This window comes from Narcine bancroftii, chromosome 3 (assembly GCF_036971445.1).
Source record: "Narcine bancroftii isolate sNarBan1 chromosome 3, sNarBan1.hap1, whole genome shotgun sequence".
In the NCBI taxonomy this organism is placed as follows: Eukaryota; Metazoa; Chordata; class Chondrichthyes; order Torpediniformes; family Narcinidae; genus Narcine; species Narcine bancroftii.
This window is the reverse complement of record NC_091471.1, coordinates 206,105,241-206,177,329: the sequence shown is the minus strand read 5'-3', so window position 1 is coordinate 206,177,329 and position 72,089 is coordinate 206,105,241.

Here is a 72,089-nt window from a genome sequence, read left to right as displayed (position 1 = left end):
GTGGCTCCTTCTTGACGCGGCTGCCCTGCTGCTGCGACCATAACATACGGAGCTGGTTCGCCTGCTGTCAGTGATGTGCATCGCTAGATACATTCTATTCTTGACTGTGTATCCACATTCTCGTAATTTACTTTCAAAGGACAATTGTGTAAATATGTGAGGGAGAAAAATATTCAGGGCTGCGGACAGTAGACGAGGTATAAGATGTTGGTAAGGTCACATTTGGAATATTGTAGGAGTTCTGATTGCCTTGCTATGGAAAAGATGTTATTAAACAGGAAAGGGTGCAAACAAGATTCACAAGTATATTACCAGGACTGGAGGACTTGAATTATAGTGAGGGACTGGATAGGCTAAGACTTTTATTTTATTTTCCATAAGTGTACCTTATGAAGGTATACAAGGGGGTAGAAAAGTTGAATAGTCACAGTCTTTTCACCAGGGTAGGAGAATCTATTATCAGAAGACATCGGTTTAAGGGAAGGGGGGAAAGATTTAAAATAGACTTGAGGGGCTATTTTCACACACAAAGGTTGGTTTGCTGCCAGTGGAAGTGATAGAGGGGGATAAAATTACAAGGTTTAAAATACATTTCGACTGGTACATGGACAGAAGAGGATGAGATAAACATAGCCCAAGGATAGGCAAATGATGTAAGCTCAGGCAGGCAACATGGAGGACATGTACGCCTCCATAAAGTCAGGAAAATTCCCAATTCCCTGGAAGTGTGAGGTGGGAGCACTAAACACCTGCACCACTGGTGAAAGGAGCAATCGGGTTAATGTTGCGTTAATTCATTTTCTTCAGAACTGGGAACATACAGAAAATAAGCTTTGTCTAAGCATGCAGTGGAATGAGGTGTGGAAGAGACAAATGAAATGTCTGAGAAAATGTGGAGACTGAAAGAAGATATGTTGGCCAAGCAGGTGTTGACAAACAGAGGCTCATGAAGACTGGTTGCCAGCTGGACTGAGTGGAGGAGGTGTGAATAGAGGATCAGCTGAAGAAAGAATAAAAATCAAGGAATACCTATTGGAACTGTGAGATACAGAACGCGGTTGTCACTGGAAATCTGAAGTAAAGGAGAAAGTCCTGCAACTCAGTCAGCATCTGTGGAGTGAATATAACTCGGTTACAGCAGAATCAGCAAGGGAATGAAAATCCAAAAAACTGCAGATGCTGCAAATTTGAAACAAAACCAGAACATTCCGCAAACACTCAGCATCCATGGAGATAAGACCTGAACTAATGGCTCAGTTCAATGATCTCTATCACCCTGCAATGAGGTCACCAGTCCAAAAGGTGAAGCCTGTCTTCTATCCTCACAGACATTGCTCGATTTGCTATTGTTACATCAGATCTGACATAAAATGTAAAGGCTGTAACACGTAATGATTAAATTAATCTTTGACTCCTCAGGGCTGAAGCGTCCCTTAAAGGAAGATGAGACATGATGAGTTTCTTTGAAGAAATCCACAAGTGTCAGAGATGCAAAGGGCTGTGTGGGAGTGGGTTGAAGAATTAAATTAACAGGTGACTGGAAGCCCAGGCTCACCCTTGCAGATTGAACAGAGATGTTCTAAAAAGTAATCATCCAATCTCTGTTTAGTTTCTCCAGTGTAGAACAGACCACACTCTGAACACCACATAGAAATGGAAGAAGTGCAAGAGAATTGCTGTTTTATCAAGTGGGGATGTTTGGGTCCCTGAATGGTTACAAGGGGCAAGGTAAAATGACAAGTGTCATGTACCCTGTAGTGCATAGGAAGTGTATTGGAAGGGTATCCATGTTACTGAAGAAGGAAGAGTGGATCAGGGAGTTACAGAGGCTTTTCAGAAAGCTGTAGAGCAGTGGTCCTCAACCTTTTTCTTTCCACTTAACTATTTTAAATAATGCTTATGCCATCGGTGCTTGTGATTAGTAAGGGATTGCTTAAGGTAGTATGTGGGTGGAAAGAAAAAGCTTGAAAACCACTGTTTTAATTATACCCAATTGACTTGTTACGTGCATGGTTTCATAACTCCAAAGGAAATGGGCCAATGACCATTTTTCTCAAGCAAAATATTTCAGTAACAATTGGGTCTAGAGCAGTGGTTCTTGACCTTCCCTTTCCACCCACATTCCACCTTAAGCAATCCCTTACTAATCACAGAGCACCAATGGCATAGGGATTACTTATAGTGGTGTGTGAGTGGGAAGAGAAAGGTTGAAAATCACTGATGTGAAGCATGAAGGAGGGGACAAAGTATAACATCAGTTGGCCTGCTGTGGGTGGCATTGTCATGAGAACGGAACTGATGAAGTGGTGAAACTTAAAGAAGCGTTTGAGGTCCTTACAAGAAGCTAATGCCGACCATTTTGGGCAAGTCCCATTTGATGCATTTGGTCCCTATCCCTCTAAGCTCCTCCTATCATTAAATCTGTCCAAATTTTTAAAAAATGTTGCTATTGTGCCCAGTTCAGATATGGACCATCCTCTGAGTGTAAAAGTTGATGCTCATGTCCCTCTTAAATCTTTCCTTCTCACTTTAAACCTATGCCCGTGACTGCGTGCAATCACTTTATCAATGTCCTCATGATTTTGTAAACCAATCCCTCAGTCTCATCTGCTCCAGGTAATAACAATTCAACCTGTCCAACCTCTCCCTGCAACTCAACTCCTCCAGTCCCATCAACACCCTTGCACCTTTCCAATTTATTGATGGCCTTCCTATAACTTAAGTGATCAGAACTGCACCTGGTACTCAAGAATGGTCTCACCACTGCCTTGTACAACTGAATCATGTCCAATTTTTATACTGCATGTCCTGCCCAATCAGGCACCTTCTTATAATGTCTTATCCACCTGAGTTGACACATTCAGAGAACAATGCAGCTGAACATCTTGGAATCTCTGATCTGCTACACTATCCAGGGTCCATATAAATCCTGCCTTGTTTTAACTTACCATTTGCCACTGCTAGACCTAGCTACTCAGTTGATCTATATCCTTTTGTTCAGAGAACTGGCATTCAAACTCTGCAAGGTAGTGCTCTGTTCACTAAATAATAGCAGCACTGCTCTTGTCAGCAGGGTTGTGGCATAGATATGATATATTGGATGCATTGTGTAACCTTTGATCCATTAGGTAGGATAAGTAACCATAACCAAATAAATGCAGATTCTAGACTCCTTCTTCTTATCTTGCAATAGATACCTGGGCAACTTTTCTTACCTAACCAAGACTCATTGAGGCTAATTGTAATTCCAGTTACTGGGACCAGCAAACTGAACTTAGGCAGAGTGTGATCCAGGTTACTCCTCATCAGGGAAGCCAGTAAGGTTCTAGGAATATCTTGAGGAACAGGCTGAAAGAAGCAGATGCTTCAGTCTGCAGTTTCACTGTTGTACTAAATCTGAAAATGTTAACAATGGATATCAAATGCTAAGAAAAAAAATCACTCCAACTCTAAGGAGTATTAAACAAACAGAAGGAAACCCCTTCCCAGTGACTCAATAGATAACAAGACTGCACTGGCAATGATGATAAAGAAGTTAGACCTCATTCCGATTTTCATACAGAAAACAGGAGGAATCCTTGGACCTCACATGGCTTGCCACATGAGAAGAAACAGAAGCAGGTAGATCATTGCATGTAGGTGTAAGATACAACTTGGCGAGTCAGCTGATGTGTCGTACTCAACACCATTTGATTACGTTTCTAATTAATGATTATCACACATTTGAAAAATGTGCAAAAGCATACTTCCAGAACTTGCAAACATAACATGTTGAAAAAAAACAAATAATTATTATGCACTGGTGTGGACAAAAAAAATATATAATTTGTGGTTTCTCCAAAGTTGCTAAAATCAGAGAAAAAAATTTTTAAACACATTGCAATCTTTTTCCATGTGGCTTGGAATTACATATCTAACCCTCGACATGGACAAAAACTCAAACTAGAATGTTGAACATCGACACGTGGTATGACTGTTTAATGTCATCTTAATGAATAGCACATTTTACACACTCAGAGCCAGTTGTAAAGGCCTTGCATTTTTAATAGTCATAGAAATTGGGTCAGGATTAAAACCAAAGGCCAGTCTTTTGAGAAACCTGACTGTTTCGGCCGCAGGGAGCATCGGAGACCCCAAGTTCACTGATTGAAGTGTGGCAATAGACCAAGGAAGGAGCCACTCACCATTTTCCTGAGAGGGAAGAAGCAGCGACAGGAGAGGAGAGTGCAGTGAATGTGAATTCTTTAATCCCACTCATTCACTATTCAGTGCCAGATAGTGACTGATCTGTTAGGCAAGAGGAACTAGGCATGAAATTCAAATATGCATTCCAATAAGTAAGCCTCTCTCCACACAATGGCATTCACTATCAGAATTTCTGAGCAGGTGCCTTCCTTTATGTACTTTTGGCCTTTTGCACAAGGGATGTGCATTGTTATAAAATGTTTTTATTCACATAAGTTAAATGAAGACCTTCCATATTGATTTATGTAGTAACTATATAATAGAGAAAGACTTCACAGTTTAATATCCATAAATTAATGAATATAATTTATTTCCCATCACTTAAAACTCCAGAATGTATAGTGTCATTAGTTGCAGAAAAGGCTTTTGATAGAGTGGATTAGAAATATATGTTTGAAGTTTTGAAAAGATTTAATTTCGGACTTCATTTTATCTTTTGGATTCATTTGATTTATCAAGATTTATCCACTGCTGAAATTAAAAATAATCAAAAATCTTCACTTTTTAGGTTATTTTGAGGAATTAGACAGAGTTGTCCTCTTATCCTTTTATTATTTAAATAGCACTTTAGGATTCCAATTGACTTGTTACGTGTATGGTTTCATAACTCCAAAGGAAATGGGCCAATGACCATTTTTCTCAAGCAAAATATTTCAGTAACAATTGGGTCTAGAGCAGTGGTTCTTGACCTTCCCTTTCCACCCACATTCCACCTTAAGCAATCCCTTACTAATCACAGAGCACCAATGGCATAGGGATTACTTATAGTGGTGTGTGAGTGGGAAGAGAAAGGTTGAAAATCACTGATGTGAAGCATGAAGGAGGGGACAACATATAACATCAGTTGGCCTGCTGTGGGTGGCATTGTCATGAGAACGGAACTGATGAAGTGGTGAAACTTAAAGAAGCGTTTGAGGTCCTTACAAGAAGCTAATGCCGACCATTTTGGGCAAGTCCCATTTGATGCATTTGGTCCCTATCCCTCTAAGCTCCTCCTATCATTAAATCTGTCCAAATTTTTTTTAAATGTTGCTATTGTGCCCAGTTCAGATATGGACCATCCTCTGAGTATAAAAGTTGATGCTCATGTCCCTCTTAAATCTTTCCTTCTCACATTTGGGGAATTAATAGAGGAGATGGAATTCAAAAGTATATTCATATGCAGTTGATTTTTCAGTATATATTTCAGATACTGAGACATCTATTCCTCCAATGTTGCTTTCTCAATTTGGTAGTTTCTCTGGATATGAATTGAATTTTTATAAGAGCAAATTATTCCCAATAAACATGCCTGTACCTGTTTATAATCATATACCATTTAGAGAGGTTGAAGTCCATTTTACCTATCTTGGGGTTAATATTACCAAAACATTTAAAGATCTATATAAATTTAACTTTATTCCTTTGATGAATTATGTGAAACAATCTCTTTCTAAATGGTCTCCATTGGTTTTTTCTTTAATAGGTCGTATTAAAATTATAATCTTACCTAACTTTTTGTATTTATTTCAAGCAGTCCCAGTTTTTATTCCAAAATCCTTTCTTGATAAAATTGACTCTAAAATATCTTATATTTGGAATAAAAAGAATACCAGATTGAGTAAATTCCATCTGCAGAAATTAAAGGAAGATGGTGGTATGACTTTACCTAATCTTAGATTCAATTATTGGGCAGTTATCATCCACTATATTATTTTCTGGATGTACTATTCTGATAAATTTGAACACCCTCATTGGGTAGATTTGGAATTGAATTCCATGGAGAGGTATCAGTCGCCTCTTTATTGGGAGCAGCTCTTCCTTTTACACTTTCCAAGATTAGTAGGCGCACCTTCAACCCAATACTTAGACATACATGACAGATTTGGTTTCAATTTTGGAAGTTCTTTGACTTGAACATTTATTTTATCTAGTACCATTTCTCTTAATTTTTTTTCAACTGTCTATAAATGATCATGCTTTATCTTTTTGGAAAATTAAAGGAATTGTTTCTTTTTCTGATTTGTTTATAGATGGTAGTTTAATGACTTTTGAATAATTATCTAATAAATATAATATACCTAAGTCACATTTTTTGATACTTCCAAATTAGAAATTTTCTGAATACTGTACTTCCTAACTTTCCAACATTGTACCAATCAGATTTGACTGATACTTTTTTTTAATTTGAACCCTTCTCATAATGGTTTAATAGGTAACATTAATTAAGATTACAATCAAATTCTAATGACAAAATTAAAAGGGCCTGGGAAGAGGAACTTAAGTTGCATCTTCCAGATGAATCATGGGAGAAGATATTTGGATTGGTTAATACCTCTTCAATATGTGCTTGTCATTCTTTGATTCCGTTGAAAGAGGTACATTGTTTTATATATCGAAAGACAAATGGACCCATATTTTTTCTAATATTAGTCCTTTTTCTGATGGATTTAAATCAGAGAGGCTTCTCTAACTCGTATGTTTGGTCATGCCCTATGTTGGAGAGGTATTGGATAGATATTTTTAAGATTTTGTCAGCTATGCTGGATATCATTGACTGCTCTCTTTGGAATTAATGTTCCAGAAATGGGACAAGTTCCCACTTCCACAATTCGGGTTGTAGCCTTTTCTACATTGTTGGCTAGAAGAACTATCTATTTAAATGGAAAGATTCTAATCCATCTACTTTCACTCAGTGGCTCTCTCAAATTATATCATGTTTAAGTTTAGAGAAAGTTAGGAGTTGTATATTGGATACTTTTGTTAAATTTGAAATTTGGCGACCTTTTATAATTTATTTCCCCTATATTTTCCCTTCCCTTTCCCTTTTTTTTCTCTATGTTGGTGAAGATCAGATAATTTAATTTTGTTAATAAATTCTCAGGATAGGCTTCCCTCTTCTTTTTCTTCTTGTTTTTTAGATTAGGTGGGATTTTATATAATAACATTTTTCTTTTTTTTTTGAAGATTTCTGTTTGAGGGGATGAGAACATATTCGTTAATTGTGGGGTAATGCAATATGTTACATCAGATTATATTTTTCCCTTTTTGATGATGTACTATTCTCCTCATGTATTATTTACCTATAATATGATTCGTAAAAAGATTGAAAAGAAGAGAAACACAAAGATACAGCAAACAATGAGGTGCTGGAGGAACTCAGTGGGTCAGGCAGTGTCTATAAGCAGAAATGGTTAGTCAATATTTTGGGTCATGACCTTCTTTGAGATTAAAGAGAGAAGTATATGAAGGAGAGAAAAGCTAGGAGTGGATCAAGAGGTGATAGGGATTGGACAGAAGATAGGAAACGTAGAGAGGCAGGTAGTGGCCAAGACCACGGTGGGGGTGAGGGGGGGATAGGAGTTGGAGAAAAAATTAAGTGGGAGTAGATAAAGGAGATGGAAAGAGTGGAATTAGATGGAGGTAGGTATTACCTAAACTTAAACAAATGGATCCATACAAAGAATTTCCGAAGGAACCCAGCAGGTCAGGCTGCATCCATGAGTGAAATGGTCAATTAACTTTTCAGATCTGGACCCTTTATCAAGGCATATGATGAAAGGATTCGACCCAAAATGTTGAATGATCATGGATGCAGTCTGACCTGCTGGGTTCCTCTGGCAATTCCTAATCTGCTCATGATTCAAGCATCTTTTATGCTTTTTGTTCTTTGAAAAAGCAATGTTCGTGCCATTGGTTTTAAGGTTGTCCAAGAAGAATATGATGTGTCGTTCTTCAAGTTCATATTTGGTCTCTCCCTGTGGCCAAGAACAGATATGTTGTCATGAGAATGCTGTGTAGAACTGAAATAGTTGTTTACTGGAAGTTTAAGCTTAGACCCACAAATAATGTGTTTGGCAAAGCAGTCACCCAATGGGTATTTGGTCTCCCCAATGGAGAGGAGACCACACCGAGTACATCAATTACTATAGTTTAGCTTGGATGATATGCAAGTAAAACCCTGCCTCTGTTTTATTTTACATGCGTGGCCCTGGATGGGAGAGAAATGTCGGGACACATTTTGCACTTTCTGAGACTAAAGAGGTGGAAAGGTTGGGGAGGCGGGTGGGAGGGGAATAACAGACAGAGGAGTCTCATAGCATGAGGGGTGTGGAGCATAAGATATGGCTGGTAGTGAGATCATGCTGAGGTTGGTGTAAGTGTTGGATGTGGAGGCTGGTGGAGTGGAAGGTGCAGACTGAAGGGATTCTGTCCTTGTTCTGCTTCAGGGCAGGTGGAGTGAGGGTGGAAATAGAAGATATGGGGGAGATGTGAGTACAAGCTTTATCAAGATTATCTACTTTTCTAATCTTAGGTAACCCCAATCTCTATCTGAAACAAAATACAATTTACTAAAGGAAATCAGTGGTCAAGCAATATCAATGGGGGGGAAAATAATGTTTTGGGCCAGAACTCTTCATCAAGACTGAGAGTGCAGAGGGAAGATAGCCAATGTAATGAATCCTGGGTGGGAAGGATTGAACAGAAGCCAGTAGGGGACAGATGACATAGGAAGGGATGAAGGATGATTGACAAAGGCAGTAGATTGGCAGGGTGCCAGACTAAAGGAAGCAAGATAAACCAAAAGAGTTGGGTAAAGCAAATAAGTTGTGCAATTTAGAGAGGTGTGATAGTAAAGAAAAATACTGGAAACTGAAGGAAGAGAAAGTGACAAAAGTGGCATAGAGAGAGAGCAGAAGGAGCTGACAGGAGGGTGAGGGGTAAGAGAAGGCTACCTGTCTTGTTCCATTGCTTCCTACTGCCATACATTTTCACTCAACAACCCCCTCTACCTGTCCCTCTATCTTTCTCTCCACCTACCTTCTATCTAATCACTTCAGCCCCTGCCCAGTTTCTCTTGCCCTCCACCCATTCCCCCCACCTTCTCCTACTTGATGTACTTAATAACACTCGTGTTACTTTGATCTTGATAAAGGGCCCTGATCTGAAATGTTGACTGGTTATTTCTGCCCATGGGTTCTGCCTGGTTTGCTGAGTTCTCCAGATTCTCAGTGAGCATGTTATCTAACGCTCATTAGCAGAACATAACAGTTGCAGTAAACAAGGATTAGGATGATTTGGCCAGGACATTCTTTGCGCTGAACTAGTTGCTGGGTAATGATGTTCCAGACAAAATATATCTACGACAGAACGGATGTAAAGCAGATACAAAGATGGTAGATATGACACAGACAGATGGAGGGTGGGGTTGAAGCCATTGATGATTAGGACCTCTGGGAGCTGTTCAGGAAGGCCAGAATATGTTGCATTTCTCAGCCAACTGCTTCACCTGCCACTGTGCTAGGATGGGACTCCTGAGCCACAGCAGATGATCCTCGGCACGAGTCACCCAGCATGGCTTAAGTCATCAGGATGGGCTTCCATCTGATGGGAGTTAGGACCTACCTAGGATTCATGAACTTTATAACTTTATTATGGGTGAAGGAGTTGTGGCAATCATTTTAATTTCATTATTTATTGCAAATATCAGGATATCTTCAGCTGAGCTTCTTTAACTCAGAACCTGACTCATATAACCTGCTGTAGAGATCCAAAGTTAATTATGCCAAGTCTTACCTGGAGTTATAAATGTGGTGTGTGGAATTTATCCACCTCAAATTCATCTTTAATAAATGAGGGAACTCCTTTGGTAATTAATAGTTGTCCTTCGGGTGCAACAGTTGCCTCAAACTTGTGCCCCATCCATTTCAATGGTGTCTAGGTGTTTCTCATATTCATACATGTTTTAGTCCTCAGGGACATCAAGTGAATATTGCCAATTCATCCCAATCCTTGTCATTCTTTTAAAATAGTTTCAATTTTTTTTTTCTTAATCCTTTGATTACATTGGAGCACTTAGAGAATGGAACTCCAATATTTGTGATAATTGGAGATATTCCACAAGCATCTGTCTACTGCCAGTTTTGATGGATGGTTGGCCTGTGGGTGTGGTTAAATCAGCTTTCAGACCATTTCTGCAGGCAGAGATCATATTTTCTGAGAAACACATTATGTTCTTTAATCCCTGTGGCATTTAATTAAGTAACAAGATTTATTTTTGCTGAGATAAACACTTTCCCCCTGATTGGAGTCAATCCCATGCTTTCCGTATTGAGAGTCACTGTTATTCAAGTCAGTCTCAAGCTGTTCATGGCTTTTACTTGTGAGAGAAGGAAAAATAAATTAAATTGTTTTTTTTAAAGTACATCTACTGAATGTAACTGTGAAGTAGATGTGTTTGGGGAAACAGAGAAAGAAGCCAAAGAAATTCTCACCCCGTAGAGGATCCAGAAATGAATTGAAGCAGGGATAGATCTACACATGGACATGCAGCACCCTGCCAGACTCTGAAGGAGCCATAGATCAGATGTGCTTGTTGAGCACTAGGTTGTGCATCATCAGTTAACTCAACACGTCAGAGATGAATTTCTAGCCAGCTATTCTTCCTCATATATCATTGCTCTTTTTTTATTCTTCTGATATTGGTGGATGCATTGAGAAATTGGCAAATATGTCAGCTTCAGTGGAAACTGAGCAATTGCCTAGAAATAATAGGATCACTGTTAGAAAGAACTAAATATTTCCTGGGTCTAACTAATGGAGGTTTTAATTTCCAAAAATGTTTTAATGAAAATGATTGAGTTTATTGTCATATACATGAGTATAATGTGAATATGCACCAAAATTTCTGACTTACAGCAGCCAAGATGATACATAAAATATGCCAACAACAATAGAATACATTAAATTACCACAATAGAAAAAGATAATAAACATAAAGGATAGATAGATAAATAAAGATGAAACTAGGATAGAAAAAATTGTAGTTTCAATACCACAGACACATGTTTTGTTTGTCTCAGAGTAGTTCATGGTTAGGGGAACAAAGGAAGTATCATGTCAGTAACATTTTTAATATCACCTGAGGAATGATGACTAAGTCATTGGAATCACAGTTGCACCTGAAGGACAACTATTAATAACCAAAGGAGTTCCCTCATTTATAAAAGATGAATTTGAGGGGATAAATTCCACACACCACCTTTCTAACTCCAGTAAGACTTGGCATAATTAACTTTGGATCTCTACAGCAGGTTACATAATGTCTTTAATGTGGTCTCCAACTAGAAACACTGTTCTGAGTGTAGTCATCCAGACCTCTTGTCAGAGATTGCTAATGGTAAAAGTAATAACGAAACATGCATAGTTTGGTTGATACCTTTGATAGAATCTCCAGCAAGACCAGTTCAGGCGAAAGAAAGGTCCTTGACTTTCTTAACGTGCATTACAAAATCACAACTTCATGGAAGTAGATTAAGTCTTTACCACCCTTCTTACATCCGTTGCCAGTTATTAACAATCAATCTTTTAAAAAATTCATTGACTTTCTGTCATGATTTAGGAAGGCAACACTGCTATTGTTTTTTCTCTGTCATTTTTAAGACAGTAATCCCAGATTATAATTATTACAATATATGCACCTTCTTTCTTTGGCTTGGCTTCGCGGACGAAGATTTATGGAGGGGGTAAAAAGTCCACGTCAGCTGCAGGCTCGTTTGTGGCTGACAAGTCCGATGCGGGACAGGCAGACACGATTACAGCGGTTGCAAGGGAAAATTGGTTGGTTGGGGTTGGGTGTTGGGTTTTTCCTCCTTTGCCTTTTGTCAGTGAGGTGGGCTCTGCGGTCTTCTTCAAAGGAGGTTGCTGCCCGCCAAACTGTGAGGCGCCAAGATGCACGGTTTGAGGCGTTATCAGCCCACTGGCGGTGGTCAATGTGGCAGGCACCAAGAGATTTCTTTAGGCAATCCTTGTACCTTTTCTTTGGTGCACCTCTGTCACGGTGGCCAGTGGAGAGCTCGCCATATAACACGATCTTGGGAAGGCGATGGTCTTCCATTCTGGAGACGTGACCCATCCAGCGCAGCTGGATCTTCAGCAGCGTGGACTCGATGCTGTCGACCTCTGCCATCTCGAGTACTTCGACGTTAGGGATGTAAGCGCTCCAATGGATGTTGAGGATGGAGCGGAGACAACGCTGGTGGAAGCGTTCTAGGAGCCGTAGGTGGTGCCGGTAGAGGACCCATGATTCGGAGCCGAACAGGAGTGTGGGTATGACAACGGCTCTGTATACGCTTATCTTTGTGAGGTTTTTCAGTTGGTTGTTTTTCCAGACTCTTTTGTGTAGTCTTCCAAAGGCGCTATTTGCCTTGGCGAGTCTGTTGTCTATCTCGTTGTCGATCCTTGCATCTGATGAAATGGTGCAGCCGAGATAGGTAAACTGGTTGACCGTTTTGAGTTTTGTGTGCCCGATGGAGATGTGGGGGGGCTGGTAGTCATGGTGGGGAGCTGGCTGATGGAGGACCTCAGTTTTCTTCAGGCTGACTTCCAGGCCAAACATTTTGGCAGTTTCCGCAAAGCAGGACGTCAAGCGCTGAAGAGCTGGCTCTGAATGGGCAACTAAAGCGGCATCATCTGCAAAGAGTAGTTCACGGACAAGTTTCTCTTGTGTCTTGGTGTGAGCTTGCAGGCGCCTCAGATTGAAGAGACTGCCATCCGTGCGGTACCGGATGTAAACAGCGTCTTCATTGTTGGGGTCTTTCATGGCTTGGTTCAGCATCATGCTGAAGAAGATTGAAAAGAGGGTTGGTGCGAGAACACAGCCTTGCTTCACGCCCTTGTTAATGGAGAAGGGTTCAGAGAGCTCATTGCTGTATCTGACCCGACCTTGTTGGTTTTCGTGCAGTTGGATAATCATGTTGAGGAACTTTGGGGGACATCCGATGCGCTCTAGTATTTGCCAAAGCCCTTTCCTGCTCATGGTGTCGAAGGCTTTGGTGAGGTCAACAAAGGTGATGTAGAGTCCTTTGTTTTGTTCTCTGCACTTTTCTTGGAGCTGTCTGAGGGCAAAGACCATGTCAGTAGTTCCTCTGTTTGCGCGAAAGCCGCACTGTGATTCTGGGAGAATATTCTCGGCGACACTAGGTATTATTCTATTTAGTAGAATCCTAGCGAAGATTTTGCCTGCAATGGAGAGCAACGTGATTCCCCTGTAGTTTGAGCAGTCTGATTTCTCGCCTTTGTTTTTGTACAGGGTGATGATGGTGGCATCACGAAGATCCTGAGGCAGTTTACCTTGGTCCCAACAAAGCTTGAAAAACTCATGCAGTTTGGCATGCAGAGTTTTGCCGCCAGCCTTCCAGACTTCTGGGGGGATTCCATCCATACCTGCTGCTTTGCCACTTTTCAGTTGTTCGATTGCCTTATATGTCTCATCCAGGGTGGGAACCTCATCCAGCTCTAGCCTTAGGGGCTGTTGAGGGAGCTGGAGCAGGGCGGAATCTTGGACTGAGCGGTTGGCACTGAAAAGAGATTGGAAGTGTTCTGACCATCGGTTGAGGATGGAGATCTTGTCGCTGAGGAGGACTTTGCCGTCTGAGCTGCGCAGCGGGCTTTGGACTTGGGGTGAGGGGCCGTACACAGCCTTTAGAGCCTCGTAGAAACCCCTGAAGTCGCCAATGTCCGCGCTGAGCTGGGTTCGTTTGGCGAGGCTAGTCCACCACTCATTTTGGATCTCCCGGAGTTTGCGCTGAAGATGGCTGCATGCGCGACGGAAGGCTTGTTTCTTCTCTGGACAGGACGGCTTTGTAAGGTGAGCCTGGTGGGCAGCTCGCTTCTTTGCCAGCAGCTCGTGGATTTCCTGGCTGTTTTCGTCAAACCAGTCCTTGTTTTTCCTGGAGGAGAAGCCCAGTACCTCTTCAGTGGATTGCAGTATGGTAGTCTTCAACTGATCCCAGAGGGTTTCAGGGGTCGGGTCCGTGAGGCGGGTTGCATCGTCGAGCTTTGCTTTGAGGTTTGCCTGGAAGTTTCCTCTCGCTTCGTCTGACTGCAGCTTTCCAACATTGAACCTCTTTCTGGGGGCTTTATTGTTCCTGGACTTTGGCTTGAAGTGAAGGTTGAGCTTGCAGCGAACCAGCCGGTGGTCAGTGTGGCATTCCGCGCTAGGCATGACCCTGGTGTGGAGCACATCTCGTTTGTCACTTTCTCGCACCAGGATGTAGTCCAGGAGGTGCCACTGTTTGGATCGGGGATGCATCCAGGTGGTCTTAAGGCTGTCCCTCTGCTGAAAAAGGGTGTTTGTAATGACAAGCCGCTGTTCTGCGCAGAGCTCCAACAGGAGGCGCCCATTGTCGTTGTACTTGCCGACGCCATGCTTGCCCAGGATTCCTGGCCAGGTTTCTGAGTCTTTGCCGACACGAGCGTTGAAGTCGCCCAGGATGACAACCTTGTCGGCTGTAGGGGTGCGTTGGATGAGGTTGCGCAGGTCGGTGTAGAACTTGTCCTTTTCTGCTGGTTCCGCCTGGAGGGTTGGAGCATAGACACTGATGAGGGTGATGTGACGCTTGTTTTGAAGGGGGAGTCGCATGGACATGATTCGGTCCGAGAGGCCTGTCGGAAGGTTTTCGAGTTTGGAGGCAATGAAGCTCTTGACCATGAAGCCTACACCAGATAGGCGTCGTTCATCCGAAGGCTTGCCAGACCAGTAGAGTGTGTAGCCCGCGCCGCGTTCTTGGAGGCTGCCTACATCTGCCAGGCGGACTTCACTGAGAGCGGCTATGTCGATGTCAAGTCTGAGGAGTTCATGTGCAATGAGGGCAGACCGACGTTCAGGTCGGTGGCTGTCAGCCTTGTCTAGCATGGTTCTGATGTTCCAGCATGCTAGCTTGAGTTTGTGAGCATCTTTTGAGGGGGAGGACGTGGAGGGGGAGGACGTGGAGAGGGAGGACGTGGAGGGGGAGGACGTGGAGGGGGAGGACGTGGAGGGGGAGGACGTGGAGGGGGAGGACGTGGAGGGGGAGGACGTGGACCTGTCCTCGGGCCTGCGCGAAGGAGCTTTTAGGTGGAGTGCAGTGCGCGCAGTACTGGCCCCACCCTTTACACCCGTGGTTCGTGTGCCGTGGCCAAGCAAGCTGGGACGTGGCAGCGAGGTCCTTGGGTCGTAGGTTTTATATCGGAGTGGCCTTCTCCTATGCAGGTTTCTTACCCGGGCTGGAGGGGCCTGCCTCCCCTCCTAGGTCGGTCCATACTGCCCGGAACAGGGCCGAGGCCGCCGCAGCTCACCCTGTGCCTGGACTGGGGCCGCCGCCTCCCACTCTCTGCCCGGATCGGGTCCTCCGCCTGCCCCACTCGACCGAGGCCGGGGCCGCCGTCTCCCCCTTGCTCCTGCCCGGATCGAGGCCGCCGCCGTCTACCCTTCGCCCGGACTGGGGCCGGGGCCGCTGCTGCTCTCCCTGTGCCTGGACTGGGGCCGCCGCCTCCCACTCCCTGTCCGGACCGGGGCCTCCGCCTGCCTCTCTCGACCGAGGCCGGGGCCGCTGTCTCCCCCTTGCTCCTGCCCCAATATATGCACCTATAAATAGCACATCTACCATGAGAGACAGAATTTTGTGAAGATTTCTCTATCTTGCAAGAATCTGGGTATAAGCTGAATCTGAGTTCTTATTGTAACAAATCAAGGTCTATTCCCACCCATCATCATGTAGCACTGCCAATGCTTTCTGCTGCCTCCACTTTGAAACAGAAAGGTCTACAGGTCCATGTAGCAATGACTAGATCTTGTGAAGGACATGTAAGTCCATGGGCCTTGTTCCTGATTGGGAGTCAATGTCAAGAGGAGGCTCCTTCCTCTGTGTGAAAATGATGGACATCATTGCTACTAAGAGCATACAGTGTGCATTCGCCCAACAGGGAGTGCGAGAGGAATGAAATCAAGAGAGAAGCTAACACATGATAAATTCTTACCTGTTCCTTATTATATCCAATTAACCCTTTTGTGGGTTTGGATTCAATTCCGGAAAACAGAACTGACATGCTCAACAAAGTGATCTCCCAGTCTGTGTTCAGTCGATATTAAAGCCATCCATTTGGAGGGGGCCCAGTCGGAAGGTGAGGTGTTGTTCCTTCAATTTATGGGTGGTCTCTGTCTGGCAGTGCACGAGACTATGGACAGATATATCGACAAGGGAATGGGACAGGGAATTGAAATGGGTGGTCACTGGGAGATCTACACTGAGTCTGTCACAATTATTTACTACATCCAATGTTCCTGATGCACCCTCCTCCACCTCTGATGAAGCAGAGGCCTGATTGAGAGCACCAAATGAAGTAAATGAGGATACATGCAAATCTCAGCCTCATCTGGAATGGCTATTCAGGTCCCTGGATGGAGGGGAGGGAGAAGATGCAAGGACAAGGGATGCACTTCCAATGGTTGCAGAGCAAAGTGACAGGGAGAGAAATGGGTGAGTAGGGAGAGATTAGCGGATAACAGAGTTACATCGCAGCTGGTCCCTACAGAAAGCCGGAATGGGAGGATGAAGAGTAAGTTAGGTGTGGTGGTATGGTGGTGGGACCCTGGTGCAGTAGGTAGGTGGCAAAACATGATAAAGGACAGGACCAAAAGAACAGAATAGCAACCTCACCCTGATCAAGGTCCTTTTCTCTTGTCAGTACTGAAGCAAAGTATTTATGTAGGATCTCCTCTGCTTTCAGGCACATGTTGTCTCCTTTATCCTTTTGCAACCCCACCTTCATTCTCATCATCCTGTTCTTCACATGCACATAGAACGCATTGGGGAGATGTTGAGTGTCCATGATGGGTCAGTAGTTTAGTGAACTCCAAGGAACTTGGTGCTCTCCACTCTCTTTACTACAGAATTGTTGATGTATAGAGGAGGGTGGCCATTCCTGGTCCTCCTAAACTTCCACTACCTCTTGCAAACAGTGAGACTCAGATTGCTATTCTCGCATCTTTTCATGAGATCTGCAAACTTGATGACATTGTTGGAGCTTGATCTCGCAACACCATCGTAGGTCAGTAGCGTGAACAGGAGTGGGCTGAGCACACAGCTCTGAGATGCGGCAGTGCTCAACATGATGATGCTGGATGTTCTGCTACTGGCCTAGACAGACTGTGGTCTTTCCGTTCGGAAGTCCGGGGTCCAGTTACAGAGAGGGGTGTTGAGTCCCAGAGAGGACAGCTTCTCCACCAGGCTCTGGGGAATTGTCATATTAAATGCCGGGTTGAAGTCAAGGAACAGCAGCCTGGCATATGAGGCATTGTTTTCCAGGTGAGTCAGGGCGGAGTGAAGTGATAAGGTTGTAGTGTCATCTCTGGAACATTTTCACCTTTCCCTGTAACTTCCAGCAATATCCAAATAAATTGTTTTGTACTCTTTCAATCTAAATTCAACCTGTAGATAGGTGACCAAAAGTGTACAACTCTAATTTGGTCTCAGACCTTTCCCAATCCTGTGTGAGCTTTCACTATAGAGGGGAAAGTGAATATGTGAAGGGTGAGAGGAGGACATTTGACAGGAGAAAGGGAGTACTGGGAGTCCATAAAGTCTGTTGGGGAATTGATGAGGATGGGGAGATGATGGAGAGAGCTGGAGATCAGTCAGCCAGATGATACTATATTTGGATGTTTAGAAATTTGGGGGAGATGTGTCTAAACATTTGTAAAGAGGGCAGGATGGAGCACCGATAATAAACACTTTGAAAAGAATCTAAAAGAAGAGTTCCAACCAGATGTTCACATAAGGTGAGCCCATCATTAAAGTTTCCTGCAGAGCCTAAGGTTCTCAAAATTTTAAGATCTGCTCAGCAGAATTTTGCATATGATGTTGAAAGTAAAATATTTTCTGTGTGATGTCATCATTCATGCCAGTGACCCTCACATAAATATGTCACAACCATGGGCCACGTCACAGTGACCACTAAATAAAGACAGCTGAGATTTAATAATAATCTATTGCATTGGACATAAAATGAAGCACATTTTTCAGGCTCCACGGCATTACCTGAAGAAAAACTGAACTGACCTGACAAGATTTAATTTCTGAATTAGCGCTCCACAATCAGATTTTTTTTTTATACAGTTAAATTACCTTGGGTAACAGACGTAAAATAAAGTCAGGGAGTGCTGAAACATTCAGTAGGTCAGATTGCACCTCAGGAAAGAGAAACTAAATTAATGTTTCAAATCTTTTGGGAGAACAGGAAAAATTTAGAAATGTAATAGAATGTAATGGAGGAAATAAAAACAGAATAAAAGAGGTTGCACAGTTAGTGTAGCAGTTAGCCCAACACTATTACAGGGCTAGTGAAATGGTGTCGAATCCGGCAATGTCTGTAAGGAGTTTGTACGTTCTTCCTGTGTCTGCATGGATTTCCTCCAGGTGCTCCAGTTTCCTCCCACCCTTCAAAATGTACAAATGCTGTAGATTAATCAGAGTATTTGGGTGGCATGGGATTGTGGGTCAGTTGGATCTGTTACCATGCTGTGTGCATAAAATAATTGATTGAGAAAAAGGAGGCCTGAAATGACAAGAGAGGTGGTAGTGCAATGGCAAAGTGGCTGATGACAAGCAAGGAAATGAGAGAGAGAGTCAAGGAGAGGTGTAAATGGAAATATCAGATTCAATAGGTCAGTCTATTGACCAAGCAGGCAGGATAATGGTGATGAATGTTCAGCTTTGTGTGTTTTAAAAGTTGAAAAGCAACTAATCAAATGATGAGAACCTGGTGTTAAAGCTTCTGTTGAGTTTACTGGAAGAGGGAATGAGGTCCCTGTCAGAGAGGTGTGCTGATAGCTCACGAGCATGTTTTAGCTGGAACAAAGTTATGAAGTCCAGCTGTCAACTGCATTTAACTGTCCCAGAAAGAAGGTGTCTGCATTGTAAGCTCCAAGAGATAGCTGATCAAATTGAAAGAAGTACTTGCAAGTCACTGGTTTGTTTGGATGTGTTCTCCAGAGTACAGTGTGATGGGATGGGTGGGGGTAAAGGGCATGTGCTGCATCTCTAGCACACACTTAACAGGAAGGGGAAATAGTGGCAGGGTGTTGAAAGTCCTGAAAGTGTGATCCGAGGTGTTGTCGTGGGAACAGGGCTTGCAAAATGCTGAAAGAGACATGGAAGGAAAACAAAATGCTTTTGCTGAAGAATGAGAAATAGCAGAATTTGGCCAGTTGAATGCTGAGATTGATGGGATAGGAAGAAAAGACAAGAGGACCATTCTCGTGCATCTGGGAAGGAAGGGGTGGGCTGCAGATGATAATGCATGAAATGGGATTGGTTCAGCCAATAACTTGATGGGGGGAGGGGGAACCTTGATCAAAGAGAAATGAAAACATTGAAAGCAGTTGTGAGGAAGGAAAAAGCAAAGGAGGCAGAGTAATCCGAAGAAATCAGTGGACTCCTCACAGAAATCCAAGGAAGAAAGATCATTAAGGTAGCTATGGAAGAGAATGGGCTTATCATTCACACTGATGAGCTCCTTTATTAAGCTGCAGGAAAGGTGAGGGAGGGGGACATGTCAGTGACCTGAGGGATAAGCTGCCGACAAGGTTATTTGGTCACCAAGCGGATGGGGGCATCTACAGGGTGAGAACATAGGAAGAAGAACCAACACAAAAGTATATGGAAATTGTGAAATGCAGAGCAGGAGGACATACTTCTTTGGGCATCCTCCTCACTCCAAGAGAGAAAAGAAGAAAAACGGGAAGAGAAAGAAACAAACTGGCTCAGCTGATACTATAGATGGATGACTGATACAGACCAAGTTCCCTGAAGTTGTAGAATTCAATATTGATCCCAGAAGGCTGATGCCTGACAGAAGATGAGACATCAATCTTAATGATACCTTGATGAGGGGCTGAGCCCCAAAACATTGGTTATATATCTTTGCCTTCTAACAATGCTATGGGACCTGCTGAGTTTCTCCAGGACTTTTGTGTATTCAGGATGATCTTTAAGCTTGTTTTAGGCCTCACAGTAACAGTTCAGGGAGCCACAGGTCAATGAGTCAGAATGAGAGTGGGATGGCATCAAAGGAGAAGCTGTCTATTGCCGAGAACAAGTTCCGCCAGTTGGAGAAAGATGGAGGTAGTTGGCGACTCGTTTAAGTTCCATTCAGGACAGACCTGGATCCTTGATGGTAAATAAAGATGAAATGGAAGTAAAAGCTTATTGTGAAAGGGTGACAATCAGGGCCAGAACACTATGAAACTACCTGAGGGCCAGGGAGAATTCACAAATTACCATTACCTTTCACTAATCTCAGAGCTTCCAATTTGTTTTTTTTTATCCTTCCATTCACCACCTTCCATTCATCCTCTCTAGCTCCTTTCTCCCTTCCCCCACCACCCCCCCCCCCCCCAACCTCCGCCACCTTGAACATCGGCCTGGAGTGCTGGTAGAAACATAGACCTGATGGGAGACTCCCTAGGATCAGGGAGTCCAGGCAGAATGGAAAGTTGGGCTAAGTAGGGGGAGTAGAGAAAGTCTGATCAGTACTTCTGAAACACATTGCTTGAGATACTTGTGAGCAGTAGAGACTGGCAGTTTTGTCGCAATGAAATGCTAAAAGGAACCTCTGGTGATTTGTATTGCATCAGTAGATGATTTGAAGGCCAGTCTGAATATTGCATTTTGCATGGTTTTCACATCCTAATTGAGATAATTCTCTCTATAATGGCACTAAACATTCACTCTTTGATTCCTCGCTTTATAACAGTGGGCTCAAACAAGTGGCATTTCATTGGAAATTAACCAAGAACCAATCTCCGAAAGATATCTTACATGTGAGATCTTCAGATATGGCCCATATGGTTTTGCAAGTAATTGCAAGCTTGTTTTGATGGATAGATGCTGACAGATTTACTAACAGAGTTATGTGGCAGTCATTGCTATTTGATTGTCATACCTTATGGGATCAAATCCAGAGATAATGGAGAAAAAAAAATCTGAAAGACAGGCCAGCTAAACTGGATGCTAGCTGTGGAATGGCATTTTGTGTAAGCTTAGTTGGTTTTCCAGTCTGGTCTAGGAACTACCATGGTATTACATATCAGCAAACAAACACCTGTGACAATGAGTAGTAAATGCAATATTGGAAGCAATTCAAGTAATTGGGAGTAAAGAAAACAAAGGAATTTCTTTCATAACATTGTTTGAAAGAAAGATAGCCCATTACATTAAATCAAATATCTGCCTTAAAAAGAAATGTATGAATTCAAACAGCTTCTGCTTAAAAAACAATCCTTCAACTTTGAGATCTAGCACTAATTAACTTCTATCACTTCACCTACCCAGCAAAAAACAAGTTTCAAAGTGAATGTTTTGCAGTTGCAGTGAGCGACCATTTCCTTCCTTGAAGAGATTAACAGCTTCATGTCACTGGGCTATGATGTTACATCTCACTCCAGTTTGAATTATACAAGTCCCCCAAAAATGTCAACACTCTAATTAGGAGATTTCATTGAAGTTAGGTTTCCCTGGTGATTGAACATAAAACAATTTTTGTACATTTGACACAGGCGACAATATTTAAGGAAACTGTGATCTGGTAGGAATAGAACACAGATTTTTCAAAAAATAAAAATGAATTAATATATGTCTTTCCCAATATTTCCCACATGTTATGGACCAAAGACTGATCTTTTGGACTTGGACTGTTATCATAAAGGATGGAATTCTGCTGGGAACTCTGCGTGACTTGTGATGCAGCTGGGTCGAGCTGTGCAGACAGAGAGAGAATGGGATGTTCAGAACGGCAGTTGGAACGGCAGTTGTAGCATCGGAGACCAACTGGAGAACTGTGTGAAAGGCGTTTGCCTCATATTAATGAAGGATTGAAAACCACAATTTGGGAACTGAGGGAAGTCATCTAAGGAAGCCTTGAAAAAGTATTCATAAGCTTATGGCAACGCAACATCAGTCAATGTTCAAGACAATGTTCAAGACAATGTCATTTTGTTATTTGGTTAAAGAACTGAATTTGGACATTGAGCTTTGAGATTGAACTATGTGGACTGTGTGTTTGGATTGACTGACGTGACTGACTGACCTGAGGTTTTTTGGGGAGTTTTCTCCTAAAATATTTGACATAGACTGTAATGGTCTGGGGTTTTTTTACATACACAATGTTTATAAAGATATCTTTATATTTGTTATAGATACTTATAGTGGAGTTAATTGGGTTAAGACATGATATTGTTAATAGTCATTAATCAATTTAGAGTTAAAATGTAACTCTTTTGAATTGCGTCTTCTGTTGTTGTTAGTTTGAGGTATAACAAAGTGGAGGACTCATCTGGGATCCAACAGATTGAGATGTAACAAAGGGTGGGGGGGGGGGTGTTTGTCTAAGGGATCCAAACAAATTTGTGAATTTAGAAGTCAATTGATTAGTGACCATCTGAATCAAGCAGGAGCTTGGTGATTGAGGAAATTCCAGTCTGGTCTAGGAAATTCCATTGGTAAAGAACTTTAAAAATGAGTGAGTGTGCGTGAAATCAACAGAAACCAACTAGCAGCCATGGATATGGAAGGATTTTTGGCATTACCCTTCCTTGAGAATTTGAAAAAGACTAACAAGCACAAGTTGGTGACTACTGCCAACAAGTTGGCAACTGCTTCAGTAGAATCACAAATGAAAAAAGGAGGGAGAGAGAAGGTAATTAAAAGGAAAGATCCACAAGCTTGTTGAACCCCCTCGTGATCAAAGGGGACTTGTTGAATCGTATTGTGGCTAAAAGGAGAGGACTGTGTTAGCCCATTGCTCAGAATCAAACCTGGGAATCGGTATTTGTTGACAATTATGTGTATGGGGGGTGTGGTGTGATGGTGTAGGTGGGAGATGTGAGAAGACACCCCTCCCGACAGAACTACTTATAACCTGATTTTGTTTTTAAATTTGTAAAACAACAACATTAAAATCCTTTTAAATCAGTAATAAGGGGTTGAAGAAAAACTATGTACAGACAGTGAAAAAAATGGCTTTGAAGCAAGCAGCAAGTACAGAAGAACTAGGGCCTACCTTGAAAATGGATCCTGGAAAGTCAATTCCTCTTCCTCCGAGATCGTCGCAGCAAGTTCCGATGAAAATCCAGGTAACACCAGTGCCACCTCCCAGGGGAACCAAGGAAAATGGTGAAGGAGCCCATGACACAGGCTGTAACTCTGCCTGCAGGAGGACCCGAACCCTCACAGCCCAGCAGTGCTGGATTGCCGAGGGAGAGGCCTAGCCCCTGCAGACGGGTCGAGCAAGTGTTCACATCGATGGAGGAGGAAGAAGAAGAAATTGTCAGGACTGAAGAAGAAGATACCTTACCAGTAACAGAGGAGGTGGAAACAGTCTTGTACCAGGGTAGGCCCTCATCTCAATATGCTGAAAGTAAAGCTGGACCTGCAACCCCTTATTATGTGGATCCATCTACCCAATTAGATACATTATCTAAACAAATTCAGACATTATCAACTCAAATGGGCCAGGGTTTTATGTCTATGAAAGATCAGTTTGAAACAAGATTTAGTAGCATGAAAGAAGAAATGTTAACCATTGACCGATGTTTCAAAATGAACGAAGATGGTGGAAAAATGCAATAAAATTTCAGAAAATTGAAGATGTTCAGGATTGATGTGATAATGTGGATCAATGTAAAGATACGGTTATTAAACTTGAGGATTCTTCTACTGCTTGGGAAATTAAGGGAAATGACTTGTTAAAAAAATGTTTCAGGAACTCAAAGCCGCAGAAATAATATGAAGATTGTGAGCTTGCCTGAAGATTTTGAAGGCTCAGATCTGGTTCAGTTCTTTTCAGAAATGGATTCCTGATATTTTGGGAAAGGAATATTTTCTGAATGGTTTGGAGTTGGATACAGCTATTAGGAAGAAACCTTTACCTGGTCAACCACCATGCTCTATTTTAATTAGGTGCTTATACTATCAAGGTAAAGAAATGATTTTGAGAGTTGTAGTACAAAATGAGAGAAAACATCAGACCCCTTTGTTGGTCGGGAATAATAGAGTATTTTTTAATGCATTTCTGAGTCAAACTATTTTTAAACGTCACAAGGAATTTAATCCTGCCAAGGCTGTGTTATGGATAAAGGGATATAAATGAGCTTTTAGATATCCTGCTACACTCAATGCTTTTTTATGGAGAATTTCAATCGCAATTCTTTGCTGATGAAGATGATGCTTTTCTATTTGCTAATTCGTTGCCTGATAATAAACAGAAGGGGAATTGAGATCAGTTTTTTCAACATCTGAAGCTGGCTCAAGAAAAGAGGAAGAACGGTTCACAGAAGGTGGAATGTCACAAGGTAACTGAAATTGGCATTGATGACGATCAAGTTAATAGAGACTTGGAGGCAACTTATCAAACTTGAAATATTCTTGATTATTGTTCTTTTTTCTGTTGTTTGGCTCAGGGGAAATGGGTTTGTTTATCTCTCCTTCTGAAGTCATTGGCCACTTAGTGGTATTGGTCGCTTCCCATAAAAGAGAGGGGGGGTAATATTGCTTTTAGCGGTGTTTTTTCTTTGGGGATTTTCTTTTACTTTTTAGGGGTTTCTTTCTTTTCTATGAAAGAAATGTATCTTACTATGCAGAATAGCCATGGATCAGAGTCCCATATTGTGGGTGATGGGAGTTTGGCATTTACAGTATTAAATATGTCAATGACTAATTTGAATTTTGCAACATTTAATGTTAAAGGGCTCAATAATCCAATCAAGAGAAAGAGGGTTTTGGCCTATATAAAGAAAATGAAAGTAGATAATTGCTTTTTTATAAGAGACTCATTTGACTGAGAAGGAACATCAAAAATTAAAAAGAGATTGGGTTGGTCAAGTTATAGCTTCTTCTTTTAATTTGAAAGTAAGAGTTGTTGCTATTTTGGTTAATAAAAAGTTGCCTTTAAAATTAGAATCAGTTATTAGTGACTCAGTTGATAGACTTCTTGTTGTAAATTGCCAAATCTATTTGGAGTTTTGGGCACATGAATATTTATACTCCAAATGTAGATGATGAGAAATTTATCCAAGATTCTTTCTTTAATTTGGTGCAAGAATATGAAAATGTAATGATTGGTGAAGATTTTAATTGTTGTTTAGATCCATTATTAGATAAATCTCCAAAAATAATGATCAAAACTAAAATTTTATCATTGATGCAAGAAATGAATTTAGTTAATACTTCTCTTTGACCAGGCCGAGTTTTTCCGGGGATAGTCTTCTAGCCCTTGCGTGTAGGGGTGGCCCTTGGGTGATGATGTGGTGCCGTACTCCATGATTCGGCATGGTCAAGGTGAACTGCAGTTTGAGTACTGATGGAAATTTGGTAAGGAGCCTGCTGTACTTGTCATTGGACAATGCGACCAAGTCCAAGTGTGGTATATATAGTCTGGCTTTCCCGAGAGGAAACGTTAGAAAGGTTTTGGTGTGGACCAGCCTCTGACCCTTCAGGTCAACCAGCAAACCATGGGCCCTAAGGAAATCTCTCCCCAGGAGTGGTTTGTCCACCATGGCCAATATGAAGTCCCATTTAAATGTGTTGGCATCGAGTTGTTGTTGGATCTTGCATTTGTCATAGATCCATATGGAACTGTAGTTTGTGGCTGTTAAGGTGGGTCCAAGCTGTCTAGTCCTTGTCTCTAGTGTGGTGAGTGGGATGACACTGATTTCTTTCCCCATCTCCACAAGGAATCAGCACCCAGACCTTCTTGTCCTACACATGCAGCAGGTTGTCTGGGTGGCTAGCCACTGAAGTCATCAGCGGCAGCTGGCCCTGGCATTTTCCTGAATCGTGCAGGGTGGTGGGCAGTAGCAGGCTTCTGTACCCCATCTCTGATGGTAAAAGCACCATGGGTCCTCTGTGTTCTCTGTCTTCCATTGGGGTTGCTGGCATTCCTGTGTCCCACTGGGCTTGGCTGGCTGCTTGTTCTGGACAGCTGGATGACAGAAGCTTCATTTTCTCTCCTGGTTTTCCAGAGGATGTCTGCTCTGGCTGCTACCTTCTGGGGGTTACTGAAGTCTGCATCTGCCAGCATCAGCTGCTTGTCATCGGACAGTTACTCGAGGACTGCTTGTTCGAACATGAGACAGGGCTTGTGTCCTTCTGCCAGTGCTAGCGTTTTATCCTTTAAAGCTGATAGGTCCTGTTGCGTGGCTGCTCTTTCGCATCTGGAGAGTCCAAAGTTGCTGAGAGACAGCGCTTTCAGTACTTCATATTTGCCTTCCTCTGATGGGGCATCGATGAAGTCATCTACCCAGGCAGTGGTTTCTTGGCCAAGGAGCTCACCACATGGAAGTACTTTGTGGAGTCCGATATTATTTGTCTGATCTGGAACTATGCCTCCGCTTGACTGAACCAAGTGCAGGGTTGCAGCGTCCAGAAGGTAGAAAGTTTTAACGCAATGGTATTCACTGCTGCTGTATCCATCATGTTGGGTTACCAATGTAGTGTTGGCGCTCAGGAGTGATTAACAAGACCCACAGTCAACAGGTTCGTTTCAAAACTCGCTGCTTTATTGTTTGCACACTGAATGTTTTAAAGGATCTCCCTTTTTCCGCTGCTAGGGACTGGAAGTTGCATTACTGACTGGCAACTTTTCATATTTTATGCATGCAGGCCCTTTTATTGAGAGGAAGTGGAAGATGCCCAGCGCCATCCAACAAACTAAATTTGTTGGATATGTCTTTAATTTTAAGGATCAGCTACATAAAACTTGTGAAATGGCCAAGGAGAATTTAAAGGCCACTCAACAGAAGATGAAGGTTTGGTATGATCGCAAGGCAAAGATGAGTAATTTTAAACCTGGTGATAAAGTGTTGGCTCTGCTTTCTACACATTCAAATCCTCTTAGGGTTAGGTTTTCAGGACACTATGAAGTTAAGTTTAAAATTAATTACGTTGCTTATGTTATTGAAACAGCGAATTGCAGGCGAGAAACTCAGGTCTGTCATGTAAATATGATTAAGCCATATTTTGATCAGGTGCCTCATAATGAGACTAAACTTTTGTCAGAGGTGATGGTTATTGACCAGGGTAACAAGGAGACAAGTAAAACACATTTCAGAGAAGGTCATGGGACACAAAAATTGATAAGCCCATGGTTGGAAAATTCTATAGTTATGCAGGGCCTGAAAACAAAGTTAGCTCATCTCCAAACTTCAGAAAGGAAAGAAATGAGACAATTACTTTTAAAATTTGAGAACTTATTTCCAGATGTACTTCAGAAAATTTCCCGAACTTACCATGAAGTTGATGTATGATGCTAGACCGATTAAACAATATCCCTGTTGGATGAATATGGAAAAGTGCAGACAAGTAGATCAGGAAATTGACTACATGTTCATCAGAAAATCTACTTCAAACTGGAGTTCACCTTGTGTTTTGGTGCCTAAGCCAGGTGGAACTGTTTAGTTTTGCACTGACTATTGGAAGGTAAATGCTGTGACAAAGACAGATGCTTATCCTATTCCAAGAGTGGATGACTGTATAGACGAGGTCAGGAAGGCAAAAATTCTTGCTAAATTGACTTCTGAAAAGTTACTGGTGTGTTCTGTTTACAGATGGGGGTAAAGAAATTTCTGCATTTTAACACCGTCTGGGCTGTATGAGTACAACGTCATGCCCTTTGGAATGAAGAATGCTCTGGGACATTTCAAAGAATGAATAATTCTGTAATTCAGGGGTTGAAGCACAAAGGTGCTTATATTGATGATTTAGCTATAAGTAGTGACAAGTGGCAAGAGCATGTCATTGAGTTAGAATAATTGTTTAATCGACTTTCAAAAGCAAATCTCACAGTTAATTTAAGTAAAAGTGAGTTTGATCACGTGACTTTTACTTAACTGGGTTATGTCATAGGACAAGGGGCAGTTGGTGCCAGTTGAGGCAAAGGTTTTTGCTGTCTCTGAGCTCCCCATTCCAATTAGTAAGAAAATTCTTTGAAGGTTCCTGGGAATGATTAGCTACTATCACAAGTTGTGTAAAAACTTTGCAGATATCACACTCCCTCTAACAAAATTGGTTTAAGAAGGGAAAAAAATGTGTCTGGATGAAATGTTGCCAAGAAGCATTTGTAAAATTGAGGGCCATTTTATGCCACCAACCTGTGCTTTAATCACCTGACTTAGAGAAGCCATTTTCTTTAGCCATGGATGCCAGTGATAAAGCTGTCGGTGCGGTGCTGTAACAGAAGAAGAATGATGATGATATTGACCATCCTATATCCTACTTCTCGAAGAAGATTAATGAATATCAGAAGAATTATTCCACCATTGAGAAAGAGTTGTTTGCTTTTGTGTTACCTCTACAACATTTTGATGTTTACATTTGTACAGCTCAAAAACAGCTTATGGTGTATATTGATCAGAATCCATTGTTTTTTTGTTTAAATTGAATAAATCTTATGGGATCGTCACCTTCTTCATCTTTTCAAGACCAGCATTTTTAATATTATTTCTTCTTCTATAGTTTTCTAGTAAATCAATTTTTCCCTAAAGTTTCTTTGTTTCAATGGCCCATGCATCAGTCTCATTTTCACCATTCTCTCATGTACCTCCTCCATACCAGCCTCTACAGTCTTAACTCTTTCATCCACATTGCCCAATTTATTTTATAATTGATGTGCAATCTTCTTCCTGCAGCATTTTAAGTTTCCTACCTTTATCTTTGGAAACTTTTATGTGCTCTATTACTTCCTCTTCTTGATCTTCCTCTTCATCGCTGGCCCTATGGCTCAGATAAAGAAATTTCTTCTTGTTCTTGTAGTAACAGCTGGTATTTATTGGAGACAGCAACTCTTCTGGTCTGCACATGCATGTTTTCCCAAGCGTGTACAGATCAGTGTCTTCTTTGATGCCATTAGCCTGAAGAAGCGGCTATAATGGTGCTGTGCAGCCGATTCATCCGGGGATGAACTCTCACCTCACCTCCTGATCCACTGAGTCAGTAGGCCTTATTTCTTTGTCTTGTTGATGTTCTGTCTGTGTTCCCAACGGGCCACCAACGGTCTTCCCTCTTTTTGCGACATTGTTAGATCATTGTAAAGTTGTGCTTAAACAGTTTTTAACAGGTTTGGTTAAATGCGCTTTGCTTATTTAGCATTTTTTAAAATTAATTCCCAGGGAGTCAGATTTCCATTTCCTGACTCTACTGCATCATGTGACGTCCCCTCAACTATCCTTCCCTGAGCAATGCTTCAGAGAGCAGGCAATTCTCTCCCTCTTAGCATCAAGAATTGCCTGCTTATGCATATATTTAAAAAAATTAGCAGCCTGTGAACCAGTTGCACTCAACTGATCCCCCTTATCCAACCTTCTGTTACATCCAAATGGAATTAAGAATCATCTGGCCTGCAGGTATTTTGTTTGCTGTGTTGAACAGAGCTGGCCCATAATATGTTTCCTATTAGAGAGAGCAGCTTAATGAGCTGTTATTGACAAGGGTTTCAACTTGCTCCTTCCTGGCAGAGAATATTTCCAAACATGTGAATGCACAAGTTGACTGTTAACATTATTTTGCTTATTAACTGATTGTTGAACATCAATAGACATGTGTGCAAATTCACTTTTGATTTATGTCAGTCTTACATGGTGCAAGTTAATATAAAAGCACCAATGGTAATTGGCCCTGTTCCACCACTAAACAAAGCAGCAGTTCTCTATCACAGCATTGGGTCTGGACTAGCCATTCTCAACCAGGACTGTACAACCCCCCCACCCTCCCCCCCCCCCCCACCCCAGGGACCACAGCACATTTAAGGTGAGGGCACCGTCTGAAGTTTTTTTTAAATGTTTCAATCCAATTGGTAGTGGAGAAGTATAGAAGAAACCAATTATATGTGGATGCTTCATGGGATAGTGGGCCCCTGAACTTTCAGTAGACACCTAAGGGAGCCATAGCCAAAATAAAGGTGGAGAAGGCTACTCTAGAGTGCTGACTCAATCATTCCGAGAGATCCTTGTGAAGATGGTGTGTTGATGGATAAGGTATCAATGGGGATGTCTACGAGCTGCCCCTACAATCAAATTTCAGATATTCATGTTCAAATTCAAGATTATTAACATCTGTCTGAATATATACAACCAGACAAAACAGTGTTTCTCTGAACCATAGTGCCTACACATACACACAAATTACTTTCTCACACAGCCCATAATAATCACATGCATCCATAAATTTATAATATAAAATAGTGAAGTATGAATATTCAGGAATTCAATCTCTCGTTGCTGCAGTCGAAGGTTTCCAAGTGGTTGAAATGGGCATCATATTGAGCTGAAGTAGCCCTCACGTCCTACTGTGATGAAATGCCTTGAGAGGTTGGTCATGGCCAGAATTAATACGTACCTAAGTAGAGACCTTGACCCAAAATAATTCTCCCATCATCACAATCGCTCCACACCAGATGCAATCTCACTGGCTCCTCACTCCGCTCTGAATCACCTGGACAACAGCAACACGCACATCAGGCATCACCTGGACAACAGCAACACGCACATCAGGCATCACCTGGACAACAGCAACACGCACATCAGGCTACTCTTCGTCGACTACAGCTCAGCTTTCAGCACCATATCATGCTGTCAGTTCTGGTCAACATGCTCCAAACCCTAGGCCTCCACACCTCCCTCTGTCACTGGATCCTTGACTTCCTCATCAGAAGACCACAGTCAGTATGAATTGGAAACAGGATCTTCTCACTGACAATTAACACAGGCATGCTCTACACTCTCTACACTCTCTACACCCATGACTGTGCGGCAAGGCACATTTCAAATGTCATTGACAAATTTACAGATGACACCATGGTCGTCAACAGAATCACAGGCAGCAATGAAGAAGTATAAAGTAGTGAAATAGATCAGTTAGTTGAGTGGTGCCACAACAACAACTTTGCCCTCAACATTAAGGAACTGATTGTGGACTTCAGGAAGGGAAATCAGGAGCACATGGAGGGGTCAGCAGTGGAAAGGGTTAAGATCTTGAAATTCCTGGGTGTCAACATCTCGGAGGATCTGAACTGGGGCCTCTACGTCAATGCAACCGCAAAGAAGGCTCACCTTCGTGAGAAGTTTGAGGAGGTTGGTATGTCATCACTTCTACAAGTGTTCCACAGAGTCCATTCTGACTGGTTGCATCACTGTCTGGTATGGAGGTGCCAATGCACAGGACTACAGAGAGCTATGAACATGGCCAGCGCCATAATGGGCATCAGTCTTGTCTCCATTGAGGACGGCTACAAGAGATGGTTTATTGAGAAAGCAACCTCTATCCTCAAGGACAATCAACATCCAGGCCATGCCCTCTTCACACTGCTACCCTCAGAAAGGAGATGCAGGAACCTGAAGATAAACACGCAAAGGTTAAAAAAAAAACAGCTTCTTCTCCTTTGGCATTGCATTTCTGAAAGGATAAAGAACCACAGACATGACCTCACTTACACTTCTTTTGCACTAGTTTATCTTTTTAAATATAATTTATTGCAATATTTGCACCTGCAATGCTGCCACAAAACAACACATTTTGCGACATGTTCTTGACAATAAATTCTGATTCACTCATATTCATTTATAAGAGACCCAAGGTTCAAAATTCCCTTTCATCAACCTCACAGCCTGGGAGAAGAAGCTATTTCCCACCCTGATTTTGATGCTCCTGTATCTCCAACCTGATAGTAACAGGTCAAAGATACTGTGAAGGGTGACAAGGATCCTCAATAATCCTCAGTGCTCTTGGTGAACATTGTCAATAGAGGAAAGAGAGACCCCAGTGATCCTCTTGGCTATTTTAATGATGCTCTTCATTGACTTCCTGTCCTATGCTTGGCGGCTATCATATCACTCAATGTGTTGCTGAGTTTGCTGAGGTACAAGTTCCTTTAATCAGAACATGATCCAGAGCTCTCAAAAGTGGTACAGTGCAGCCCCCTCTTTTCAGCAGTCCGGGAAACCCAAACTCAACCATTTCTCGCCTTCTTTTTCCAACATCTGTGCTATGCCTTACTCTGTTAATGTTGAACACAAATATTAAAACCTTATGAAAATGTGGCCACATGTCTGTATGCAAATCGGGAATGTTCCTGCCTCTGCAAATGTCAGTTGCCCCCAGGATATGAAGCACATCTGCACAGTGATGAGTTGGTTGGTGACTTTCACCAAAAACTGAGCTATATTTTGTGAGAAAAACATAAGAATGCGGAGGAATGCTGCATCCATAGGAGATAAAGGCATATAATCAAATTTTCAGGCCGGAGCCCTTCCTCAAGATATTTGGGATAGGCGTCAACAGACATGTGTAGACTTTATTATTTCACTGTATTTTGTGAGATGTGAGTTTGCTGTCTGAAGTAAAATGGAGGCATAAAACTACATTTATTGCTGAATGCAATGAAATTAAATGAAAACTACCTCTTTGGCTGAAAATGGAAAACCTGAATGAATATTTTCAATGAATGTTTTTCAAACCCAAAGTTGCAATTCCCTGATGTTTTCAGTGACAATAAAAATGAAACAAGCTGGAAATATTTGTTAACTACCGCAGCAGTTAAAGCTATAAATTTGGAAAACCAGAGGTGTATGATCCAGTGATCATTAGGAGATCAGAGATGGAGAGCGTGAGCAAATTTAAATTCCCAGGCATTATTATATCAAAGAACCTTTCCTTGACCCAACAGACTAATGTCATTGTGAAGAATCCACATCAGCATCTTTACTTCCTAAGGAGGTTATGGTTTGTGGAGATTTGGGGTATGAGATCGGAAACCTTGGCAAATTTCTACAGATGTGTGGTGAAAAGTGTGCTGATCGGTTGCATCATGGCCTGGTATGGGGGCACCAATACCCTTGAATGAAAAGTCCTGCAGAAGCCCAGTACATCATAGGCAAAACTCTCCCCACCATCAAGAAAATATGCATGAAACGCTACCATCAAAGAGTAGCAGCAATCATCAAGGAATCACACCACCTAGCATATGTTGTGTTTTCGCTGCTGCCATCAGGAAGAAGGTACAGGTGCCACAAGATTCGAATCAACAGGTTCAGGAACACTTGCTACCCCTGAACCATCAAATTCATTTAAGAAATTTTACTTTGCACATTACTTATTACTGAATATTTTTATCTTCTGCATTGCAGTTTGTTTTTCATTTCTTTGTTTATATTTCTCTCTTTTGTATATTTATCTTATTAAGGAGAATGATGAAGTGATAGATTGGAGCCACAGGGATTATGTAGAGAACACATCTGTGGCCATGCCCTTCAGCAAACGGTTTATCATTCTGAGAGTATTGGCGAGGATGGCCTGAAAAGGACGACCATAGTGACCAGGTCTCTAGCACTGAGCATGACTCTGTAGTGAGATCAGGCGTGGCTGAGAAATTGGTGCAGGGGGCAGGATCATTGAGATTCTTGGATCATTGAGATCTCTTTTGGGGAAGGTACGACCATAGCAAAAGGATGGGTTACACCTGAAGCAAAAGGGGACCAATATCCTTGTTGATAGATTTAATATAGTTGTTAGAGGTTTAAACAAACTTGGCATGGGGTTGAAAAAGGGGGAAACAGCAGTAAAGATAATTTTCAGCAAAGATAAGAGACAGGCAACAAGACAAAATAATAGCTAGAGGGATGACAGTGATGTGAGTTCACTTTGGAATTGAAAAGGAGAGGCTCGAGTCTGATGTGTCGGTATATCCATGGAGTTAAGGAAATTACAATTGCCTGAGGGAAGAACTCCCCACAGTCGATTGGAAAAACATATAGTGGGAAAGGCAGCAGATCAGCAATGGCTGGAGTCTATGGGAGAAATAAGAAAAGTGCAGAACAGGCACAAACCAAAAAGAATAAGAATTGTGAATGAAAAAAAATGAGACAATTGTGGCTGATGAAGAAAATTAAAGCCAAAGTAAATGCAAAAGAGCATACAAGGAAGCAGAAATAACAGAGAAAAATCTAAGAAGGTAATTAGGAAGGAAAAGGTTAATTATGAAAGGAGGTTAGCAAGTAAGCTTTTTTAAATATATAAAAGGCCAAAAGAGTGACCAAAGTAGACGTAGGACCGAAAGAAAACAATGCTGGAGAAATAGTAATGGGAGTCAAGGAGATGGCAGAGGAACTGAATGAATATTTTGGATCAGTCTTCACTGTGGAAGACATTAGTAGCATACTGGACTCTTGGAAGAGACGTGAGTGCAGCCAGGATCACAAGAGAGAAGGTACTTGGGAATCTAAATGGTCTAAGGGTAGATAAGTCTCCCAGACCAGATGGAATGCACCCTTGGGTTTTGAAGGAGATAGCTGTAGAGTTTGTGGAGACATTGGTAATGATCTTCCAAGAATCAATTGAGTCTGGCATGGTTCCAGTAGACTGGAGGATCACGAATGTCACGCCACTGTTTGAGAAGGGAGCAAGGTGACAGAAACGTAATTGTAGACATATTAGTTCGATGGAATTGATTGTCAAAGATGAGATTATGGAAAGTCTAGAGGTGCATGAAAAGTTAGGTCCAAGTGAGCATGGTTTCCTTAAAGAAAAATTAAGCCTGACAAACTGCAGTGGATGTTGTAAATTTGAACTTTCAAAAGGCCTTCAACATGATGGCACACATAAGGCTGCTAAACAAGATGAGAGTCCATGGAATTACACTAGCATAAATAGACCATTGGCTGATTGGCAGGAAACAAAGAGTAGGAGTACCAATGATGTTCCACTGGGGTCAGTACTGAGGGTGCTTCATTTACGCTGTGTATAAATAATTTGGATTATGGAATAGATGGCTTTGTGGCTAAATTTTCAGATGCTACCAAAAATGTGATAAGGGAAGTGGTGTTGAGGATACTAAAAGGCTGCAGAGAGTCTTGGATAGATTAGGAGAATGGGCATAAAGGTGGCAGATGAAATACAATGTTGGGAAGTATATGGTCATGCAGTTTAGTAGAAGAAATAGATGTGCAGACTATTATTTAGATGGGGAAAAAGTTCAAAATTCTGAGGTGTAAAGGTACTTGTGAGTTCTCATGCAGGGTACTGTGACAGATTATTTGTGACAGATTATGTTATATTTTATATTGTATATAGATCTGTTTTATAGGAGATTAATTGTGGCAGGTTTTTTAGTGTAGGTCATATACAAACACTTCAAAACAGATCTCATTTAAAATGCCATAAACTAGACAGTTCAGGCTCCAGAAGTCTTTGCAAAAACTTGAAGAATGCCTATAAGAACTTCACAAGTAGGTGTCAATTGGACATGCTGTGCAGTAATGGATTAGTGTTTTGGAAAGCATCAGATGAACAAACTTAGAAGATTAGGTCCAGAGCCGCAGTCTGTCTGAGTGCAGTTGGCTTTTCTCGATTCTGAAACTTGGTTCCCATGAACCAGTCTCAAGCAGCCCACATCTTGTGTAGGTCCTTGAACCACTGAGCCCATCGCTGGTCCTCTGCCATGGTCACCTTCCCTGCAGGGTCATCTCCTATACTTCTCCTGCCCAATGGGGTGTGTTCTCCCCATTTCTGGTACCCTGGACTGTTTGTTGCTTCCCTGGAGTTTGTAACCCCTGGTGGTACGCTGCCCAGCACACACTCTGCATCTTGGGCACAGACCTCGAGGTGTCAGTTTCTCTAATAGGCTGTTTAAAACTGCATCAGGACCAGGCAGTAGGACACTGCGAGCAGTGGTCACTCCCCATTCTCCTGGGCCCACACCAGCAATAACACTGCCATTACAGCTGCTCCAGCAGTGCCGCCATTTGTTTCTATCATATATGTACTCAACAATAATTTTTAAATTTTTTAAAAATTAAGACAATCAACACAGTAACAGCCCCTTCTGGCCCTCGAGCCCATGCCACCCAATTACCCTACAAAACCAGTACGTTTGAAGGGTGGGAGGAAACAGGAGCACCCAGAGGACCCATGCAGACATAGGGAGAACATACAAACTCTTCACAGTGCCGGATTCGCACCAGGGTCGCTGCTGTGATAGCATTGTGATGACCGCTATGCTAACCGCTACACTTTGAACGTTGTATCTGCTATATTCATGTTAATTTTACTTCCTATCTTTGTGTCTCTGCACTCAATTCCTCTCACACTTTGACTTACACTTCAGCTTCCCATGAAGACAAGACCTTTTGTTCTTTAGATTATACATTTTCTGGCAACTGCCAGCGCGATTTTTAAAAATTCCTTTTGAAACCAATTCAATTTTAATCTGGATTAATCTGAGATATATCCCCCAAAAGAAACAACATGGGATTTCTCGGGAGTTTAACACCTACTACCTGTTGAAGAAAATTTATTAAATTGGTCCAAAAAGAATTAAATTTGGGATAAGTCAGTGTAGAGTGATAAAAAGTACCTATATCCTGTTTACATCGAAAACACATCCAAAATACCTAACTTCAGTCTATTAAGCTTTTGTGGTGTAATGTATAACTGATGTATAAAATTATACTGTACCATTCTATATCTAACATTTGGTATATTTTTCATACTCTCATAACATATATGTCTAATTTCCATCAGTTATATCAATACCCAAATCCTTTTCCCACCTTTGTTTCAATTTATACAAATCTTTCTTCTTTACTCCCCTCAAAAGTAATAAATGCATAGCACATATAAACTACCTTATATTTGGATTTGATATTATTGTTTCTATTTCATCATCTTCTAACAGTAAATAAGATGCAGTTAATCCTTCTCTAAATAAGCCTTTAAATGATAATATCCAAATATTGTATTGTTTTGTATTCCATATTTCATTTTCATTTGGTTAAATGTCATTAAATATCTACCTTGATAACAGTCTTTAATATACTTTATTCCTTTTTATGACCAGTTAATAACATTTATATTATTCAATGTAAATGGGATCAATTTATTTTGCACCAGTGGCATCCTCCACAATCCTTACCCCTTTAATCCTATCAACATCTATACCTGATGCCATATTCTAACCAAATGTCTTAATATTGATGTATCTATTTCTCCAGTTAATAATGCATCATTCCATTTATACAAATATTCCTCAGATTTTTTTCACCTATCTTATTCATTTGAGAATTTGGTTTCCATATATGCAAAAGATTGGCGTTATAACTTTATAAGTAATTACATTATGTTAATTGGCAGAATATGGTGTGAATTTTGTCACTCCCTAGCCTTACCTTAATGTTTCATTTTATTATTTCTGCTAGATGTTATATGTGTGTTTTTCTAAGATAAATTAGATTTTGACCAAGTGTTGTATGTCACACAGCAGTGTTTATATTTAATAGATATATCATATAACCATATAACCACTTACAGCACAGAACAGGCCAGTTCGGCCATCAATAGTTGTAAATGTTAAAATAATTAGGTCATAATTTAGTTATAAGGTAATATTCCCAAGATCGTGTTCTATGGCGAGCTCTCCACTGTCTACCGAGACAGAGGTGCACCAAAGAAGAGGTACAAGGAGTGCTTAAAGAAATCTCTTGGTGCCTGCCACATTGACCCCCGCCAATGGGCTGATATCGCCTCCAACCGTGCATCTTGGAGCCTCACAGTTCGGTGGGCAGCAACCTCCTTTGAAGAAGACCGCAGAGCCCACTTCACTGACAAAAGACAAAGGAGGAAAAACCCAACCCCCAACCACAACCCACCAATTTTCCCTTGCAACCACTGCAACCGTGCCTGCCTGTCCCGCATCGGACTTGTCAGTCACCAACGAGCCTACAGCAGACGTGGACATACCCCTCCATAAATCTTCATCCGCGAAGCCAAGACAAAGAAGAAAAGAAAGAAAGAATATCCAATATTGTTTTAACACTAGTTTCTTTCTTTCTTTCTTTCTTTCTTTCTTTCTTTCTTTCTTTCTTTCTTTCTTTCTTTCTTTCTTGTCCTATCATCTTTTCCTTTTCTTATTTCTTTCATTGGGGGTTTTTCTGTATGTGAGGGAGTGGGTGGGGGGGGGAAAGAAAAAAATGATAAAATAGCATGTATTGATTTTGATTATATACCAATTTTGGCTATAAATTTAATTTTTGCATGTGCCAATAAAATAAAATTTGAAAATAAAAAAGACAGGACCTTTTGTCTTATTCGCTATCTCCTTCAAGTTTAAAGAAAAGTTATTACTTTTCCATCTCTGGACCAATTTGATCTGTGAACTTTACCCAAAGCTATTTATGGTCTCTTTTTTGAACAAAGTGGCAATAGCAACAGTTTTAAAAAGCTTCCCACTTGCTAATGTCCCTTTTCTTGCAAATAATCTCACCCAATCAATATTTGCAAGTTCCTGTCCAATGCCATTAACATTAACTTTGCCCCAATTTATGAATTTAACTTGTGGATCAACCCTATCTTTCTATTATCTTAACTATTTTGAAGCTAATAGAATTATGCTCACTGGTGCCAAAGTGTTCCCCACTGGCATTTCAGTTATTTGCTTTGTCTTATTTCTCAATGGGAGGTCCACTGTTGCACCCTCTCTAGTATGGTGAATTACACATTGCTTGAAAAAACTTTCCTGAACACACTTAACAGATTTCACTCTATTCAAGCCTTGGCACTATGCAGTCCCAGACAAAATTAAAGAAGTTAAAATCATCGACTATTTTTAAACCTATTGTTCTATAGTTACAACTCTGATTATCTGAAATCCTATTTATCCAAAATTTTTTCAGAGCCGAACTGACCGGGGGCATCGAGCTCCGGGTGGCGGCAGTAGTAGACCTCAGCCTCCCGGCACTGGCAGTAGCGCAGCGGACCTTGGGCTCCTGGGGGTGGCAGCAGTGGACTTCAAGCTCCCAGCCAAGAGCAGGACTCTCGGGCTCCTGGCACGAGGGGGGCCTTGGTGGGGAAGTGTCAATGATCAGCGGTGGTCAGCTTTTTCTTTGGTGAAAATTAAACATTATTGTAATGCTTTAAAAGCCTTACCTTGTTGTTTGTTGTTATATAAACACTGTTACAAGTGATTTGGTGTTGCAACTGGGCTGGTTTAAAAAAATGAAGAGTTCTCTGAAAAAAAACGGTTATCCGAAATGGGTCCGGTCCTGGCCATTTTGGATAATCGGAGTTGTACTGTATTTATAATCACTCTCCATAGTTCCTGCTGACTATTGGGGTGTCTCGAACACATCAAAATGATCACCCATTTCTTATCTCTAAGTTCCACCCATGTGGTCTCACTAGAAAGGTCCCAGGACTACTAGTGTTGTGATGTTCTTCCCGATCAAAAACACAATTCCCCTCTATTTCCTCCATTTCCACCATATCTGTAGCATTTGTATGTTGAGTTCCCATTCCTACCCAACCCCAAACCTTCTGTAATAGCTATGATATCCCATTCCCATGTATCTATCCATGCTTTGAGTTCACCTGCCTTTCCTGTCATTTCTTAAATTAAAATGTGTTCTTTAGTCTATCAGACCTTCTTTGTTCTCAGTTCTGCTCTTGACTGTCCTGTCCACTGAACTTTCTCACTTTAACTTAGACATAGAGACAGATCGAATGGAAACAGGCCCTTCAGCCCAACTTGCCGATGGCGACTAAAATGTCCCAATCACACTAGTCCCATCTATACCTCTGAACTTGCTTCTATTTTCTGATCTTTTACGTGATGGTTTTGCATCCCACCCTCCTGCCAGTTTACACCCTTCTGTGTAGTACAGTACTAACAAATTTCTCCATCAGGGTATTGGTCGCCTGCAACTTCTTCGCAGAATGTCCTCAGATTCTCTTGATTGGTCCAAGAGGATTTATCAACCTTATTTTAAGACGGCGAGCACCTCCTCTTATATAATGTGGATTGTATAAGGTGCGACCTGTCCTTCGTACAAGCTACCTCTGCCTGATTTTCTTCTTCTTGCATCATCTCCTTGGCCACACATTCAGCTGCCTAGCCTCTTGTTGTTACCCTCTCCACCACATGGCCCCCGGGCTAATCTTGGAGATCCTGCTTTTTAATCTTCTGCCTCATTCACTATATTCACTCTCAACTTTTTTTCTATGTATGTTATTGGTATCAATGTGTACAATGATATCTGGTTTTTGAATCAGGCATTTGATTCATTGATGCAAGAATGAAAATCACAAAATATAAATGACAACATTCAAAAGACATTTGTATGGATATATGGATGTGAAGGGGTTAGAAGAAAATAAACCAAACACAGGCAAATGAGACTGGCTTTGAATATTTATTTGGTCGACATGGATAGCAAACTGTGAAATTCCAGGTGAACTTAAAAGTCTCAATGCTAATGCATTTATTTTTAATACCTCATTAATGCTCGTGGTACATCTGCAACAGGCTGGAACTTTGTAAACGTCCCTTTCTACAATAAAAAATATATTATTGTGTGTTTTTGTTCAATTTCTCACCCTGCACTGCTATTTTAGTTTCAGGCAATTCAGCAGACACCAGCTGTTCAGCTGCTCCAGTTGCAACATGTGGAACTCTCTTCCAACATAGACTCATGGTATTGATCACAAAATCACAAAAAAATGACTACATGGAAGAAGGCCATTTGGCCCATTGAGTTCATGCATTCTAAGCAAGAAGAGTTCAGCTATTCCCACTCCCCCATGCTCTTCACCTTGTAAATCTTTAGTTTCTGATATTTACCAAACCTCTTTTGAAAGCTACTGAAGAATCAATGCACCTTAGGCATTGCACACTAGACCCTAAGCATTCACTCTGGGATATAAATCCTCCCGTTTTGTTTATTTTGCCAGTCACTATCTGTCCACCGGAGGTTCTTGATCCAACTGTTAATGAGAACAATTTCTTTCTTACATTCTCTATAAATCAGTGATTTTAACAAAAAATATCACAACTCTATTCCGCAAAGAACAATCCCAGTTTCTCCAGTCTATTGACATAAGTAACGACCTTCACTCATTTGTGATAAAGATACAAATGTGAAATTATTGATAATGAAAAGAGTGGCTTTATTGGCAAATCTGAAGGACAAAAATCATACAGTTGCCACTGTGCAGCTGATAAACATTGCATCAATTTTCCTTAGCATTACGTTATCCTCAATTGATTTTACCTAGAGTTAATCACAAATGGCCATTTCTACGTAAACTTGCTCCAATCATAAAAATGGACGATGCCAATTTAGTAGGTATGATCTTTTCCCAAATATCTGGCCATGATGTCAATTGTTATGAAGTAGGAGCCGGGTTAGGCCATTTGGCCCCTCAGGCTAACTCTACCATTAAATAAAATTGTCTGACTGTAACCTCAACTTCACTTTCATGGTACCCAAAATACTCTTCTCATTCCTTGCTTATCAAATGTCTATTTACAACAGCATTGATTTATCAACCTACACTATCAATGGGTGACACTGTTGGCAGAAATCCATGACTGGAGGCTGCAGGAAACGTGTGCTGCATTGAGGATTGGGAATCAAAAGGTGAGAGGCACAGACTTATCTTCCTGTGAAGATCATATTCCCAGCAAGTCCTCAGACACCACATTCTGTCTGATAAGAAATTTCTTTGCATGTTTGAGATTTTAAAAGTCTGCCATCATAGAGATTTATGGAATTTTGTAGATGCTCATTATCTTTTACTCATGGCTGATTTACTCTCTTTATGGAACTCAAGGTGATGCTGAAAATCCTCGTCTGCTGCTTTTCAAATGGCTGCAGCATATCTTGGCTTTATTTCTCAATGCACTACTCTCCACAGCACCACTCACTCACGGGGGTTCTTTACTCATGAAGGAAACATTTCACCATTTTAATTTCAGTGAGGAGGAAGTAGCATTTCGGCCGCTGGGATCTGTGGCCATTGCCGGTTTCACAGGAGAGCAGGAAGTCATTGACCGCATCCATGTGCCCACTGCCGGCCTATTGAATGGTCAGGTCCTTTATCGGAAAGAAAGGAGTGGTTCGGCTGGTTGTGAATAGAGGGAAGAACTACTTGACACTGCCGAGCAGAGGCCTAGAAGTGTGCTGCATGCAGAATAACCTGGCAAATAGCAGATCAACCACCAAACATGGTGTGTGAAGTGGACACAGATAGCAAGCATGTACAAGGAGGAGAAAGAAGGCTCTGAGGGATATGTGTCTGCCTAAAATCAGCCGATTAATCCTCCATCTTAGTGTACAAGGGAAGCATTGCATGGACAGGCAGTTACAGAGTGACCCTTCTCATTGCCATAGTTCCCAAACTAAAAAGTTACCTCCTCCATAATCCCAGTCTTACCACATTATAGCAACAAGGAGCTGAGAGGGCCTGAATTATGCATCATGCATTTTCACATGTTGCTTTGCAGATGCAACTGTACTGCTTGTAGCACATCATGAATTAATTCCCTCTCCAATTACTTAAATCATTTGTTGCAACATCTCTCTTTCCTAGTTAATGCCACCTCACTTGAAGCACTCTGACCTCTGCCCAAAATATGGCTTCCTTGGAGGAGTTCAGTCTGCAGCTGTTGGCAGCAGTCACAAGCTTTATGATCTTTGGCCTGAGGTTCAACATTGTAGCCAATTCAATTGAGGGTAATGCATACCACAATAAATCAATCAAATTATGAAATAGATAGGGAGGTGCATTGAAGAGCCAATATTACATTCTTATGAAATCCACATAAGATACAAACACACTATCAGCCGACTTGTAATTTCCTTCCCTCCCCAGAACTATGAAAATTAAGTAATAATTAAAGTCTTTCTAATCTACTTCCACTCTTTAAGAAAAATTGTCATTGGGCCCATTTCCACTGCTGTTTTCTTCATGTATTTGGTTAGCTTTATAGAACTGTGGGCTGTTGTTATAGGTGTGCACCAAAGTGCTCTAGATAAGGTTGCCATATTTTGGCAAAAGTATTGTATTTATTTGTTAAATTATATGTTATTTTCTCCATGGGCATCTCCATGGTCCAACGAGTGATGAGCAGTGGGGGGGGGGTCAGTCTTCCAGGTGATCGCAATGCATTTTTTTGCTACTGACAGGTCACTATCTACCAATTTAATTAGGAATTTAGTTAATGTTCTGCCCACAGGCTTCCCAAAAAATACACCTCCAGTTCCAGCGGGAAGTCTGTCCTATAATCCTAGTTAGTAAACTAGATAATTCCAACCAAAAGGGTCTCACCTTCACACAGGAGTGTATAAAGGTACCAATTTCTAACCCACACCTAAAGCACATCTCCAATATCTCTGATTTTCCTTTATGTAATTTTTGTGGTGTGAGATATAATTGGTGTAAGATTGTATCAATCTGCATTGAACACCGATGTGACACTTTCCCGACATAAATCTGATCACACAGTCTCTTTCAGCTGCTCCCATTGGGAAAGAGATACAGGAGCATCAGAGCCAGCAGTGAGAAGGCTGAATGACCAAAGGAACTGCTCACATTAATCGTCTGAGACTTTCATATTCACAAAGCAATATTTATTCATCGATATCTATATGAAAACTTGTCCTGCATATGTATTGTTTGTCTGTACATGTGTGTGATGTCTGGTTGTGCATTTGAGTAGTTTCCACCGAGGACTGGAGAAAGCTGTGTCGTCGGGGTATACTTGTGCAATCAGATGACAAAAAACTTGACCTGACGTCAAGCATTGGAAGAGGACATCATGCAAAAGGGAAAAATCCTGAGACAGGACTTATCTTCGCATTGGAAGTCATACTCATTCTTTGCCAGAATAATAAGCAATTATGCAAAGCAACATTGCTTCAAAATTATTTGCTTTTCCCCACTGAAGCAGGTAATTACATCTTGGAAGTGTCACTCTCTGACTAGCAGCAAGTGCAAGATTTTCTTCAAGCATGCTGACATGAAATCCACAAGTAGACCAAAAACCATGTTAATGGAACCAATGGCAGTAGCTGGTATAACAATATAACTCCTTTCCATGTACTGGAGGATTTTATGTCCTAAATGAGAATGCATTTGAATATTGTGGTGCCTTGATAATTATAATAACAAAGGGCATCATGGTTAGTGTAGCCGTTGGCCCAAATCTATTACAACACCTGCATGGTTTGTAGAGGAGTTTATACATTCTCCCTGTGTCTGCATGTGTTTTTTCCAGGTGCTCTAGTTTCCTCCCACATTCCAAAAATGTATGGGATTAGTAGGTTGATCACATGGATGTATTTGGGTGGCATGGGCTTGTAGGTTGGAAGGGTCTGTGACCATATGTTATCACTAAACTAAAAGAATGAAATCAAATAATACAGTGGTTCTCCACCTTTTTATTTCCACTCACATCCCACTTTAAGTATTTTCCATGCCATAGGTGGTCTGTGATTAGCAAGGGATTGCTTAAGGTGGGATGTGAGTGAAAAGAAAAAGGTGGAGTACCACTGAAATAATGCATCAACATAAATATCATAAGATTCATCTGTTTGATTGTGTTTCCTTTTCACTCCATTGCAGGCAGGTTTTAATGGGCTAGCACGAATTAAATGTCCCCAGTTTTGGCTGCAGGGAGTGTGTGAATATCATTGATGACCTGTGAGAAATTCTGATCTGTTCACAATGGAGAGCTGTATGAGTAGAGGCTGCATATCTCTTCTCCTGTACAAGGGAGATAAGTTTATTTCTAAGCACTCTGATAGGGCCTGACATCTTTCCATGCAATCAGCACACATGCAAGACCGTATCTCTCCGTTTGCGGAAAGCAATCTGCTGGTCACGTGCAACATCCTTGTACCCTTAGAGAGCCACATGCAGCTCATGGGTAACAAATAGGCGTGCATTGCAAATGGCTTTCTATTACGAATGGCATCTTGTTGCTCAATGAAGACTGAAATCTGCTCACAAGTGGCATCTCTGTTCAATGAGGACATGCTTCCCAAGAAGCAGCTCGCATGCCAGCCCTTAGATAAGTCCGTGCACTGCATGACAGTGGCAGTTCGCATTATCACGCTGAGCGTCCGCTTGGCTCACTACACAGTCGCCTTTCATTTTCACACACCTTAGAAATATTTATATCTTAATTCACTAAGAACTAAAAATAAAGTCAACTTTTAAATGGTACCCTAGGGTTGCAAGCCCATAAAATTTTCACAAATCAGTTTAAACCAAAAATATGTCGGGAATGGAATGGTCTTTATTTTCACAAGACTACTGCAGGGGTCTCTCCTGTTTAACTACTCAAAACAGTCATTCCCTCCACTGGACTAACCTCGGTACCTGCAGGAAAGTACTGCCGGCCTACTGCAGGGGGTAACCTCAGTTCCTGCAGGAGAGTACCGCCGGCCTACTGCAGCGGGCAACCTCGCTACCTGCAGGAGTGTACAGCCGGCCTACTGCAGGGACTAACCTCGGTACCTGCAGGAAAGTACTGCCGGCCTACTGCAGGGGGTAACCTCAGTTCCTGCAGGAGAGTACCGCCGGCCTACTGCAGGGGGCAACCTCGGTACCTGCAGGAGTGTATGGAGGACAGGACAACATCTGGCCGGTTGTCAATCAGCTGTCCTGAATGGACCAAGCCCCGCCCGGTCGGGTGTCAATCACCCTCCGGGATTTAAGCCTGAGCTGGCCCTCTGAAGACTCCCTCAGAGTTTACAGCAGTACAGCCAGGCCTGCTCTGTGGATGTGTCTTTGTTGATTAAAGCCTGTTGTACAGTCTCTTCGGTTTTGTGTGTTTGCTTCTGTCTAACAGCGCACCACATTAGTACTGACCCATAACATGCAGAATATGTTAGTAAAATTGTGCGCTCATCCTAATAAGAAGGTAGGAGAAGAAGAGGGAAGGGGAGGAGCACAGGCAAGCAGATGATATGTGGGAGGTTGGAAGAAGGGAGAGGGGAAGAAGCGAGAGGTAAGGAGGGGAGGTGAGAAGTGATGCCGAGAGAAGGCAGAGAAAGATGCTCTCAGGAGAAAAGAAGGGAGGCAGGTGGGGAGCTCGAGGAAGGAAGGTGTGTGTGATAGGCTGAGGAAAGAGAAGGAAAGGAAAGGAATCAGAGTGGTACGTAAAAATGTGAGGGGGAGGAAGAAACAAGGGGGAATGGGGAAGGGGTTGCTGAAAATTGGAGAAGTTGATATTGATGCGATCTGGTTGAAGATTGCAGAGATGGAAAATAAATTTACATGCAGCCTCAACCTGGCAGTACGAGGCCATGGACAGATATGCCAGTATGACAAAGGGTCTTGATTTGAAGTGGCTGGCTACTGTAACTTCCTTGTTATTGCAGCACTTTTTACTTTCTCCTCCCCTCCTAACCAAACCATTGAACCATTTTCATTTCAAGCATGCTCACAGAAGATCCTTCCAAGTCGGCAGAGGAGTCAGATATGGTTTTTAGACTGCAATGTCAGGAAAATTGCAGAAAAAATAAACATAATTCCTGCCCATGTGGTCATTCACACTGGGCACCTTTTTAGACTGCAAGTACCTAAGTGCAGCAATCCCGATGGTTGGACATGCAGTAGAGTGGATGACTGTCATCAAATTTTTCCAGTACATTTTACACTGCAGGTTTCCTCCAAAAAGTTGTAGAGGACCTGCAGGGTAAATCACGGTGCAGGGATTGACTCAAAATTCCTCCACATTCCTTTCTAGACTGTCCATGTAGCGGCAAAATTCCTTAATTGTGCTGTTACATGCCTGCAGTCTCAAAAGCACAATTGAAGAAGAGTGAAGACACTCACTCAGTTTTATATTCACACACAACTTCCTTATTATTCTAGTGTTCATCCTTCCCACCATCCTTTGAGATTTCAGGTTTATTGTCAGATTACATAAGTGACATTACATACAACCCTAAGATCCTTTTTCCTGCGAGCACAGCAGAATGACCACTTATTGGTAATGCAAAAATACTGTACATAAAGTACATATGTAAACAAATAAAGAAATGTAAACAATTGACTGTTCAATAGAGAGTAAAAAAAACAGAATAAAGAAATGTAAAAAAAAACACAATAAAGAAATGTAAACAATTGACTGTGCAATAGAGAGTAAAAAAAACAATAAAGAAATGTAAAAAATAAAAAAAATAATAAAAATAAAAATAAAAAAACACAATAAAAAATGTAAACAATTGACTGTGCAATAGAGAGTAAAAATACACAATAAAGAAATGTACAAAATTTAAAAAAAATAATAATAAAAAATAAAAATAAAAAATAAAAAACACAATAAAGAAATTTAAGCAATTGACTGCAATAGAGAGTAAAAAAACACAATAAAGAAATGTAAAAAATAAAAAAAATAATAAAAAATAAAAATAAAAAATAAAAAAATACAATAAAGAAATGTAAACAATTGACTGTGCAATAGAGAGTAAAAAAACACAATAAAGAAATGTAAACAATTGACTGTGCAATAGAGAGTAAAAAAACACAATAAAGAAATGTAAACAATTGACTGTGCAATAGAGAGTAAAAAAAACACAATAAAGAAATGTAAAAAATAAAAAAAATAATAAAATTAAAAATAAAAAAACACAATAAAGAAATGTAAACAATTGACTGTGCAATAGAGAGTAAAAAAAAACACAATAAAGAAATGTACAAAATAAAAAAAAATAATAAAAAATAAAAAATAAAAAAAACACAATAAAGAAATGTAAACAATTGACTGTGCAATAGAGAGTAAAAAAAACACAATAAAGTGCAGAAATAGTAGTCCTTAAATGAGTTCCTAATTGAGTTTGTTGTTGAATCTGATGGTGGAGGGTAGCACCTGCTCTTGAACCTGGTGGTGTGAGTCTTGTGGCACCTGCACCTCTTTCCTAATGGCAGCAGTGAGAACAGAGCATGTCCTGAGCAGTGTGGATCCTTGATGATTGCTGCTGCCCTCTGACAGCAGCATACCATATAGATATTCTCGATGGTGGGAAATGTTTTGCCTATGATGTTCTAGGCTCTGTCCACTATTTTTTGGAGGGCTTTATGCTCAGGAGTTTTGGTGTTTCCATACCAGACCGTGATGCAGCTGATCAGTACACTTTCCACCACACATCTATAAAAAATTTCCAGGATTTCTGGTGTCATATCAAACCTCCGCCATCTCCTGAGGAAATAGAGGTGTTGATGTGCTTTCTTCACAATGCTATTAGTGTGTTGAGTCCAGGAAACATCCTCTGAGATAATGACTCCCAACAACCTAAATTTTCTTACCCTCTCCACCTCTGTTTCCCCAATGTTCACTGGATTGTATACCTCTGGTTTTCTGTTCCTGAAATCAATAATCAGCTTTTTGGTTTAGGTGATGTTGAGTGTGAGGTTGTTGTTGGTGCCCCATTCAGCCAAGTTTCCAATTTCCCTCCTGTATCCTGATTCATCGCCCTTTTATATACAACCCACTACTGTGGTCTTGTTAGCAAATTTGTACATGGTGTTGTTGCCGTACCGAGACACACAATCATAGGTGCAAAGTGAGTAGATCAGGGGACTTTGTGGGATGGATCTCAAGAATAAGGGAAGCATCTCCTTGAATGAAGATCATGAATGTGTTCCAGCTTTTCCTTTTGAATGTTGTCACCATTAGATTCCTAATACTATGGAGCCCACTCAAAATATCTGCACTGCTCTGAGGTGCTAATGCCATACACATATAAAAGGCTTTCATCTGCTGCATTCTGCATTATGTACCTGCCACAGAGATCTTAACCCTTGGTTGAGGGACTAGGCCAAGAAGACAAGCATTTCTGGGCTTTAACAGAGGGATTACTTAGTTGCACTGTAATTCTCCCACGTATTTCCAACGCAAGCCATGGCTTATAAATAATGTGGCGCTACTTCCAGTTATTCTCCTTTAACAATTAAGAACTATTGTAAGGGGACAAGTGTACTGGCATATCACATAACACAACATATGACTTTTGGGGCATTTGCATAGTTCACATGGAATTATGACCCCCTGATCTCCATGAAAACTAACTGGGTAAAAGTGTTGAACTCCTCAAATGCCTCACTTGTTACGATTCATTTGAAAGAATCACCACAAGTGATCACATCATTCAGTCATTGGATCTTTTGCTGTGGACACCACTGAACATTGCATTGTGGAATTAAGTTCTGTCCATTCAGGATTATTTAGCATTGCAATCAATTGCATGAAATAAGGAATTGATGTAACTATAGTGAGAACAATTGAACAGGACATTTTCAATGGTCAGTATATTCATTTCATTTTCTAATCAACTTGAATTTCAGACTAATCAATAGCTAAATGAAAATGAACAAGAGATTATTTTCAAAATGAAATGTAGTATATTGATGGAAGCTTTAATTCGTCTCATGCATCTCATGTGCAAATGCATTCCAGGTCAGAGTTGTGTGTGTGTGTGTGTGTGTGTGTGTGTGTGTGTGTGTGTGTGTGTGTGCGCGCGCGCCCGCATGCTCGTGTTCTGAGCATGAGGGTCTCTGTGGGTTTGCAGGGATTGTGTGTGGGGATGTAGTTGTTGATATGGGGGGGCAGGGCTTGGGGGCTTTACCTTCCTGTTTTTGAGTATTGCTTCTGAAGGTAGGATGCCTGAGGAGCAATTTAAAGTTGTCCCTTGACATTAGGTCATTATACATTTGCCAGCATTCTCCAAATTTCACCAGGTGATACTTATTTGCCTCTCCTGGCTATGGTCCTCTGAGCTTACTGGAATTTGGTGCAAAGCAGGTCCCTCCTGAAAATTATCCTGAAGCAATCAATGCTTCAGAAAATTCACTCCACCATCTCTTTTGCCCATTCCAAACATCAAATGACAACAAGCCAATATAGACTAGCATCTCCTTAAGGGCTGCCACCTTGATGTGCACACTGCATAGCTAAATGCCAATAACTGTGCTAAATTCAAGCAAGGAATATCAGGATCCATATTGCTAAGGCAGAATATTACACTGGAATCGATCCCTAAAACCATGATGCTGGAGACAAAGTTGAATTGGCACAACAAATGTATTACTCCAAAATTAAGGAAGTTCTTCAATCAACCATCTGTTAAATACCCTGTTAATTTCTGTTAATCCTCAACTCTGTCCTGTCATTTTGTGGGTCTAAACCACGTTCCACTTTTTTTTAACTGATCTGTCTCAAAAGAACAACCACTCATTTATGAATGTTGTTTGCTTCATCTCATCATCTTTTTCACCTTTTCTTAACCAGTCATATTTAATCATTTTTTTCACACCACAAATTTAATTTACCCTCTCTTTTCTTGAATTATAGTTTAATTCCAGCCCTTTATTTATTTACAGCATTCTGCAACTTGAAGTTGTTTCCTTTTTTAAAGGTTTCTATTTACTCTGTAAGTTTGCTGTTTCCTTTTTGAAACACCCCCGTGTTGACCTGCTGGACTGGATGCCAATTTTCCTTTCCACCTCAATGCAGCCAGATCAACCATCCCATTGGAAAAATCTGTTCTACTCCGGTCCAAAGCCTAATTTTTACATTTTAAAAAATGGTGGCGCTGCCGAAGCTGCTGTAACAGCTGGTGCAGACCTTGCGAGAGTAGGAAATGGAGACACAGTGCTCCCCCGAAGGATCCTACTGCCCAGCTTGCCTGCCAACAACCCTGTCCAGGCTTTAAACAGCCAGTTAAAGGAACCAACTGAGTTTTATTTAAAATCCTGTGACCGCGTTTTCTGGCTCCTAGATGGTGATAACTGTGTCCGGCAGCGGCCTCGAGGGGTTGCAGACTGCAGAGGAGCAGTGGACTGGCGCAGGGGACTTTCCCCCATTCAGAAGCAGAAGCAGAAGCAGAAGAGACGACCCTAAGGACGGTGATCACGGTGGCGGACCAGCGAGGGGCTCTACAGGTGAATGACACACACAGGCGGCAAGCTGTTGGCAAATTGAGGTCATCAGACTCTCATTAGACTGCAGGCTGCTGGAGACTGACTCATGGGAACCAGGTATCGGAACCAAGATTCAACAGGGTGCTGAGGGTAATAAGGGCTCCCAAAGGGCCCTGGGTGCTGAAGGCTTCCTCATCCTGTCAGAGGCTTGGATTTGGGCTCTGGGCGCTGATGGTCTGAACTGAACTGGAGTCTTGTACGGCTGCAGAGACTTCGGGCGCACAGGAGGCGAATCCACAGACACTCGACTCTAAGGGGACTCTCTTTTCTTTCTCTTTCTCTAACTGCAAAGGGCAACAGGCAATACTGAAAGGCAACTTCATCTTCTATGGCATTTCTGTTTTATTACATGACAATAAATTATATCTGCCCTGATCTTTATCTATTTGAATGTAAACAATATCTTCTGATTGGCATCACTCCCTTGTTTGATTCATATTCAGATCGACATTGCTATTCTTTTGGCAAACAATGCTTTCTTTCATGTTGGCAGTGGGATATGTTGCCGATGAAAGGAGTCCCAAAGAAAACTGAGCAGTTCTGTCTTCTTCCACTGAAATTCCACCTCCAGAACTGCTTGAAAATTGGGTTTGAATGTTTATCTCTGCCTTCCCTTCCCTTGAATTCACTGATACTCTTTGGAAGCAGGGTCTAGTTTAACCATTTTCTCAATCCCTTCTAATTGGGGGGGGGCATTGGGGTAACTGTGGTGGTGGTGGGGGGGGGGCACAAACTGTCGTTCGAGAATTCAATCTATGATGTAAATGCTTGATAATGTTTGCCATCAACAACCAACACACCAATCCATTTCCAATTTAAAAATGTGCTGCAAAGTCTCTCTTTTACACACACTGCATTAAATATAGCCTAAATGCAAACCACGTCTCTCTCTCTCTCTCTCTCTCTCTCTCTCACACACACACACACACACATACTGTGGTCAACCACTGTTATGCTATGATTGGCTGCTGCCAGCTGGACACACCTCCCTATAGCCCTTTGCATGCTCCCCATTCCATTCTGCCTTGATCAGACAATGAGGTTGACAGCTGTTCCAGTCTATAGTTAATAAAAGCCTATCAGTTTCACATCTTCAGTCTTTTGTGATAATTGATGGTGCATCACACACACTGCACAGTGAACATTATTGGAACATCATTTGAAATAGAATAGATACTCCTCTCTTACTGATTAAATTCAGACACACCCAAAAATCATTCAAAATTTTGCGTAAGCCAAGGGAGACATAATAAAATGAATTAAACACATAGCTTAGCTTTAGAAGAGTTGCAGGCAGTGAGTGTTGGTCCTAAGAATGGTGTCCTTCCACTCAGTTGTGCATTTTCAGGTCAAACGCAAGCTGAACCAACTAGGCCTTTCTTTTGTTGAGCATTGTGTGTCTGTGGTCTGAAAATACATTTCCCAGAGTGGAGAATGAATTCTCACACATTGCTGTGGATGAGCCAAATGTTAAGGTATATTTGAAAGCAGGCAGGACTCTGGGCATTCCGATCATTGTGGTACTTTGAGAGGATGTGCTGTCTCATCCAATCCCCCTTAGTTGGTTGTGATTGTCTTTGTCTGAATTCAAAGGTATTATTTTCTGAATTCAGTGCAACAAGTGCACTAGCCAACTGTGAACTGGGCTGGTCAATCCCGAGGTCATCTATGACTATGGGTTGTCTTCCACATCTTGCGCTTATGCTAGCAGGTGCATCATGGCGGCTCGCACAAGGAGGCTCTTGCTCTTCAGAGATGGCTGTGCGGGATGCATCTGCTCCCTCTTCTGTTGATGGAGCTGGACGAGGCTTTGAAGAAGCAGATAAGCGTAGCAATTTCTGTTCAAAGTGCAGTCTGATAGTTGCTTGCTCTCACTGAAGCAAGCACCAGACCAATGAACGTACTTCTTCCCCAAATGTGACCTTATGCAAGTATGACTAACAGGGTGTTATTTCATTTCAATTAGTGAAAAGGTTTCCACTTTTAATGTGATAAATATAAATTAATTAATAAAACACAAAGTTTGGCGCCAAAGGCTTAACCTTTGAGGGGGGTGAGGGGGACGCAATAACTCATTTGGGGGTGGCAAGGCCCACGAATGCTCTCCGTGACGCCGACCCTGATCCCTTCTGTTAATCCTCGTGCCTTCTTCCCTCATTCAATTACACCTTGATATTTTGCAAGACTTTCATCTGTGCTGGTGATGCCTCCCTCCTTGATGCACTTGATGCACCATGGACTGTTACTGTATATGTCTTAATATTTTAACTTCTAGTTATGTAAATCTGCTCTGTGGTCCTGGAGCATACAACAGTTAAATTGAAGAACAAACTGCTGTTAGGCTCTTTACACTGAATCACAGCTGGAGACCTACTCATCCAGCAATGTCGACATCTTCTGATTCAAAGGCAGGTTCACCAACATTTTAGCTCATCCATTAATTTTTCTGGCTTCCACCAATTTTTTTTCTACACTTGTGGTTTCAGATTAGTCACCCATTTGCTTCCTGTTTATCCATGAATCTGAGCTTTGTGGTGGCTCCTTGCCTTTCCTCTGAATCCAGAATGAACAGATTTTTCCTGAAATCGGTAGCATGATTCAAGAAGATAAGTTATGATCCCTCTTTACACAATTACAACCCAAACAGTAAACTCATTGACAGAGTAAACAAAGCAATATCCATGTCCCCACCCCCCACCCCTGACCATCAGAGCATTGATCGTGCAAGTACAGTTCTTGTAAGTGGGCCATGTCCTCAAATGGACATTCCATTTTAGTTCCATCACAGAAACAGTTTTCCAGGAGGACCAAAAAAAGAGCCTCAAAGGTCTTCTTTAAATTGGATTCTTTGCCATAACCAATCAAAATGCAGAAAGAGCATCCAGAAAACCTCATGACTCATTGAAGGGAACGTGCAGAGGCCATTCACAGGACTCAAAAGCAATGTTCTAAACAACCCACTCTACTGCACTTTGTGCACTACCTGCCCCATTGGTGGTCGACCCTTCAGATCCCACCAAAGCCTCTCTCAGCTAACTCAGAACCCATAAATCAGGAATGGAAACGTATCATCATTTGAGCACAGAAGTGTAAGAGGAAGGACATATCTGCGGCTCAGTGCAGCGAAGACAAACCGCAAACAAGAAAAACAGAGACCTCTTTGAGTCTGAGTGAAAATTCTAAGAAGTAATCTGGTTCTTAAAGTGCTGAAGGTGTTAGGTTAACAGAGATTTTACATCATATCATATCAAGGTGTATTACCTTTGCAATAAAATACTCTTGAGAATCATTCATTGCCGAAATAAAATTCAAATAAATTCCCTATTTTATTGGGTGCATTCACACATTCCCAGCTCATCATTTGAGCCTCGTTCTAGAACGGCCACCGTACACTTTGACATGTATCTGAGATAGAGAATTAATAATGCAGCAGAATATAGCTTTGAAAACTTTGTCCCCAGTCTTTTAGCATATAATTTCATTGATGGCTTGGCTCTAAGTATTCTGTTTTATGCTCTGCCCTTTCATCACAATGTTCTAGTATAGTGATTTCTTTTTGAATAACTCTTCTGTGAATTCTCAGGCATCACCACAGCTGTTTGTGGACATGGCCCACTTTATTGGATTATCTTGAAGGAGACAAGTTAGAATTGTTCAGGAGGAGATGTAATGTCTGGATAAATTAGATTCACCTGCTGTACTCATATAGTCTGGTATATCTGGCAGATTGGCTAAGAGTGTACTGAAAAGGATGCAAGGGTTCTTGCCATGGTTCATGGTGACAGAGAACTCTCTGCTTTACGGCTGCTCCCGGGGATGCAGACAGAGACAGATATTCAGAACTTCTGGAAGATCATCATCTTGGTGAAAGACCCCCCTTTGGTCTGCCCAAAAGCTGTTGGTCTTTCAGCACATGAAGATGTTAGTGAGGGAGTACTGTTGACCAGCACATTCCAGACTGCAGGAGTATGTGCTGAGGAATGCGCTGAAGCTTGGTACAGCCAACGTGAGGGCGCTTTGAGGAAGGGCCACAGTTTAGAGTCCTTCTGCTGTACTGCACCATGTTCAACCCTGGTAGTCTCTGCAGTGGGAACTTAGATTGGTTAATGCTATCTGACATTAGTGGGTACCAGGGTGCATGATCACCTTGCAGGACAACATTCAATGTTACATTTTCCCGCTTCTTTCTTTTGCAATCTGTTTATTGGTTAACATATCCAAAATACATAAGTGCATATGATAATAATGACAAAGTAAATATATATTGAGTTACAGGTATCAACTGACAATGAACAAGATACATATGAACTCATGTTATTAATTAGAAAAAATAAAAAGAGAAAAAATCATATTTCTCAACTAAGAATCAAACCCCACCCTATGAGGGCTGCAGGCCAGGTTAAGGAGTCCACTACTACTAATAATAACAGTGGGGTAAAAATTATCAATAATCTACAAGTTTTGATGGTAATTGAGAAAAGGACCCCAAAGAGAAAGAAAGTTAAAATCCATGCAGCAGAAATATACCTATTTTTTTTCTAGAGACAGATATGCCTTCACATCCAACAACCATTGGATATGAGTGGGAGGGACAGCATCTCTCCATCCCAGCAAAATGGCCCTTCCAACAATGAGGAAAGCAAAAGCTACGACGTGGGATTGTGAGGAGGTTAATGTTAAATCCATTGGTCCACTCACTCCAAAGATAGCTAAAAAACAGCTAGGAATCTAGTTAATATTAAGAACTATTGATCTATTAAGTACAAAATGCCCCTTGCCAAAAATTAAAGGGAGAAAGACATAACCAAAGCATATGATACAAAATACTTTCCTTAGTTGTGCAATTATCACATTTAGAACAGATGTTAGGATAAAATTTAGTTAACTGTACCTTGGAAAAGTGGCCCCAATGGACTACTTTAAATGGTATTAATGAATGCCTAGCACAAAGAGAAGATGAGTTAACATGTTTCAGAATAGAATCCCATGTAGTTTCAGCAAATAGTTGTTGAAAGTCTTGCTCCCATATTTTCTTAACACGTCCCAGAGAACTATCCCTAGATCTTAAAAGTGATTCATAAAGGGCTGAAAGCAATCCTTTATGATTAGGTTTAAAATGATCTACTTCCCAAATAAGATTAAGATCTAAGTCCTGGGGAAGCTTCAAAGTTAAAGAATTTAAGCAGCTCCTAATCTGTAAATAATGAAAAAAAAGTGATGTTTAGATATTTTAAATTTAATAGATGATTTTTCAAAAGAATTAAGATTTTGGTCAAAATATAGATTTAAAAAAAGAATGGATACCCAAGTTTAACCATTGAATATAACTAATATCTTGGACTGAAGCAAAAAAAAAACAAAGAGTTGCATAGAATAGGGCAAATCAATAAAAACCTATGGTAACCAAAATATTTTCTAAATTGAAACCAAGTTCTGAAAATCTCTCTGATGACCAAATTATCAATTAACTTGGAAGTGAAAAAAGGCAAGGGTACTCCAAGTATGGAAAGGAGAGAATACCTTTTAGTAGATGTAATCTCTAGGACAATCCATCTTGAACCACCTTAGATTTCAAATTATAATATTTCTAATATTCGCTACCTAGTAGTAAAATCTAAAATTAGATAATGCCAAATCCCCAGTTTTAAAAATATTTTGAAGGGTTTTTTTTTAGATGGGGCACTTATGTTTTCCAAATAAAGGAACAAATTAGAGAATCTAATTAATCAAAAAAGGATTTAGGAAGAAAAACAGGTACAGCTTGGAAAATATATTAGAACTTAGGCAAATTATTCATTTTGATAATCTTAACACATCAAATTAAAGTCATCATAAGTGGAGACTGTTGAGATAGGGACTCCTTCAACAAATTATTAAACTTTTTAGTAATAGTAATGCCGAGATAGATATATTTGTTTTTAACAATTTTAAAAGGGACAGATGAATCTAAGGAGCAGGAAGAATTCAAAACGAACATTTCACTCTTCTGCAGGTTTAATTTATAGCCTGAAAATTGACCAAATTGATTGAGAAATAGCAAAGTATGTGGAACCGAATGGTCAGGATTGGATACATAGAGCAGAAGATCATCAGCATAGAGAAACAACTTATGCGTATTTCCATCTCTAGAGATTCCAACAATCTCTCCTGATGACTGAAAAGCAACTGCTAATGGTTCCAATGCCAAATTAAATAAGAGAGTACTTAAGGGACAACCCTGTCTCATTCCACGATGCAGTTTAAAAGGTTTAGATGTAATTGAATTAGAAAAAAATTGAAGCTGCTGGGGTTAGATATATCAGTTTAATCCAATTGATGTATCGAGAACCTAAATTAAATTTCTTCAGTACACAAAATAAATATTCCCATTCCACTCTATTGAATGCTTTTTCAGCATCTAAAGAGATAATGCATTCAGAGAACAAAACTGCAGGGGATTAAAGGATACTGAATCCTTTAATAAATCCTCAGAAATAATGAGGCATAACATTCTCTAACCAAAAGGCTAGAACTTTAGACAGAATCTTGGCATCAAAATTTAAAAGGGAAATTGGTCTGTAAAAGGAACAGTCTAAGGCACACAGGTCAAACTCTGGCCCGCAGGCCAAATTTGGCCCGCGATATAATTATATTTGGCCCGCAAGATCATTTCAAAAATGTATTCGAGGTGGCCCGCCCTGCAGCGAGAGCCAATGCTGTTTTTTGGTAATGTCACCCCCACCATCCTCCCCCTTCATTGCACATCCTTCCCCATTGTAACACGAGAAATTGTAACGAGAAGTCTGTCGATGTCATCAGCCGGCAAGCCAGTTGGAAGGCTCCCCGCACAACCAGTCACTTCTCCCACCTGTCGAGCGGTGCGGCGGATTGGCGAGCGCCTGTGATTTCCTGTCAGCGCGATGGGCATGGCAGGCTGCGCACGGCCCCTGGGCTGCGCGAGCCCCGCGCGACTGGCACCGGACAGCCCTTCCACAGCGCGAGCGCACTTCTCTCGGTCGCCACGGCCTTCAGTGCTTGCATCCACGCGGACCCCATGGACGGCTGGTTCGGCCCTGCACGTGAAGAGAAAGATGGTGGCTGTCCGCAAAGGCTGATCGGCAGCGTGCTGGGCCTGAGTGGGTGGGTAAGCAGGGGTGGGCAGAGGGTGTAGGTGAGGAGTAATGGGCAGGGGAAGTTATGGTGGTGCGAGGGGCAGTTAGAAGGAGGGATGAGTAGAAGGAGGGGTGGATAGGGAAGAGGTAAAATGGGATGGGCAGGGCGAGTATGGGACGGGTGATTAGAGGGTGAGAGACGGGTAGAGGGAGGACAGGTTGAGGGGAGAGGCAGTAGAGGGGCGTGTATAAGATGGGGTGGGTAGAGGCAGAGCGAGTGGAGTGAGGGGTGAGTAGAGGTTGGGTAAAGGACTGGTCAGGTAGAGGGATGGTGGGTCGAGGGTGAATAGAGGCCTAGAGCCTGAGGAGTGAGCAGGAAATGCTGAGTCCTGATGCAGGCCAAAATGGACACAGCCTGTGAATGCTGACTACATCTCCACAGGGACCAAATAGGTTTCCCTCAGGTCAAGCAAAGGGTGAACTTGAGCTACCTACTCCTGACCTGTAACATTATCCTCCCAAAGTTGTATCCTAAAGTTTAACATTACATATGTTGAAAGAAGAGAAAACATGCAGATGTTGTTGAAAATTTTCAATAAATATTTAGTTCGGCCCTCGACTTAGTCCAAGTTTTTAATTTTGGCCCTCTGTGAATTTGAGTTTGACACCCCTGGTCTAAGGGATCCTTATTCGTTTTAATAATAAGGGAGATGGAAGCATCATAAAAAAATTGCAGCAACTTTCCATTAGTTGAAAATTGAGTAAAAATCGAGTCCAAATAAAGTATCAGTAAGTGAGAAAAAGATTTATAAAACTCTGTTGGGAATCCATCTGGACCAAGATTTTTACTGGATTGCAAAGAGTTAATAGCTACCGTTATCTCCTGCTGAGAGATAGGCTGTTCTAATTTAAATCTGTTCGCTGAATGAACTGAAGGGATCGTCAGTTTATCTAAAAAGTTCCATATTGAAGTTTGACCTTGAGTAAAATCAGAACTATATAGTTTAAAATAAATTGAAAAAAAAAATTATTTTAACATGAATGCTAGTGGTCTGACTGTCAGCTTTACGAATCTCGACGATCTCTTCACTAGGGTATTTTCTATATACAGTGAGATATTTTCACTTTACACTGGGACATTTTCTCTCCATGCTGGGATATTTTTTTTCTCCACTTTGGGATATTTTCTCTCTACACTAGAATATTATCACTCCATTATGGGATGATTTCTCTTCACACTGGGTTATTTTCTCTCTGCACTGGGACATTTTGCAGTCACATTGGGATAATTTTCTCACGCTACTGGGATAGTTTCTCTCTGCACTGAAATATTTTCTTTTTACTCTTGGTTACTTATTTCCACTTTGGGACATCCCAACTTTCATTGGAAATACCAAGGGTGGTACTTTTACTTCCAGAGCTTTCTGACCACTGAGAAAGAGGCAGCAATCTCCTGTTTGTAAGGCCCATTGGAAATGAAGTATTCTCTGTCTTCCTTACAGCAGACAAAGTTAAAGAATTTCATGCATGTTATATTGTAAATGTGTCAATAATGTAACCTTTACTTTTATCTTTCATGAGCTTCCCTGTTCAATTCTTTCTTTTCTTTGGCTTGGCTTCGCGGACGAAGATTTATGGAGGGGGTAAAAAAGTTCAATTAACAGACCAAATAAGGACCTGGGCTGATCATTCATTGTGCATTTGTATTCTCTGGTGGGGCACAACATTTTCCATAGGGTTTGGAGACTGTTAATGAGGACTTTTTATTTCCAATTCCATTTGCCTGCACATTTGTTATGCCCGCCACAGAGCCACTGGATTTTCTTGCACAGTTCAATCTATTATTTGAATAGACAATGTGGGCATTGAACACAGTGTGGTTGGGCCAAATCTCCTCATTGAAATATAGACACTATTAACACATGAAAAGGAAAAAAATTGCAGATACAGGACTTCTAAATTAAACATGTTTAATTTCTAACGTTTTCTCATTCTAATGAAAATTCATGCATCTGAAGCATGAGTCATGGGTCACTCCACAGATACTGCTTGACCTGCTGAATATCTCTAGCATTCTGTTTATAGTAGGCATTGTTAGTGTAATGAACTGTTCCAATACTCACTGAATTTCAGAAGGTTAATAGAGGATTGGTTGAATAATAAAAGACTGGAGAGAGTGGATGTGGAGAGGATATTTCCTCTGGTTGGTGAGTCTGGGAGCAGAGGGCATAGTTTCAGAATACACTAATGTCCATCAGAACATGCATGAGGATAAATTTATTTCCCCATATGGGAAATGAATATATGGAATTCATTGTTACGGATCTCTGTGGAGGCCAAGTCATTGGGTATATTTAAAATAGAGGTGGATAAATTCTTTTATTTTTAAATATTTTAAGTTTCCAACCATGGAGTTATACAATTAATACAAGCAGTGCTTAAGTAAACAGAATAATTACATGGAAATTATAACCTCCCCTCCTCCAATCCCTCTCCCACCCCACCTCGACCCTCCCCTCCACTAAAATACTAAATATAATATGATTAATTAGGAAAAAAATATAAAATGAAAGAAAACCTAAGATATAAAGAATTGGATCAGTCTGGATTTCACAAAGGATTGGCTCGCGCACTGGAATTACACAGTATTGCTATAAATACATGGCTTCAGGGAAGAAGATCAACACAGGACTAAAGAGGCTGGAAGCACACATATATTTATCCCTAACTCTTGCATATACAGGCTCCAAATCTGTCCAAAAAAATATTTATTTTTCAAGATATAGGTAACTTTCTCCAAGGGGATACAGCTTTGTATCTCCAAGTGCCATCTTTCCATACCTAAAAAAACATCTGACTTCCAAGTCACAGCAATACACTTTCATGCCAGTTTTAACAAACTTAATTTGGTGAAATAATAATTTTAATGTAGGTCTTGTTCCTTCTATGTTCCCCAACAAAAATAAATCTGGATTTTGTGGAAAACCAATACCCGTAATGTGAGAGGTGGATCAATTCCGATGGGAATCAAGAGTTATAGGGAGGAGAATGAGGTTGAAAAGGATAGAAAATCAGTCATGATGGAATAGAGGACAGAATTAACAGGCCAAGTGGCCTAATTCTACACCTATGTCTTATGGTTATTTTGTAAATCTCATCCAAAAATGCCATTCCCAATAACTTATTCAAGAATGAAATGAACATAACTAAATTCAAAATACGTCTGCTGGATGCCATTGTCACTGTTAGTAGTTTAATCTTGGGGCCAATTTATCCATTGCTGTGGTTCCATTCATTCTTTCCATGAGCATATGGACCTGGAATATTTATTTAAAAATGTCAGAATATTTTGGATGAGGTGTCTAATGACTTCACTGGGTTGAGCACATGTTTGGTTCAGATAAATTAAATTGTTAATTTGTCAGCACACCAGAGTATTTTGATGAATTATAAATAGTTTCTGCAAACTGGTGAATTATGGTAGGTTTAATTAGTCCAAATCTTGAAAGGTCAATATGTTGGCCAGGAAATTAATGTAAGAATTAAGGGATAAAAAGATTTCACTCACATCCAGTCCTGGTTATTTTATTACAATTTTCACCATTCAACTCATTGCAGGGTCATTGAAATTATACACTCCCAAAATTGTGCTGTCTTCATTTTTATTTTTAAATTGCTTAAAAACAAATTGTCATTTGGTAGTAGAAGTTACCTTTCAATTGTGATACCAGCAATGACAACAAATGACCCAGCTGTCACTTCCCTGCCTCACTCTTCACCATGGCTGAGAATTTGACAGCTTTGTCATTCTTGTTCCAAAGTATTTTGATCTGTTTCATTGTGTAATTAATTGTGGTAACTGACCACCTTTTGTCTGTGCTGTTTATCATGTAATGTAAGGATTTTAATCTTACATATAAGGCTAGATTAGTGTGCATATGAAAGATGATCTATCCTGGACCCACAACACTTTTAAGTAAGTCAGGAAGGCACATCAGCACCTAGACCTTCTAAGGAAGTTAAGGAGGGCACAGATACTGGCCTCCATCTTAACAACATTTTACAAGAGTTCATTTGAGACCGTCCTGTCTGGCTGAACACTATTACAACACCAGCGACCTGGGTTCGAATCTGCACTGTCTGTAAGGAGTTTGTACATTCTCCCCATGTCTCAGTAGGTTTCCTCCAACCCTTCAAAGATAATTGGGGTATTTGGGCAGCACGGTTCATGAGCCGGAAAGGCCTGCTACTATGCTGTGTGTCTGACTTAAAATTAAAATTAAATGATAGCTAAAAAGCACCGGACTGGAAGTCAATACAGAGGACCATAAAACTGCTGAGGATTTCACTGAGGTCTCCCTTTCCTATATTGACAACATTTATCTGGACCATTGCTTAAATAGGGCTCAAAGAACTATAGAAGATCTTTTCCATCCAGCACATAGTATCTTTGACCCACTACCATCAAGAAGGAGGTGGTACAGGAACATCAAAATTTGGACTGCCTTCCTATAGGCTGTGAGATGGACCCTGTAACAGAGTAAATCATCTGAAAAAAATTAATTGTATTTATTTTAAATAAGATCTTTATGCACATATGTGATTATTATGTTCAGCGTGAGAGAGAGTGAGGATGTTAACAGTGATCCAGAGAAACTCTGTTACATTAGAGTCAGATGATAATAAGCTTGAACTTGGGGAGCTTTCCTGACACTTGCTAATTACAACCTTAAATTCATTCTCTACTCCTCTGTGTGCTGACGGCTTCATTCCTGCTCAGATTGTTGTGACCTCAAGCTATGAAATTATTTTATAATATGATAACTTTTAATCAAACTTTCTTTGAGGGAGTAGATCTGTTTTGACTTGCTTAATTTCCCCTCTTTAACCTTTAACCTTTCTACACCACCAACATAATCCGTTAAAGCATGGCACACATATCAGCTGCAGATTTTCAACTCAAGTCCTCATGGATTTTGAGGCCCCTCAGATGTCCCATCTGTCCCCAACAGACAGAGAATCAGTTTTCCGCTACCAGCCACTTTCATTGTGCTCTTTCCAACCCCTTTCCTCGCTACTGCTGTGATTTAGAAGAGCATCTTTTCCGAAGAATGTCCTCTACTGAGAACATCAGCAATTGGACTAAACAGGATAGTTTCAGAAACTTCACAAAAATGCTCCCTTTACTCACCAGGATAATTGAAATTACACATATACTATATCTTCACAGGTATCTTCACTATATCTTCACACGTATACTATATCTTCACAGGTTTTACCTAATCCTTTCTTGGCCTCTGGATTATTAAACACTTCTTTATGCTAACATTTTCTTGAGTGCTCCTGACACCTGTCTTTGTGGGAGTTGTCTTCCAGCTCCACGGGCATGAAAGGATCATGGGAAGAGATGGCATTTTATCTCCAGAGAAGTCATCCTTGTGAGCAATGTCCATGGAATCTGGATAAATTGCCAAATATCACATACAATATTCTTTGGACAAACAGGCATGTCCTATGTTTCTGCCTTCAAGAACTGCAGCCTCAGACACAGTGGTTCCAGACTGTTCCATGCTGTATTACCATTGCTTCACTCCAATGTCGGTGTGACTGTAAATAACTTGACCTTGGGAGTTAAACCAGGGTTACATCTGTTTCAGATCAACAGTATTTATTTGTTGTTACTCTTGAGGCATATTCCTTATAAACCTCCAATGTCACAACATTCAAAAAGATCAAATCGATAAATAACCAATATGAATGCTAATAAAACTTAATTAAGTTAAGAAAAATAGATCTCCAGATTGGGGTAGCATCATGTGGCAAATGGCTCTGGTTAGGTATCCTGCAGGTATCCTTGTGCTTTAAGTGCAATAAACAGCAGTGCTGGAGAAACTCAGCAGGTCATGCAGGATCTATAGGAAGTAAAAGGTAATCAATGTTTCAGGCCTGAGCCCTTTGTAAAGGTATGAGCAAAAAGCAGACAGTTGCCTGTTACCCTACAAATGCTGTGTGATCTGCTGAGTTTCTCTAGCACTTTTGTGTACTGTACTATAATCACAGCATTTACAGACTTTCCTGTTTAACTCACTGTGCCTTAATCTGGTTTTCATTTTACTGACATAACATTCCTCCAACTCTACAAAATGGCACCGTCAGCTTTAATATCTGAGATGATTTCTACATCAAGAGACTCTGCCACTTCTAGTGTAACAAAAGTGAAGAAGCCTTGAGCTGACATTCAGACTACTTGGTTGGATCATGCTTGATCCACCTGTGTCCACCACCTGTGATATTTCAGCGGCTACACCCATTTTTTGTGGATCTGCTGATCTAATCAAATTATAGGCCTCACTGCTTTTGCCATTCTATAAAGTGGAATGGTCCATGAGATTCAACTAGAGGTCAGGTCGTGGATCCGGGAGCCGTGTTGGCCTTTTGAAGGAATCTGACCTGCTTTTAAATGGCTTTTATGATCAGTCACATTTAAAAACATTTCATGTGTTTAAATCATTTTTGAGGTTATCATCTGTGAATATGACTATAATAAGGAAGTTTCAGATGCTGTTTTCAGTAACCTTACAAATTCAGTAGAATATGTTAGTTTACAAATATATTAAACAGTACAAATTTTTAAACGTTCACTACGTAATCAGAAGGTACAAGTTAAACATTGTTAGGCCAAACAATGCTGGTTAACAGCACTACCTTTGTTAATGCCAAGATAGGTCTAGATTTGCAGTAGGATTCCAGGTTCCCAAACCTCTCCACTCTTGCCTCACACAAAGCTGTTAAAACCTTCTTTGTCCCTGGTTGCTCAAACCATCTGTCTCTGAGGGTTTTGTAAGTTAACTTGCTGCATAAAGTATAAGACTATTGCACAATGTTAAGAGCTGATTTTTTCATTGAAAAGATGCAGTATTATCTACCCTCAATATCTGAAGGGTATTGGAGGGGTTTTACAGAAGCTGGAGATATAGAGTTGTTCGTGCAGACTTCCTGCTGCAATATATTTTGCCTATTATTCAAAATTCTATTTAATTTTCTTGTACCTTTCTTATTTTATCAGTTTAATTAAAATTCTTTCACAACATGCCATTCATAATTCCTCCATCAATATTACCTTTGGAACCAACAAAGGCCAGCACGACTGGTGTGGCGGTGAGAGCAAAGTTGCAACAGTGCCAGTGATCGGGACCGGGGTTCAAATCACAGGCTGTCTGTAAGGAGTTTGTACGTTCTCCCTGCATCTGCATGTTTTCTCCCTGGAGGCTCCAGTTTCCTCCCACCCTTCAAAAATTGTACCGGGGCTTGTAGGTTAATTGGGAGTCATTGGGCAGCACGGGTTCATGGGCCGAAAAGACCTGTTCCCACGCTGCCTGTCTAAATTTAAATTTATAAATTTAAACATATTTATCTCCTGACTGCTGATATACCAATTTTCCCTTGATCAATTTCCTTCCCCACGGCCTTGCCTTAAAGATTTACACCATGGTTGTATGATATAGCTTTTCACTACCATGCAAAGGCAAGTCTGATCATGCCTTTGCTGACATCCAGAGTTTGAGTAGTCATCATGAGGATAATGTTCAGTTAATTTCATCTTCTAAGTTAGGATAAACTAAATAAAGGGCCTTTCAATTAATATTTGAGATCAACAACGTGTAAGGGAGGAAATTGTTCAATGCAATTGATGCGATTCAGTTGACTAGGTTGGGAGATGTGATGGGGGATGGGAGGAATCACCAAGTGTTTTGCAACCTCCTCTAGAGGCAATACAGTATCAAACATGAGGTGAAGCTCAAGGCATCACACACAATGGAGTCAGCATTGCATACACACAGAGGCATTTCCTCAGCTAGCTCAATCTTTACTGAATGACCGCAGAAATCGAGTCAACCACAGATGACTTGGTGGGGGTGGGGGGGAAGGAATGTGAGGCAGGAGTCATGGGAGGGATAAGCAGGGTCAGGTGTGAAGTGTTGGTGGGTGGGGGGGGGCTTGAACAGCATAGAGAGAAGGAGCAGCATCCAGTGAGTGAAGGTCCATGCGTCCAAAGACTATGGTATATTTTGAGGGATGGATGCAAAGGGGCTGTGGATTGGCACAACTTGGGGCTGCAGCAAGCTGATACTGAAGGAAGGAGGTTCAGCATAAGGGCACAAGTAAGAGTCCTTAAAAAAAATATATGAGGGGGACTGCTGACAGAAGATTAATATTCTGGACTCCATGGCAATGAATGGTTCCCTTTATCAAACAAAGCATATGCAGGACAAGTATTTCATCCACATGAGTAAATAAATAAATATTATTTTGTAGATATCAGAGTCTTGGATGGTTAGTGTGAATAGCTTCAAAGCTTAAGAAAAATATTGCAGAGCTGGAAATGTAAAATGAAATTAGAAAATACTGGAATTGCTCAGGCAACATCTGTGGTGAGAAAAATAGAGTTAATGCATTACGTTGATGACCTTTCATCAGAATCCAGATAATTTACCTAAAATTTTAACCCTGTTGCAAATTTTGAGGTTGTCATCTTCATTCCAGACCTGAAATGGTGACTGTTTCCTGACCTGATGGTTGATTGGAGCACTTTTTTTTTCATTTAGATTTCCAACATGTGCAGCTTTTTGATTTATTTTCTTCCAATGAGTTGCCTAGCTTTCAGTCAAGCTTTATTCTGAAGGCAATGGTGCCAGGTACAGGACCACTGGGCTGAACTGTGCAACAACCACCTTTATAAAGGAGCCTATGGGGAGGATCTACAGGTACCTGTACCTGTACCTGTACCACATGAACAGAAGTTTAGAAGTCAGCAAAATGTTTGTTAGCTGTTACTCCACCAATTGACAAATTGATGAAGCTTGAAACAAGGTCAAGTCAAGTTTATTGTCATCCGATTGTATGAGTACAACTTGACGAAATAGCGGTTCTCTGGTCCTCAGTTGAAAACATGCAGACACACAACCAGACATAACATACATACAGACAAACAATACATATGCAGGACAAGTATTTCATCCACATGAGTAAATAAATAAATATTATTTTGTAGATATCAGAGTCTTGGATGGTTAGTGTGATCAGTTCCTTTGGTCATTCACCATTCTCACTGTCCGTGGGAAGAAGCTGTTCCTCAGCCTGGTGGTGCTGGCTCTGATACTCCTGTTCCTCTTCCCTGATGGGAGCAGCTGAAAGATGCTGTGTGCAGGGTGGAAAGAGTCCGCAATGATTTAGATAGAGAGTAACAAGGACTGGCAGAATTGTAGCTGCAGTCAAATTAGAATCTGCAAGTTGTAGGAACCAAAGGAACTTAAAGACTCTCTCGCTGCTTAATTCCTGTCCTGCTATGTGAGTTAAGGTTACTGAATGGAGTACAAGGCATCAAAATGGCAGAACCTATGATTGCTATCACATTCTGTCTGTGCTAAATACTTCTTCCTATTCATTGTATCCATGCCATAAACCCTCTCCAAAATATGTCCGATAAATATGCCCTCACACATTAGTCACCAATTTGGTGCTCAGTTTTCAGATTTATTGTCAGAATACATATATTACATCACATACAACCCTGAGATTCCTTTTTCTTGTAGTATGGCAGAATTACCACTAATTGGTAATGCAAAAAGCAACTGTACACAATGTAAACAAAGAACTGTAAACAGATAACAAATGTAAACAAACTGACTATGCAATACAGACAGAACAAAAAGAAAATCAATAAGTGCACAAGTAAGAGTCCTTAAATGAGTCCCTGATTGAGTTTGTCATTGAGGAGTCTGATGGTGGAGGGGGAGCAGCTGTTCCTGAACCTAATGGTGCAAGTCTTGTGGCAGCAGCGAGAACAGAGCATGTGCTGGGTGGTGTGGGTCTTTGCTGATTGCTGCTGCCCTCCAAAGGCAGCTTTCCCTGTAGATGTACTCAGTAGTGGGGAGAGTTTTGCCTGTGACTCATCCCCTTCCTTTATACAACCCACTACCGTGATATCGTCAGCAAATTTGTAGATGGTGTTATTGTCATACCGAGCCACACAGTCGTAGGTGTTAAGTGTTGTTGGAATCTAGGGGCTAAAATATCACGGAATAGAGGACTATATAACAATTTTTATATTTACTTCATGGTTAAGGGAAAAGATTAATGTAATTAAGTGGCAATGACAGCATGGAGCAAAGTTGGCTGAGTCCAGTAGGGGTAGCATTGTCCTGCTCCCAAAATACAAGGGAGAGGAAATGGATGAAACGATTTAGGAGGAATGTTCAACTGAAGGAGGTGTTGAGTAGCGCAGGAGACACAGGGCAGACCAGAACAAAGAATGGCCTGTAAGAAACAAAGGGAATGATAAGCCAGTCTAGGAAGAAGATTAAGGCATGAGGAGGTGTTAGGGAGAACAGAAGACATTGGCCAGACAGGAACAGAACGATGATTGGAAATATCTGGGACAGGAATTGATTTCTGGTCAAAACAATAGGATGGTCTGATCTGGAAGATTTAAGATAAGAGGTCTACACCTGAGATAAACTGTAGAATAAGGAAATTGCTGGTGATATACTTTATGTAAAAATCTAGCAAAGGAAGCCAACTTTTGTTCTGAATGGTAAATTGTAGCTATATAAACTGAGCAGACTGAACAATAGGGGTCAGTCTTGGGGAATAGCTCACTGTGCAGGTGACCTATGAACTAACGACTGACCCAGAGCTCTGTTAAGTTTTATTCTTGTGCTGTATAATAAACTGATTGTTGAACCGAATACCTTCTCCTATCACTTCATTCAACGAGCACGCTGGACTCAGACGACACATAAACTAAATTGAGGGTAAGGTAAAGCCAGAGTCCGACAGTGAATAGAGCAGGCGGCTAAAGAACACAGCCTTGTGGTGCTCTGGTACTAATGGAGATTGTGGAGGAGAAGCTCTTACCAATCCTCACTGATTGTAGTCTGGAGGTGAGGAAATCCAGGATCCAATTACACAGTGGGAGGTTAGTTACAAGTCTTGGAGTTTGCTGATCAGTTTTGAGGGGATGATGGTGTTAAATGTCCACAAAGAGCATCCTGATGTATGTGTCTTTACTATCCAGGTGCTCTGGGGACTTCTGAGTATATAGAACAGAAGTGTTAAAGATTTCAGTTTCTGTTTACTGGCCACTTACCAAAGTGAAAAGGGATGCTATGATAAAATATTCTAGTCCCTCTGCCGCCTTTCATTAACTGTACCATAACATTCTTAGAAAGGTTTATTCCCCACTGTTTAATATTGGTCTACCTATTTCTCTCCACTGATGAGTAATGTGTGAGAAATATCCAGCAGTTTAAATAGATCCAGATGTTGAATGTGCTGGCTGGTGTGACTACTCCACAGGATGGATGCCAATAGCCATCATTTTATTTCCGAAGAATGAAAGACAGGTATGACTTTTTAAATTATGTTTTGTGTTATTGAACATGCAGCTTGTATGGTCAACTTGGTGGGCATGGACAAGTTGGGCTGAAGGACCAACTTCTGTGGAGGAGAAGACTGTGATACTGTATTTACAGCTTACATTTCCAATTGTTTTAATATAGATAACACAAATATTCCATCAGCTTTCAAAAATCGTGATCAGACTTTAACTTCCTGGACATTAACTCTTCCATTTGATATCTCTCTTACAATTTGTATCTAAAGGGACCTTAAAGGGAAAGTTCAGGAAGCTACAATTGGACAGGGCCCTGGGTAAAAGATTGGAGGAAAGAGCTTAAGCAAAGCATTAGGATGCACAAAGGGGGCCTCGAAAATGTCCTTGGTGAGCTGGATTAAAGAAAATATCAAATCATTTTATACTTATATTAAAGGGACAACTCAAGGACAAAGGAAGGATTCTGTGCCTGGAGTCAGAGGAAGTGGATGAGGTACTAAATGAATACTTTGCCCTGGTGTTTATTAGGTGATACAGTGATAGGGAGCATCATGTAGAGAACGTTCATGAATCAGGCCATTTTAAAATCAAGAAAGAAGTGATGTTGAATCTTTTGAGGAGCATTAAAGTGATGTCCCTTGGGCCTGATTGGATATATCCCCAGTTACTGAAAGAGGCCAGTGAAGAGATTGCTGGGGATTTAAAAAAGATCTTTGCATCCTCTCTAGTGACAGGAGAGGTCCAAGAGGACAGGAGAGTAGCTAATATTTTACTTTTGTTCAAGAATGGGAAAAAAAGGATAATCCAGGAAATTATAGGTCAGAAGACTCACAAGGAAAATATTGGAAAGGATACATCAGGATAGGATTTATGCACATTTGAAAAGCATTGGTCACATGAGGGGCAGGTCATGTCTTACCAATTTGAGGACTCACTTGGTACTCTGTAAGGATTCCATTCCATTCTCTCATTTCCTCCGTCTCCGTCGCATCTGCCTCCAGGATGCCAGATCATCAGAGATGTCCTCCATCTTCAAACAATGTGCCTTTTCCTCTACCACTGTCAACTTGATGCTTCCTTGCATATCCTCCATTACCCACACACCTGGGCTGGCCCCCTCCACCCCCACGTGCAACACGGACAGGATTCTTTTTCTCTTCACCTACCATCCCAAAACCTTCCACATCCAGCACATCCTCCTCTACCATTTTTACCACCTACTATGTGATCCCACCACTAGACACCTATTCCCCTCTGCTCTCCATCTCCCTTGACAACTCCTCTCTTCCCACCAATCGTTCCATTGGGACCTACCCCTGTGACAACAGGAAATGCTCCACTTGCACCCACACCTCCTCCCTCACCACCATTCATTCCTTCCAAGTGAAGCAACATTTCACTTATGAATCTGCAGGGGTCATCAATTGCATCTGGTACTCCCACTCTGGTCTCCTCTTCATCAGAGAGACTGGACACTGACTGGGAAATTGCTTTGTTGAGCATCTCGGCTCTGTCTACCGCAATAGCGTGGATCTCTCAGTGGCCACCCATTTCACTTCTCCACCCCATTCCCATGCTGACATGTCTGTCCATGATCTCATGCACTGAGTCCACCCATAAACAACTCCTCATCTTCTGACTGGGAACCCTCCAACTGGATGGCATTAATATTGACTTCTCTGGCTTTTGTAATACTCCCCTCCCCCCACCTTCTTCTTTCCTCATCATCTCTCCCTTTCCTGTCTCTTTTTGCATAGGTGTGATAAATTCTTACCTGTCCAATTAACACCTTTCGTTGGTCTGGATTAGTGCCCCATTGTTTGAATTCTGAGATTTTCTGAGACTTCTTGCTTCTGGCTCATTCTGCTTATTCCTTGAAGAAGGGCTCAGGCCCAAAACGTCAGTAATATATCCTTGTCTCCTGTAAATGCTGAAAAGACCAGCTGAGTTCCTCCACCATTTCTGTATTTGTTTTCCTGATGTTTCGGACCTGAACCCTTCCTCAAGGAAGAAGCAGAATGAGCAAAGACAGAAAATCTCAGAAAAAAAATCTAAGCGACCTACAGCATTTTGCAATATAAATTACTTAATCTCATTTCACAGATATTCTGTATTTCCAGGATGCAATGTTCTCGTCCCCTCCTCTCTTTCCAAGCAAAGTGAAAATCAGTTCCTGGATATAATTTACAAGTTCCTGTTGTTTTCAGTGATACACATTTTCACAACCAAAAAAACCCTTAAATAAGATGCTGTTAAGAATCATAGAATTATAGACTATTTTACTGAGAGACCATGACCCATCATATAAGTTAAAAGAGGAATGACTGGGTTGACTCAACTTAAATTTGCAAGCATCAATGGTTGTGAGAACTGGACAGTATCAATGATTGATCTCAAATTCTTTTGGATAATCTAGTTGGTTTGTTATAATTTTGGTAGACATGCTGTGACTTAATTGGTCTGGTTAATTATTTAAGTCTTCTCATTGGGTTACTTTCATGTATTTATCTTCTTTGAAATTTATACACACAATTTGGGATCTTTTTAAGTGAACATTCAAATATTCAATTGTTGATTAAATTATTTTAATTTTTACCTTTTTTTAGTAAATAAGGCATATGTTCAATTTGTCAATCACAGTTTGAGTGATTTGCCTTTAACTCATTTGTCTTCTTGTACTACTTATCGAATTTAATGCATCATGCCATTCTCTTAACTCTAATATATTTCTGAAGGATTAACTGTCAGACATCT